General features: G+C 36.4%; 2 protein-coding genes across 7 annotated transcripts; both read right to left on the bottom strand.

Annotated features, from left to right (window-relative positions):
• Nucleotides 1-49628: 49628 nt before the first annotated feature.
• LOC115960665 (rho-N domain-containing protein 1, chloroplastic-like) lies at nucleotides 49629-52830 on the bottom strand. Of its 2 annotated transcripts, none has more exons than XM_031079622.1 (2): nucleotides 52654-52830; nucleotides 49629-51081 (listed from the first exon to the last, which is right to left on the bottom strand). In XM_031079622.1, exons 1-2 carry the CDS (start codon nucleotides 52700-52702, stop codon nucleotides 49943-49945), a joined length of 1188 nt encoding a protein of 395 aa, XP_030935482.1. In that variant the 5' UTR covers nucleotides 52703-52830; the 3' UTR covers nucleotides 49629-49942. The 2 variants fall into 2 exon arrangements, with proteins under 2 accessions (XP_030935482.1, XP_030935481.1); XM_031079621.1 differs by having other exon boundaries at nucleotides 49629-51099; nucleotides 52654-52829.
• A 2285-nt stretch (nucleotides 52831-55115) lies between these two features.
• LOC115960219 lies at nucleotides 55116-63240 on the bottom strand. 5 transcript variants are annotated; one of them, XM_031078999.1, is made up of 6 exons: nucleotides 63075-63240; nucleotides 62249-62421; nucleotides 59272-59455; nucleotides 55896-56002; nucleotides 55696-55807; nucleotides 55116-55558 (listed from the first exon to the last, which is right to left on the bottom strand). In XM_031078999.1, the coding sequence occupies exons 1-5, from the start codon at nucleotides 63144-63146 to the stop codon at nucleotides 55726-55728; spliced, it is 618 nt and encodes a 205-aa protein (XP_030934859.1). In that variant the 5' UTR covers nucleotides 63147-63240; the 3' UTR covers nucleotides 55116-55558; nucleotides 55696-55725. The 5 variants fall into 5 exon arrangements, with proteins under 5 accessions (XP_030934859.1, XP_030934856.1, XP_030934858.1 ...); XM_031078996.1 differs by having other exon boundaries at nucleotides 55692-55807; nucleotides 55896-56005; nucleotides 63075-63223; XM_031078998.1 differs by having other exon boundaries at nucleotides 55116-55518; nucleotides 55692-55807; nucleotides 55896-56005; nucleotides 63075-63223.
• Nucleotides 63241-72089: the final 8849 nt, after the last annotated feature.

The raw sequence follows: 72089 nt of genomic DNA, 5'->3' as shown, positions 1-72089 counted from the left end.
GACCTGAAAAAATCAACACATCATTAACAGCACCACAACCAAAATGACCTTCCAAAACACACATAACCAAAGATTCAAAACCTCACCTACCAAAAAAATGGTGCACCTCCTAAGCTTGAGAGGCTATGCCGAGAAAGTTGAGTCATGAAGTGCAAAAGGGTTGCGTAAGCCATGCCACCCCAGTCATAATTTTTGATTTGACCAATATCCCTCAGACTCCATAAATAGCTCAAGCTCACAGTACTACCTAAGTCTGGACATAAGAGAGTTCCAATGAAGAGAAGCATGAACATACAAGTGCCGGTTGCTACAATCTTACAGCTCTCAATATTAGTGTACAGCCACATCAAGGATACATTTTTGCTCCTAATTTTTGAAGGCATCACACCCAAAAGACTTTTAATCTCTACTGAGGTGATGAAATCATTAACTTTAATTCTTTCACCACCCAATTTTAAGCCAGTAATGGCTGAGAAGTCATAGGGTGTCAACTTCACCTCACCAATGCCTAGAAAATGGAAAGTGCAAGTAGTGTCCCAAAATCGCTCTGACAAAGCAAAGAGTAATTGGAGGTCCTTATACTCATTGGTATCATGATCCAAGAGAGCTTGGAAAAAGGTCTAGAAGCTAGCTTCATTAATGATGTTCTTAATGTCCAGGGATAATATCTCCCACGTGCCTTTCAACATCTAGAGGCTACCTCGACTTTTGAGGCTCTGTAATACAAAGTTTAGCCAATCATTGAGATGTTCACAAAACACAATGTCCCAAAATACTCATTCCAAAATCCCATGTCAAAAAAATTCCATGTCCAAAAAATCCCATGTCCAACACAAAAAAAAAAAAAAAAAAAAAAAAAAAAAAAAAAATCCATACCACCACAAAAATTTTCCATACCCATACCCATAAAAATTTCCATGCTCATGAAATAAGACCTACACATTCTAACAAAATCCCACACTCATAAAAAATGAGTTTGTTCAATCAAGCCCACACATCAAATTCTCATGATTCCAATATCCACAACAAAGTTTAGCCAATCATTGAGATGTTCACAAAACACAATGTCCCAAAATACTCATTCCAAAATCCCATGTCAAAAAAATTCCATGTCCAACACAAAAAAAAAAAAAAAAAAAATCCATACCACCACAAAAATTTTCCATACCCATACCCATAAAAATTTCCATGCTCATGAAATAAGACCTACACATTCTATCCCACACTCATAAAAAATGAGTTTGTTCAATCAAGCCCACACATCAAATTCTCATGATTCCAATATCCACAACATTCAAGTCAAAATTCATTCAACAATACCACAAGCTACATACAATGCCAAACTTCATGGTTCATCAACATTGTCCAAATTTCATGATACCAAATAACTCAACAATTAAAAAATGCCCCAAAACAAAGAGCACAACATGATCACACAAGGATTTCCAACCAAATCATACAATGTTCAAAATTTCAATAAGAACAAACAACAAAAAAATGACAATGTCCTACCATCAAGCTCTCAACAAAACATGAAATCAACAAATTTGCCAACAAAGAAAAAATGAGCTCACCTTGAAGTCCTTTTTGGAGTGTGGAGCATAGGTCTTAGGGTCTTGAAGAAGCCCCTCTTCCTCATTCTATTCAAGGGATGGATGATATTTCTTCCCATCGAAAGTAAGAAAAGTTGGTCCCTTAGAAGATACCATTGAAGATGCAAAAAATGGAGAAGTGGAGATGGGTTTCAAGAAAATGGGTTTGTTGCAAAGGTGGTCAGGAACACAAAGATCTGAAGAGATATTAAGGGAAATGAATGAAAGCAAGTTTAGAAGTCTAGGGAAGTGATTTTCTAAGGAAGAAATGGTGTGAGAAAGAAGAAAATGCAAGTGGAAGAAGCTTGTGAATACTAACAATGGAGGAAGAAGAGAGAGTGAAGAAGGGGAAGTGAAAAAAAAAATGATGGAAACAAGCACAAAAGGGGGCCAAAAATTCATTCCCCCTTTTTTTAAACACTCCTGGTTGCTGAGTCAACTCACTCAAAAAAAAATTGCTTTTTTTTTTTTAAAGATGAAAATTTTTTTTTCAAAGGACTACAAAAATCAATCAAGGTTTTCCTTCTAAAGAGGAAATTCAAGTCAAAGAAAAAGAGAGAGGAAAATCACACATCTCAAAATACCATCATTTAAAATATAATCCCCAATTTTGGTGTTTTGTAGGCAAAACCCCAGGTTCCAAGATAGAGAAGCCTCTTGGTTACCTCCCATTCAAATCAAGGTAGAGAAGCCCCTTGGTCGTCACAGTTCAAGATTGAGATAGAGAAGCCTCTTGGTTACCTCCCATTCAGATCAAGGTAGAGAAGCCCCTTGGTCGTCATAGTTCAAAATTGAGATAGAGTGTTAGGGACATAATTATGTAAATGGCTAATCCTTTGACAAAATGCACTTTCCTTGTAATTAGATAGATCTAGGATGGGTTTAGTATTTTAAGAAACAAGTGTTCAAATTTAGTATTGAAGCCATGCAAATCAGGCTAAGAAACAAGTGAAGAAAATGTTGTTCATTAAAGCTCAATAGAAGTCTCGACGGAATCCTTTCTATTGAGAATTACTGTTGAAGCCTGACAGAAGCTTGACACAAGTTGTATCTGTCGAGAATTACGAAATCAAGTTTTCCAAATTTGATTACTCGCACATCCTTGAGTATTTGTGTAGGGTTTCTTTCTCACAACCCTCGACATATATAAGGATTATTTTAAGAGCTATCACAAGGTGATGCAAGGTGTTGCAAAAGAATAATCCATGCATATTGTGACCGGAGGCAAAAATTGCTCTAATTCATTATATTCTCCATAGAAGCTACTGTGTCTTTACACCAAGGGTTTTGTGACCAAGAAGCTTCATGATCTTCACTGTTGTTGAACTTAAGAACTTTTCAGCCAACAATCTTTCTAAAGTTGGTGTGTTAGTCACGTACTGGGATCTATGCATCATTGGTTAGTCACGTACTGGGATTCTTGCATTGAACGGAGAGATTGTTGCTATAATGCAAATCTAATTGGGTATTGGGGTAAGGGTTCAACTATAGGTTGGTATTGGGTACTGAGATTCCTTTTACTTGTAACCGCTTGTAATTGATAATAGTGGATTCTTAGGAGTGGTGACCTTAAAATCACCTGGTGAGGTTTTTACCTTGGTGGTTTTCCCCATTCATAAACAAATCACCGTGTCAAATTTAATTTCTGTTGCATTTAATTTAGTTGGTGATTTGTTTATGCTACCACACCATTGCATATAATTGAACCTAATTAATTAACTTGGGTCATTAATTAATTTGTAAGGGGTCAATTCATTTTAACCCAAAAAGTAGTATTAGAGCAAGCACACTCTGATTAAGTTTAATCTCTGCTGTGTGATCCATTGACCCCTGTTCGTCATGGATAGAGTACAATCTCTTATTATACCTTCTTTATTTGATGGCACTAACTATGCATATTGTAAAGTACGCATGAGAGCTTTCTTGCAGCCTTTAGATGAGAAGGTGTGGCAAGCTATGGAGATTGGCTGGACTAAGCTAAAGGAAGCGCCGGCTGACGGGGATGAGGCTAAGATCAAAGTGGCAAATTTCAACAGTAGAGCATTGAATGCCCTATTCAGTGCGATGACTAATGAGGAGTTAAAAAAAATATCCTCAACTGAAACTTCTAAGGAAGCATGGACCATTCTTCAAACTACCTATGAAGGAACAAAAGCCGTCAAGGATTCTAAGCTCCAAAGGTTTACTACAAGCTTTGAGGAGATCAAGATGGACGAGAATGAGTCATTCGATGAGTTCTATGCAAAGCTAAAGGACATAGTCAACTTAACATTTAATCTTGGAGAACAGATTCCCGAACCCAAGATTGTGAAAAAGGTGCTCAGATCTCTACTTGAGGATTCCATGTCAAGATCATTGCCATTGAAGAATCAAAGAACATTGACAAAATTCCTTTAATGCAGCTAGTTGGCAACTTGCAAACCTATGAATTAGGTTTGACTAGAATTGGGAAAGGAAGCAAAAGTAAAAGCATGGCACTAAAGGCCAAAAGTAACGAAACTGATGAGTCTTCAGATGATGAAGATTCCAAGATGAAGTCCTACATCACTAGGCAGTACAAGAAGTTCATGAATAATGCCAATGCAAAAGGATTTGATAAGGACCGCAAGCAATCTAGTTCTTCTCAATTCAAAAGCCAAGACAGAGGAAAGAAGGATGCTAAGGATGATGGTCAATACACTATTCCTTCCAGACCAAAGTGCTTTGGATGTCAAGGTTTTGGACACATGAAACAAGAATATCCAACATATTTCAAGTCTATTGGGAAAAGCAAGGCTCTTGCTGCTACCTTGAGTGACACCGAGCCTGAGATTGAGTCAAATACAGTGATGACGAGGGAATCTTAAGTGCCTTCATTGCCACAGTGGATCCTACTGAGGGGATCGTAGAAGCAGTAGATGAAGAAGAAGACTTGGTGGAATCAAAATTTGAGAAAATGGACGATCAAGATGACATCCATACAGCCTATACTAAGTTGTACAAGATTTCTAAGAAGCATAAAAAACTGTATAGGTTGGACACATAGAAGCTGAGTGATATGGAGCTAGATTGAAAGGAGCTCTCTACAAAGGTTGATGAAGCAAATCAAACAATTGTAGTTTTGCGATTCGAGAACAACTTCCTTGCTGAGAGGACAAAGAAGCTTGAAGCGGAACTATTCCAGGTTAGAGCTCAATTAAAGAGGACTTCCAGTGCAAAACTCGATGAGATGCTAAGTTTTCAAAAAGCTACTTTTGATAAAACCAGTTTAGGGTATAATTTCTCTTCTCCTAATATTGCCTCATCTAGTACAACTGTTTTTGTCTCACCTGCTGATAATGCTAATTTTAAGAATGATGAAACTAAAACTGAAATAGCTAGTGAGAACTTAGATAAAGGCAAATCTATTTTAAGAGCACCCCCTAAGATTGAAAAGAGAGAGGCTAGAAACCCTAGGACAAAAAGGGAAAACAACAAAAAGTCTCAACAAAAGAAGCCGCATTTCTATCATCACTGTGGAGTTTCAGGGCATACTCATCCAAATTGCTACAAGTGGTTAGCCACTCAATAGAGCAATAGTATGCTTTCGCTCGGAAACCAAAGTCAGTTTCCATCATCTCTTGCCCCTCTTGGAGATCTTCTCAAGACCCTCATGTTCCTTTCGAACTTGAACGGTTTCAAATCTTCCCCCTTACCTCTAGATCAAAGGTTCATGCAAAGGAAAGGTTCTTTAAAGGGTGGAAGGAAAAAGGCTTAAGGTGATTTAATCACTTTTTCTCTCTCTCCTTATGGTTATGCATTACTTGTGTGTTTTGCTTTCTTGTTTTGAGTCAGTCTAGTTTTATGCTTTGTGTGTTTCTTTATGTTTTTGTTTGGTTTTTTTTCAATTTTTGTTTATTTTTCTTTTAATAAAAATAAAAAATAAAAAATAAAAAATTGAAAAATCAGAAAAATACAAAAACGGTGTGTGTATGTGTATATTGGTACTTGTGTACCTTAAATGGCCATTGAAACAAAGTTTTCTAAATTTTGTATCTTTTGTAGCTTAGATGAGCATCTTAATGCACAACTAAGCAAGTGAACTTTGTGACTCGTGTTTGTGATGAGTACAATTAAGTAACCTTCTATACTTAACACTTATATCACTCCTTTTGATGGGAAGGACTAGAAAATCCTAAGAGAAATGCATAAATAACCATGTTACCACGAAAGCCCGCCAATCATGAATGTGCTTTGGTATAGCAAAATTGTGATGTTTTGGCTTACAGAATTGGGTACTTCTTCTCTCTCTTATATGTTCATGCATGATTTGTTCAAAAAGAAAATATGCAAAGAAAAATAAAAGCAAAAAGAATCAAATTGCTTTTAAATATGGTTGCAAGCATGTTTCTAGGAGATGTGGTAGTTATAGGATGTATCTTGAAGATGATAGTCCTCATCTACCAGTTATGATTGTGTGTGAGTGTATTTGATTTTCTCATATCTCAAATCTTCATGATATGAGACACTTATGCACTCTTGCTATGTTTCATACACAACACGCAAACTCTTTGCTACTTTTAATACATGTGCAGGCACAATTTGATTTGGCCATCACAAGGAATACATGTGTTAATATATGCTTACTAAACTGTCTTAACCTGTTCTTGAAATATAAAATTGGTTAGACCTGTTTAGTATGCGTGTGTTTTGGATCTATGAATGATTTGCATATTTGTAGAGAGATGTTTTGAGAGCTTAACATGTTGATTGGCTCTTTGTTGAGTAGCTTGCTTGTTGCATTCATCTCTATGTGTTTTTCCCTTCTTTGAAATGCCTTCTTTCTTCAGGCTTGACAGATTCTCTTCTATTGAGCCCTTCTTTCTCCTTTTCTCAAAAGATCTTGACGGAATCTCGATCCATCGAGATTTTTGGGTTTTTCCTCAATCAATTCTCAACAACTTCTTCGATCCATCGAGCCAAATTTCTGAGCTCTCTATCTGCTCGATAGATTCTCAATCCATCGAGGTGAGTTTTGTCATTGACAGATCCTCGACTGATTCATTTTTGTCAAGATTTAGTGCCAAACAGATCTCGATAGATACTCCGATCCATCAAGCTATGTTTTATATTTAAAGCTGAGGCACGTATCAAATTTCACTTTTTCATTTCTCTGACTAAATCTTTTCTCTCTCGCCCCAAACACTCTTTTCTCACTAAAATCTCTCTACCCACGTGATTGTCGACCTAGATCAAGCCTCAATCACTTGGTATATGTTCTTAAACCCTCATTTTACATGCCTTCATGCATTTTAGACCTAGGTTTTGGGTTTTTGGAAAAGTTTTGGGGTTTTTGAGATTATTGTGAAATTTTTGGGTTGGGTGTTGTTGATTTGATGTTATATACTCATGCATTGCATTCTTATTGCATTATAGCATTTTAGATTATGTGCTTGTAGGTTTGGATTGGGTTTGTACCCACGATGCTTTTTAAAATTTTGCACGTCACATGTTCATACATATTTCATGCATACGTATCTTTTCCTTCCTATTCTTTGTTTCTGGTTGTGATGTGTTCTTTTTCTTCTCTCTCTCTCTCTCTCTCTCTCTCTCTCTCTCTCTCTCTCTCTCTCTCTCTCTCTCTCTCTCTCGGATAAACCATGTCATGGCACCCAAAGCACGTAAATCCACTCTGGCTTGGAATCCTCTTGGTTTCGAGTCTCCTTCTTTTGATCCTATCCCTCCCCTCCACGTTTGGTTCCATGATGAAAAGGCCCAAAAGGACTTCTTTGAGAACTTTCAAAAACGTGGCGTTCATTCGAAGTGCCAAGTTATCCTATCGGACTTTTCCAACACTCCTCTCCCCTCTCTCATTCAAACTTGAGGCTGGGAATCTCTACTTGAGAGACCCATAAGGTGTCCCATCATGTTTATATAGAATTTTTACTCCAATATACACAGTATCGATACCTTTGTACCTCGTTTTTCCATGACATTCTGAGGTACACGTATCGTAGTTACCCTAGATCTTATATCTGAGGTAGTACACATTTTAAGGATAGTGCATCCTGACTACCTTGGTCATGAGCATCTTCGGATTGTGTCCAAAGACGAGCTTCTGTCTCACTTTTGTGAGACACTTTCCATATGGGGTGGTAAGCAAAACACCCTATGCTCGGGCTTTGTCAAAGTCCTAAGGTTCCTTAATATGGTGATGACATTTACTTTTACTCCATTGTCTCACTATAACCCTATCACTAAGCCTCATGCTCGTTTTCTTTTATCTCTTCTTGAGGGTCTCTCTATTGACTTCCTTTCTCACTTCATCACGTCTACCCTCGATGTGTATCAGGATACGACTACATGTGATAAGCTCATCTTTCCTTCGGCTATCACACGTATCCTCTGACACTTCTCCATTCCTATTCCTGATTCTCTTTACTTCACCACCATGGGTGCCATCAGCATTGGTTCCATTCGACAGAGCGAGGCCTAGCTTCGACCGAAGCGGCCACGTGTGGAGACGGATGATCCTGCAACTTCTGTTGTTCCTCCCTCTTCTTCGGCTCCTTCCACCTTTACTCCTTCTTCTTCAGCAGCTAGTGTGACAATGGAGGCCATCATGGCACAGTTTCAGTGGATGAAGGCTGACTTTGGTGGTAGTCTTGACTATCTCACCGATGAGATGTGCCAAATAAAAACCCGAGTTCGTTGTATCGCCCGTTGATAGGCTCTTCTTGATGGTTTCGTTGCTTCTTCATCTCCTTCTCCAAAGGCTTCGACTAATGAGGATGGTGATGCTGGTGATGATGATGAGGATGATGCTAGCTCTTCTAGTGATGGTGAGATGACGACCTCTCAGTGACTTACCCTTTGTCATTCGTGACAAAAAGGGGGAGTAGTTTTGGGTTTGAGAATAGTCTTGTACTTAGGGGGAGAGTTAGTATAGGACATTTTTTGTTAGGGGGAGTGTTTATAGATCTTGAGGGAAGTAATGAGGTTTACATGTATTTTTCTTTTCTTTCTTTACATTAACCTCTTATATATTGGTCTTGTGACCATTTATTTATGACATACATTATACTTCTCTTTTCATATATATGATGATGTATGTTTTTCTTCACCTATCTCTACGTGTTGTTTCTTTTCTTTCTTTATACACATTTTTCTTTATGTATGCAATCTGTATTTCTGTTTCACACACGATGCCTTGATGAGTTTTGTTTAAGTGTTTCAGAAAGACAAGTTGTGAAAGTCTACCATGCCATGAACTCTCTTCTTGTAAATTTTTTCAAGAGTTTATGTTAGGGTTAGATTTATTTTGTATTTCAACAAGTGATTATGAGTTTAGTGATTTAAGACTCCTCTTATGATTCATTTGTTTGTTGTGGTTCTGTCACGAATTGCCAAATGGGGAGATTGTTAGGGACATAATTATGTAATTGGCTAATCCTTTGACAAAACGTACTTTACTTGTAATTGGGTAGATTTAGAATGGGTTTAGTACTTCAAGAAACAAGTGTTCAAGTTTCATATTAAAGCCATGCAACTCTGACCAAGAAACGAGTGAAGGAACTGTTGTTCATTAAACCTCAACAGAAGTCTCAACAAAATCCTTTCTATCGAGAATTACTGCTGAAGCTCGACACAAGCTGTACCTGTTGAGAATTACGAAATCAGGTTTTCTAGATTTGATTACATGCATATCCTTAAGTATTTGTTTAGGGTTTCTTTTCTCATAACCCTAGACATATATAAGGATTATTTTAAGAGTTTTCACAATGTGATGCAAGGTGTTGCAAAAGAATAATCCATAAATATTGTGACCGGAGGCAAAAATTGCTCTAATTCATCATATTCTCTGTAGAAGCTACTGCGTCTTTACGCCAAGGGTTTTGTGACCAAGGAGCTTCCTGATCTTCACTGTTGATGAACTGAAGAACTTTGCAGCCAACAATCTTCCTAAAGTTGGTGTGTTAGTAATGTACTGGGATCTATGCATCATTAGTTAGTCACATACTGGGATTCGTGCATTGAACGAAGCGATTGCTGCTACAATATAAGTCCAATTGGGTATTGGGGTAAGAGTTCAACTGTAAGTTGGTATTGGGTACTGGTATTCCTTTTACTTATAACCGCTTGTGATTGATAATAGTGGATTCTTGGGAGTGGTGACCTTAATATCACACGATGGGATTTTTGCCTTAGTGGTTTTCCCCATTTGTAAACAAATCACCGTATCAAATTTAATTTCCACTGCATTTAGTTTAGTTGGTGATTTGTTTGTGCTACCATGCCATTGCATGTAATTGTGTCTAATTAATTAACTTGGATAATTAACTAATTTGCAAGGGGTCAATACATTTTTGCCCTATCATAGAAAAGCCTCACAATCATCCAAGTTCCAAGATAAGGAAGCCTCTTGGTTACCTCCTATTCAGATCAAGGTAGAGAAGCCCCATGGCCATCAAAATTCAAGATTGAGATAGAGAAGCCTCTCAATCGCCCCAGGTTCCAAGATAGAGAAACCTCTTGGTTAGTTGGTGATTTGTTTGTGCTACCATGCCATTGCATGTAATTGTGTCTAATTAATTAACTTGGATAATTAATTAATTTGCAAGGGGTCAATACATTTTTGCCCTATCATAGAAAAGCCTCACAATCATCCAAGTTCCAAGATAAGGAAGCCTCTTGGTTACCTCCTATTCAGATCAAGGTAGAGAAGCCCCTTGGCCATCAAAATTCAAGATTGAGATAGAGAAGCCTCTCAATCGCCCCAGGTTCCAAGATAGAGAAACCTCTTGGTTACCTCCCATTCAGATCATGGTAGAGAAAACCCTTGGTTGTCACAGTTCAAGATTGAGATAGAGAAGCCTCTCAATCACCCCAGGTTCCAAGATAGAGCAACCTCTTGGTTACCTCCCATTCAGTTCAAGGTAGAGAAACCCATTGGTCGCCATGGTTCTAGATTGAGATACAGAAGCCTCTCAATCGCCCTAGGTTCTAAGATAGAGAAGCCTCTTGGTTACCTCCCATTCAAATCTAGGTAGAGAAGCCTTTTGGTCATCACAATTCAAGATTGAGATTGAGAAACCTCTTGGTTACCTCCCATTCAGATCAAAGTAGAGAAGCCCCTTAGTCGTCATAGTTCAAGACTGAGATAGAAAAGCCTCTCAATCACCCCAGGTTCCAAGATAGAGAAGCCTCTTGGTTACCTCCCATTCAGATCAAGGTAGAGAAACCCCTTGGTTGCCATAGTTCAAGATTGAGATAGAGAAGCCTCTCAATCGCCCAGGTTCTAAGATAGAGAAGCATCTTGGTTACCTCCCATTCAAATCAAGGTAGAGAAGCCCCTTGGTCACCTCAGTTCAAGATTGAGATAGAGAAGCCTCTCAATCGCCCCAGGTTCCAAGATAGAGAAACCTCTTGGTTACCTCCCATTCAGATCATGGTAGAGAAGCCCCTTGGTCACCTCAGTTCAAGATTGAGATAGAGAAGCCTCTTAATCACCCCAGGTTCCAAGATAGAGTAGCCTCTTGGTTACCTCCCATTCAGTTCAAGGTAGAGAAACCCATTAGTCGCCATAGTTCTAGATTGAGATACAGAAGCCTCTCAATCGCCCTAGGTTCTAAGATAGAGAAGCATCTTGGTTACCTCCCATTCAAATCAAGGTAGAGAAGCCCCTTGGTCACCTCAGTTCAAGATTGAGATAGAGAAGCCTCTCAATCGCCCCAGGTTCCAAGATAGAGAAACCTCTTGGTTACCTCCCATTCAGATCATGGTAGAGAAGCCCCTTGGTCACCTCAGTTCAAGATTGAGATAGAGAAGCCTCTTAATCACCCCAGGTTCCAAGATAGAGTAGCCTCTTGGTTACCTCCCATTCAGTTCAAGGTAGAGAAACCCATTAGTCGCCATAGTTCTAGATTGAGATACAGAAGCCTCTCAATCGCCCCAGGTTCTAAGATAGAGAAGCATCTTGGTTACCTCCCATTCAAATCAAGGTAGAGAAGCCTTTTGGTCATCACAATTCAAGATTGAGATTGAGAAACCTCTCGATCACCCCAAGTTTCAAGATAGAGAAGCCTTTTGGTTACCTCCCATTCAGATCAAAGTAGAGAAGCCCCTTAGTCGTCATAGTTCAAGACTAAGATAGAAAAGCCTCTCAATCGCCCCAGGTTCCAAGATAGAGAAGCCTCTTGGTTACCTCCCATTCAAATCAAGGTAGAGAAACCCCTTGGTTGTCACAGTTCCAGATTGAGATAAAGAAGCCTCTCAGTCACCTCAGATTTCAAGATTCAATTCAAGTTTATTAATTGTCAAGTAGGTCAAGTATTCACAGTTTTCATTTTTTTAAAAAATAATAAAACACTAGTTCTATGTTCCAAGGTTTTAGGTTCTAGGGCTAGATAATCTTTGAAAAGTCAACCTCGATTAAATCATGGCCGCTAAAATCAATGTCTTTGTTTTACATTGACATTCACTTTCCAAGCTCTGTCAATGAAGGGCATTCTGTAGACACTCGATTTTGCACTCATAATTTAATCTTGGAAGATGGATAGAGTGACCATTCATATACCCAAAATTTATGGTTGCATTACATGCATTAATTCATTCATTGCATATCATAAAAATGATCTTGAAATTCTAACGGTCGCAACGATATGTCCGATTCTTGAATCGTACCATCGGATTAAAAGATATCATAAGATCAAGTGATTCTGCATCAGAGAAAGGAGTGTCTTTTGCATGAATCTGGTCTTGCTCAAGGCGCTTTGCTGCCTTTTCTCTCTTTGGCAATTTTTTGCCAAATGTCCTGGTTTTCTGCATACAAAGCAGACTTTGGAAGTCTTTCCTCTGAATTGCTTTTTCTTGAGGATTCTCCATTTCTTTTTCCTGAGAAACCTTTTCTTTGGTTCTGCATGGTATTTCTTTTTTAAAGAATACTTCTTGAAGTGGTTTCTTTTTTTTTTTTTTTTTACGAACAATCACAACTTTTTTCATGGCATTTTATCTGTAAATCTTTCCTCTTGCAACCATCCTTGAGTTTATTGTGAATCTTCTCCATTTCTGAAAATAATTTCCTTTGATTACAGAGCTTTTCAAGGGCAATAAACATATGTTGATAAATTTCTCCCAGTGAGGCTTGGTTCAAAGTTATTCTTTGGATATTCATCATTCAAAGGGTTTCATCTCCCAATGGTTCTGGAAGAGAATTGAGGAAGGTCCACTTGATATTCACATCATCCATGCCATTGATGGTATAAAATCACCTTAACATGTGATCAAAGTGTCTTTATAAATCTCTCCTTTCAAATGAACAACATTTCATGGCAAGAAATTCTTCTTGTGCAACCTCTGTATAATGTGTTGGAGCTCCAAGGAATTCATTATGAATGATTGTAAAGAAATCTTCCAGTGTTTGAGATTGGGCTGCATGCCTTTGCTGAAATTCTCCTAGGGAAATCCACCCTTCTCTTATTCTTCCTGTAAGCCTTGCAATGAATATAGCAATTACTTGGGCAACTGTGAAATTCAGAATATAAAGTTCAGCAGTGCACCATGAGTACATGTCAAAAAAAAATTTCATGCCACTTGGAAGGAGGAGCATTATCAATGGTGAATAAATGCTTCAAATCTATCATTGATGAATAAGTGAGACAAGTCTGGTTGTCAGGGACAAAAGGTGGAGGTGGAAAGATTGGTGGTGGAGGTGGAGGATGAAGAGCATCATCTTCTTCTACTGTTAATTGGTCATCTTGTTGATACATAAATATACCATCAAGACCAAGGTCAGAAAGATCCAAATTAGTATCAGCAATGATTTGGAGCATAGGTGGGGTATTTAAGTCTTCTAAAGTGATGGCCTTTAGAAAAGATGAAATCGGGTTCGGAGGATCAGGGTCTATTTGGTTGGTCATCTTGTTGATACATAAATATACCATTAAGACCAAGGTCAGAAAAACCCAAATTAGTATCAGCAATGATTTGGAGCACAGGTGGGGTATTTGAGTCTTCTAAAGTGATGGCCTTTAGAAAAGATGAAATCGGGTTCAGAGGATCAGGGTCTATGGTCAACATGTTCATATCTGGAGGTTTTGAGGATACACCAATGATTAGGTCTGGGGGCTGGGATAGTGGGTATTTGTCAGGGGAGGGTTTAATTTGTGATTGGCTTTGAGACTCTGTTTTGGATTGTAGTGGATATGTTATGGCTGGAAGGATTCCACTGCTCTTGAAAGGGTTATGATCAAGGTGTATTGTGGTTAAGGGCTAGAAGTTTTGACTTGTGGAGTTGAATGAAAATGAAGAGGTTAAGGGTATAGACAGATCTTTATACAATGATTGTTTGGATTGGTGAGGGGTATAGACAAACATTGGCAAGCTTATTTTTCTGTCTTCTGGGATTTCTCTATAAACTGGAGTTGTGTCAACAAATGTTTTCTTTCTTTTTCTTTCTATCCCAAAAGGGGGATGGAAACTGACATATCTTTGACTGTGGATGTGATTGTTGCAAGCTTTTGTTCTACTTTCTTAATTTTCTTCTTCAAGTCATTGGTAAGAGATTCGGATGATGAAAATGTCTGTGTCACTACTTCTACCAATTTTTGCTAATTGTCAAGAATCTTTAAAACAGCTTGGTTTTGGGCCACAGCATTTTCTGCTTGCCAATTTAAAGCCGTTTCTGCTGACGAAACTTGTTTTTGAGTTCCATTTGAATTGGTTCCAACAAGAGTTTTGATTTTCCAAACATGTTTTGTGTTGGCTTGGGGGTGTTCAAAGTTTGCTAGTGGAGGAAAATCTTGAGCATAAGAGGGTGAAGTTCTATCAAACATGTAGCAGGGTAAAGGTTTTTGTGTTTGGGTTTGTATGAAAGGACCAAGATGATATTTATGTAATTAGGAGAGGATATTCTGGTAGTATGGGATTAATGGAGGTTTAGGCTCATGGTTAGTATCTTGTTTTGGCTTGGTTTTTTTTGCATGGAGGAGGAGATTAAGGTTTCTACTTTTTGGTTTTGGGTTAAAAGAAACAATAGTCAAATTTTCTAGAAGGTTCTCCCAAGAGATCTACTTCAAGATCTCCTGCTTCATATCTCTCTTTCAAGCTTTACTGGGGCGATTTTTTCTTTCTTCTTCTTGGTTGATCATCATCATCAATTGATTCTTCTTTGCATTCATCACAATCACAAATATCCCACCATATATGGCCAGAGGATGATTTTCCTTCATAACAAGGTTTTCCATCTTCACAAAACGCTTTAATTACTAGACATTTTCAGCAACATGTGGTACGGGTAGCAGCATTACCATCTAGGTTGGAAAGACTGTTACATCCTTCTTTTTTGGTGGGGCCTTCAAGAATCTTGTCTTCACTTCTCCATTTTCTTTCCTGATAAAGAAAGGATTGTTAGACCGGATCGGCTGGACTGCTTGGTGAAGTGACTCAAACTTCGTGATCCATGATTCTGGGAAAAGGGAAATCATCTGGTCCCTTGTAAGTAGTCTAGGGACAAATGCACACATCGAAGTTAATCCCGAGTCAACTTGAATAAGGAATGCATCATCAGTTTGAGCCATTTCTGGAACTGCCATATCAAAGGCATGATTTTGGAGCCTATAAGCAAGTTGGTAATGGAGTGTGTCTACATAAGTATTTTGTACCTGAGAAGCTCCAGTAATTTGGACTTGAACTTTGAGAGCATCACAAAGATGGGGATCTTTTAAAGGTATATTGAAATTTGGGAAAAGTGTGACAAAAACAGTTCCAGCATTCAGAATTATCTGGACAATTCCTATAACTGCATGTTGATACTCCAAAAATCTAGAGTCAAGGAGTGCCATTCTGGAGACTGCAGGGAGTCCCTTTCTTCCATGGGACTTTAATGCCAACCTTACAACACCAAAGTGGAGATGAGTGTACCCTTGCTTTTGCCATGGGTTGACAAATTCCCTGGGGAGGAAAAGAGTAATGAAGTTTTCACCATCATTTGCTGGAATATTGAACTGGTCAAATTTTGAGGCTTGGACATATTCTTTTATAGTAGAAGGTTGAGAAGGGCCAAATTTTTTTTTTTTATGGTTTTTTTTAGAGAAGATTGGGGTTTATTAAATATAGTGTAAGGATTTACAATGGGGAAATCAGTAATAGGGATTTTACTATCTTTAGGTACATGGGAGATTTCATATAAATAGTCTAGTTTATTTGCTGTGGATCTACGAAGGATCAAAAGGGAATTTAGAGTTATCAATCTCTGCAAAAGATGTATTAGCCATAATGGTTTTTGATAGAAAGATTTCTTTTCCACAAACCTAACAGGACAACACTACCAACTCTGGCTAAAGGGTCCACAAGGTGACTATGGAAAACTAGCTTCTTTGGTTCACTAGAAACAGACTCCATAGTGTTCTACTTGATTATATAGTCTAGTGTTTTGATGTGATTAGTACAGAGGATCCACGTATTGTGGCAACTATAAATCATAGAGCATACTAATCAAGACAATAATCCAAGTATACTAATCAAAGGAGATGAAAACGTCATATGGCTTTGATACCAAATACATAGTAAGTTTGTCTCATAAATGTGAATCCTCTTTTAAAAGTCTTATTTATTTACTTCTAAAAACATATCTAATTTTTACAAATCAAATCTCATTTTTTTTAACTTTTCAAAACAAATCTGATTCTTTTTAACAAAATCTCTTTTTTTTTTTTTTTATTCTTTAAGAAAATAGATCAGATTTTTACAAATCGAGTCTCATTTTCTTAACTTTACAAAAAAAAAAAAAAAAAAGAGATCTGATTTTTCTTAATCAAATCTCATTTTTTTTCCTTTACAAAAACAAATCTGATTTTTACAAATCAAGTCTCATTTTTTAATTTTCAAGACAAATCTGATTTGTTTTTAAAAGAGGACATATCCATAAGACAAATTTGTTTAAATTAATCTTTATCAAGTGTTTGTCATGTGTATTATAACATATCATTCAAAATCGTACAAAAATGGTATATAATGGTCATTAGAGTCTAGAAGACCAGACTCCATCTAGGCGGAATGGGTGCCTAACACTTTCCCATTCTGTAACCTAGCCCCCGAAGTTAGAATTTTGGATAGGTAGACTAGTGTTTTATCTTTAATTTTGGTAGAATGTAACTAGGATAAAGTTTTGTATTTTTTTTTTTTTTTTTGGGCATAGATTGTAACTAGGACTAAAGCCTTGTAAGGTTAATCTACCAAATTGTACTTTTTTTTTATTCAATCAATGACATTTGACATATTCTAAATATGTAATTGTATTTATTTTTTCTTTTTTTTTTGTATAAAAAAATAAGTGGCGATTCCACACCACTTACCCAAAAGAGAGGTGCCTTAACGTACCCAAATCTCTTGTTTTGAGAGTGCCTAAGTTCCTGGTCTCTCACAACTTGAAAGCTTTAAATAAAGCACTATAAATAGCAAAAACTAAAAAAAAAAAAAAAAGCCACCAAAATGAACCAATGATGTTACTATTCCCCCTTAGGCTGTACTCCCCTCAAGCTAATCTACTCCCCATTTTTGACCGGAATGGCCAAAGGTCCTAAAATGTGTCAGACTCCGATTCTGATTTCTCCACCATGTCTTGAATCTGAAAAGAAAGGGCAGTGATTTGGCCTTGAAGGTATGTGAACTGCTTCGTGGAGTAGTCATATGTGAAGTCAACATGGCATGCAACTCTTCAACCCTTCCAAGTAAAAATCAAGGTGGTCGGGTGCTCTTGCTTGTGCTTGAGAAGGAGGCTGTGGAGTATCATCCGGTATTGAAGTGAAACGATCAATTTCTACAGCTTCATCACTTGGAATTTGAGATACACCGATGCTTGGTCCGGGAATGTGAGCCTTACTCCAGATAATAGTTTGCTCATTGATAGGCTCTTCCCTTTGCATGACCGGAAGACCACTTGGAATCTTCACCTTTACCCTTGATATTAGAGACATGACAAAGCTTGGGAATGGTGGAATTAGCCTTGACTTTCTCTTCTTTATGCACTTGACGAAGAGATAGTAGATGTGACCACAAATATCAATCTCTTTATGAGTAAAGAGATCATGTAGGAAGACGGTCCTTGGCCCCGACAAGGTTGTCAAATTCTTCACTGGATAAAGGTTGAAGATCATGATATAGGCCAAAGCTCGCATCTCTGGAGAAAACTCAATCGTGTGCAAGGCCTTCTTCTTGAGTTGACCTCCAAGAACTTGCACGAGAGGCTCAAGTTTCTCTTTCCTCTCATCATAGTGTAGAGAGGTGTCAAGAGTCGTCGGTCGAATCTCCAGCAACTTTTGAATTAAGTCTCTTAAGACTGTGAACTCTCTCCCTCTTACCCTACAATTGATGTGGTCACCTTCCACAAAAGCATTAGCATAGAACTCCCTTATGATGCAATCATAGACATCAGCCGTGGATTCAGCAATTTGGTCCATGTCCTTTCCTTGAACACTTCCAAAATGAATGTGTCCTTTAAGGACTCAATGTCCACCCTCCTTTCTAAGACGATTGAAGCATTCTTATAATGATCGATGTAAGCCATGTTAGCATCATCATTTCTAAACGAATCCAAGGAGTAGCGAGGACACTTTGCTATTTTCTTCGCTACTGACTTACGAGTAGACGTCTATAAAATAACACACAAGCAAACAAAACAAACACAAACATGGTAACAAACTTGATTAGATACAAGTGTTAGAAAAAATGGTTTTGCATCTCATACAAAACCCACAGCGGAAGCAACACAAGGATCTACTTCATTTATGAGAGATAACATGTAACCTTGAATTCTAGAATAAAAAAGAAAAAGAAAACGTACCTTGATGTAGTGAGATTCAAAAACAAAACTTGAGAATACCTTCAATCTTCATCCCAATCCCACATGGTGCCCAAGATGAGTGGTCTCCCAATCAATACTTTCGTACGTTAATTTTCCTTTTGAAAAATGTATTCCAAAGACTTTGTAGAGAAAAACTATGTTCTCTTCTTTTAATCATAGGTATGTTTAACTACCTTGGCAGTTACTTTATTTAATAACTCTTATTAAATAGAAACTAATTATCTAATTGGGTTAGCTTTTTGGGCTAGCCTAATTGGGCTTAAGTATATCGCTTGAGATGGGACCAAAAGGACTAATAAGGCTCTAGCTCCAATGGGCGTCAGACTTATTTGTCAATTCTTGACAAGCCCAAAGTTACCATTAATTAAATAACAAGTATCACTATGGAAATATAATTGCACTCTAAGCCTTATTAATAAATTAGTTTCCTAAGACTCTAATATGATATCATTTGACCCCTCCACGAAATATCCATAGTGAAAAAAGTCATAATAAACTGTCACTTTGTAAACAACTATTTTATTCTTTGAGTACCCAATTTAATCTTTTAGTCATTCATATTTATGAAATCTAATTTCATAAAATATAAACTTTAGTAACTCTTTACTAAAGTGGCCAGCTCTGAATAACCAGTTCCCATTAAACTTATCTCAAGGGGATATTTCGTCTCTATAGAAAGAATATGGATTCCATCTTGAGAATATGTGTTCCCTTAACACTACATGTAGTTACCCAACATATTGAAGTTTTGACCGTTAAACTACATCTCACTCCTAATATATCAAAGTAACCTACATTTCATGATTGGGTTCACTATCCTCTCAGGATTGAGAGTCTATGAAATTGAAGTCGTGAGATTAATTATTCAGGTGATAGTTGTTAATTGAATAATTACTCTCACAGCGGTTCAGTTAAATATGTTTTACGCACGTAAGACATATCAACACATCAACTAGAAGTCTCCACTTCCATGATCAAGACAAACCATCTTAGTTGGTGTGTTATAGTTTTCACAGATGAAACACCCAATTTCATCACCGACTATGAACTATATTTTGAGTTTACAAGAAACTTGTGATTTATATCTTCTGTAACTAAATCACATACAATGCATCGCAAGGACTATGATAACGTCCCATTAGTTTAGTTCCACATTCTCAATGCCCAAATTTCTTAAATTTAAACCTTCAATTTTCAAGATTTCAGAAAAATTCAAACCTCAGATCTCATGATCAAAATCTCAAATCTTAATTTTCAAAATCCTAAATCTCAAAATTTCAGATTTCCAGTTTCAAATTTCAATTTAAAATCTCAAAGTTTCAAAGTCCCAAAATATTAAATGTCAATTTCAAACTTCCAAGTTTCAAAAATCAAATGTTTCTCAAAAATAGAATCTTTTGTCAATTAAACTTTTCGTGATAAAGTTCAAAATCAAGAAGGAACAAATAAAAACCACCCATCCAAAAGCAATGGAACAACAATGCACTCAACATTTAAAGTCTAATCCCAAATTTTGATTTTTTACAAGCAACAAATTCCAGATTGAGATTGAGGTAGAGAAGACCTTTGATCGACATTTCAACAACTCCAAATTGAAGTAGAGAAGACCTTTGATCGCCATTTCTACAAGTCCAGAGTGAGATTGAGATTGAGATTGAGAAGATCTTTAATTGACATTTCAACAACTCCAAACTAAGGTAGACAAGACATTTGATTGACATTTCAACAGTCCCGATTGAAGTAGAGAAGACCTTTGATCACCATTTCAACAATTCCAAATTGAAGTAGAGAAGACCTTTGATCGCCATTTCAGCAATTCCAAATTGAAGTAGAGAAGACCTTTGATCGACATTTCAACAAGTCCAGATTGAAGTAGAGAAGACCTTTGATCGACATTTCTACAATTCCCAACTTAGAGTAGAAAAGACCTTTGATCGACATTTCAACAACTTCAGATCAAAGTACAAAAGACCTTTGATCGACATTCCAGTAATTTCAGATCAAAGTAGAAAAAGATCTTTGATCGACATGCCAGCAACTTCAAATCAAAGTAGAAAAGACCTTTGATTGATATTCCAGTAATTTTAAATTGAGGTAGAGAAGACCTTTGATCGACATTTCAACGAGTCCAAATTAAGGTAGAGAAGACCTTTAAGTGACATTTCAACACTTCAAATCAAGGTAAAGAAGCCTTTAGGTCGCAGAAAACTCCAGATCAAGGTAGAGAAGCCCTTAGGTCGCAGACAGCTTTAGTTTCAAGGTAGAGAAGCCCTTTAGTTACCTCTCATCAAGATCAAGGTTAAGAAGCCTTTTGGTTGTAGACAGCTTCATATTCAAGATCAGGGTTGAAAAGCCTCTTGGTCACATCAATTGTTAAGAATCATTTCCAGAGTCATCAGCTACCAACTAAGTCAAGTATTTTCATTTTTATCAAAAGATAAGGCACTAGCTCTATGTTCGAAAGTTTTAGGTTCGAGGGCTAGGTAATCTTTGAAAATTCAACCTCAACTAAATCATGGTTGCTAAAATCAATGTCTTTGTTTTATATTGACATTCGCTTTCCACACTCTGTCAATAAGGGGCATTCTGTAGACACTCGATTTTGCACCCACGATTTAATCAAGGAGAATGACTTGAGTGATCATTCATGTACCCAAAAAATCATGATTGCATTACAAGCATCAATTTGTTCTTGCATTACAGACATCAATTTGTTCTGGCATTACATGCATTAACTCATTCATTGCATATCATAAAAATGATCTTGAGGTTCTTACAGTCGTGATGGTATGTTCGGTTTCCAAATCAGACCATTGGATCGAAAGATATCGCATGATCAAGTCTGCACAGTCAGCATGCATTGTGTCTAGGTAGGGTCGACCATACACGATTAATTTAAATTAATTTTGATTGGTTAAGCAATTAAAATTAAATAAATAATTCTATGATTGGTTGATAATTATTGTTTAAAATAGGATTGCATGCATAGGAATAAAAGGGATAATTGGATAACAATAAAATTGTGGATAATCTAAACTTTATCAAGATTTATTTTAGGGTATTTATCTACAAGATTATTATTCCTCAAAAAGGCCTAAATTATCCAAAAACGAGATAAAAATCATAGACTAAGGATGAAAATATGTCTAGGTGTAAGCACCGGATAAAATAAAAAAAAATAAAAAAATAAAATAAAATAAAATAAAACCAAAAAGAGAGTCCAAAAGGCACCCGAACACAAAAGACCATTTGGCGTCCAAGAGCACCATTCGGCACTTTTGGAGTGCCGAATGGCACTTTAAAAGTGCTGAATTGGCTCCTTTTGGGCTTTGGTCCAACTCCCTTCAGGTGACAATAAGGCACACCCTTTTCAATCTTTTCACAGAAGGATGTGTCCAGATTTGCATCCTATTCATCCGTGCCTATTTTTTAGAGTCTTCTAGCCTCTATTAATAGAGACTGAATCTCATAATTCAACACCTTTTTTTTATGCTTTGAGAGGCATACGTTTTGAGGCTCTCAAATTATTGATATTTGCTGATCCTCTTTGATATTTGCTGCTAAAATTAGGGTTTTTAGGTTTCAAAGATAATTGAATAAATTTCTTTGCCTAAAACATCCTCTCAAGAACAAGAAGTGCTCATGCAAGAGGTTGTTTTCAATCACCCTATTCTTTTTTATGCTTCTTGTTTATGATGATGCATGTTTTTTTTTCATAACATGATTTATTATCCATTGTTTTGTTTAAAGCATGATCTTGAATTTCTTGTATATAATTGTTACAAACTCTTTCTTAATTTCAATTATTTGCATATAACCAATTAATTTTTCTTGAAATCAAAAACAGATCTACATCTTTCCTAGATGTAGATCTGAATTTTTCTTAAAATAAAAACAAATCTACATCTTTCCTAGATGTAAATCTGAATTTTTCTTAAAATAAAAACAGATCTACATCTTTCTTAATGTAGATCTGAATTTTTCTTAAAATAAAAACGGATTCGCATCTTTCTTAGATGTAGATCTGAATTTTTCTTAATCAAAAACGGATTTGTATCTTTCTTTGATGTAGATATAAATTTTTCTTAATAAAAAAAAAGGATTTGCATCTTCATTAGATGCAGATCTAAATTTTTCTCAAATAAAAAACTGATCTGTATCCCTTATAGATGCAGATCTGATTTTTTTAAAACATATGCAAATTTTGAAACAAAGAAAAAGGTTATATATGATTTTGTTTATGGTTATTTTTGTTTTGGTTGTTTTATAATGCATAAATTTATGTTATGAGTAACATTCTCTTCATAAAAAAAATCTTTTTTCATTTTTTTAAACATATAAAAACAAATCTGGTTTTCTTTGTCATAAAAAAAAATAATAAAAATCTTTTTAGTTTTTAAAAACAAATCTAATCTTTTATAAATCAAAAACCATTTTTTTTAAGTTCTTAAAAACAGAGCCGATATTTTTCAAATCAAAAGACTTTGTTTTATGTAATAAAAAACATATCTAAATTTTTTTATCTCCAAAAACCATTTTTTCTACATATTACAAAATAGATTTGGCACTTTTGACAAATTAAAGTCTTTTTTTTTATCACTAAAATAGATTTGAATTTTTTTAAAACAAAGAAGAGAATGAATTCATTAATAAATTTATGTGATTTGATTTTTATTTCACATGTTCAATATATCATTCATAGCATGCATAAAGGGTACATTGGTCACAAGTGTCTAGAAGACCATACTCTGTTTGGGCGGAATGGGTGCCTAACACCTTCCCATTCCGTAACCTAGCCTCCAAATTTAGGTCTTTGGATAAGTAGATCTAAGCCCTGTCTTTTTTTCTTTTCTTTTTTTGGGTAGAATGTAACTAGGACAAAAAGGCAGGTAATTATTTGGTAGTTTGTAATTAGGACCCAAAACCATGTAATTTTCAATGTTTCAAACATATATTTTATTTTATTCAATCAATAAGATGAAACGATTCAACTATGTAAAGTTTTATTTAGTTTTTCTTTTTTCTTTTTTTGTATAAAAAATAAGTGGCGACTCCACACCACTTACCCAAAAAGAGAGGTGCCCTAAAAAGTAACCAAATCTCTTTTTTTAAAGCACCCCAGGTTCGAGGTCTCTCACAATACCCTTCTTCACCTACACTATATGAGTGTTTTGGGTGAGGTCCTTAAAAGGAGGGGTACGACCAACATAACTTTCAAACCTTGGTGTGAACCTAGCTAGGCATAATGAAATGTTTTTCAACATTTCCATAACATCTCCAATGAGTTATCCCTCATTTTCTCCTTTAGCTTGGTTTCCCTTCGGCATTCTTCTTGAGTTGTCTTGGCCATGCAAAGAGTCAGCCCTCTTAAGTGCCTGAAGCTTGAAACAATTTGACCTTGTATGTCCTCGTACACCACAATGGTGACAAAAATGCTTCACATGAGGTCTCCTTTGATTTTTGGGCAATGACTTCCCTTTTTCCTTTGGGCTTGGACCAATAACTTTCTTCTCAATAGTGGGAATCTCAACTTTGGGCTTCTCTACATTCTTTGCCAACACAAACTTCATCTCCTTCTTAGGTCTGCTACTTGAGCTTCCATCACCGGTATAACCCAAACCGATCTTGTCATTTGAAGGCTTTTGAGATGAGAGCATGCTATCAAGTTTCTTAATGGAAATGCACTCCACTTTGACGTTTCCTTGAATTATTTCAAGTTCAAGAAACTTGATTTTAGAGTAGGCATTCAACAGCTCTTCCTTCAACTCTTCAGCTTCACATTTAACTTCCTTAAGTTGCACAAGAGTGGATTTGTGCTCTTCTTCAATTTTCTTCATCTTTTTAATAGCACTCTTTGCAACTTTGGCATATTTTCCACAATTTTCAAGCAACACATCATACACTTCTTGAAGATTCTTTTCACCCTCGTTGAGGTACACATCCTCATCATCCGAAACATCAACTTCTTCTCCTTCAAAATGTACACCAAGATCATCAACCAATTTGCTCAATTCATCTCTAGAATCAATAGTGGTAATCACCATGAAAGCTGAATAGTTTCCATCACTATCACATTCTCCTTCCACATCGGAATTTGAGCTCTCCGAGTCACTTAAGGAAGTAGCAAACACTTCACCCTTTCCTCTCAAGTAGTTTGGACAATTTTTATTTAGATGCCCATGACCATTGCATTCATAGCACACAATTCCTAGGGTTGATGATGATTATTTCCCATCCTTCTTCTTGAATTCTCTTTTATCTTTTTTGGATGATGAGAATCCCCCTTTGCCAAACGACTTCCCATTATTCTTCATCTTAAAAAAATTTTGGAAGTTCTTTGCAAGATACACCACCTCCTTTTCAACATCATCTTCATCAGAGGAATCACCGATTCTCTCATTTATGATTTTGAGAACTAGTGATTTGCTTGACTTGTGGGAGGGTAGTTTGAGCTCATAGGTTTGAAGAGAGCCAACAAGTTCTTGAATCTTGATTTTGTCCAAATCCTTGCTTTCCTCAATGGCAGTTACCTTAGTCCGGAAACTCTTGGGTAAGGATCTCAAGACTTGCCTCACCACTTTGGCGTCTTCAATCTTCTCTCTGAGATTTAGCTTGGCAATAACAATCTCGTTGAGTCTCCCACAAAAGGAATCAAATGAATCATCGTTACTCATCTTCACTTCCTTAATCGAGTAGTGAGCATTTGAAGCTTGGTGTCCTTAACCTTCGTAGTTCCTTCGTATGTTGTCTCAAGAATGGTCCATGCCTCTTTGGTAGTCTTCACATATGAAATCATGTGAAACTCATTAGTAGAAACACCATAGAAAATAGCATTAATGGCTTTGCTATTGGCATTTGCCAAAGCAAGAGTAGCCTTATCCCATTCAGATTTGGCTGTTATGGGTCTTACCCAACCATTTTCAATGAAATCCCACACTGTCTCATCAATCGCACAAAGAAAAGCACACATATGTACTTTCCAAAAAGCATAGTTACTCCCATCAAAGTAAGAAGGTGCATTATGGGATTAAGATCTATCCATCTCACACGGGGTCTTGGATCACACAAGAATACTGAAATCTGACAAGTGTACCCACTTTGATACCAATTGAAAGTTCAGATTTGTGCTAAAACACAAGAGCTTGTTCAAACCCCCAATTAAAAATTACAGCTAGATTGCTTCTACTTTAACTTAAACTAAGTGCGAAACAAGAATAAATGAGCGCAATGAACCAATAACACTACCTTAAGCCATATTCATCCATAATCAACAATAAAATGAAAGTTTAAAGAGTAGGGAAGAAAGATGCAAATATAAGATAACACCAAAATGTGTTATCGAAGAAAAAACAGAAGAACTCGACGAAAAACAAAAAACCCTCCAAGCCTAGTCTACACCATGTACTTGAGCCCTCCAAGCTCTTGCTACCAACAGACTTCTCGAAGTCTTGTCTTCTCTAGCTTTTTGGATCCCACAATTCAGCCCAATTGCATCTGCCAATAAATGGCTCCTTCCAATGCTTCCCAATAGCACCAAAATCTCACTTAATTCTTAGAATGGGTGTGGTAAGTGTTTGAGATAACAACCTCTCAAGGATCTAGAGATGGAAATGTAGAAGTTGAGGAAAACCACAAGGAAATGTGTAGATGATTGTAGGTATAACAATCTTTAATTCTCAAGTGTATTTGCTAAGGTCTTCTCTCTGAAAAGCACTCTTTACAATTCGTGGGTAATGAAGGTATTTATAGTATGGGAAAAGAATTTGGTAAAGCAACTTAACTTTTTGCCAAACAGAATGTTTTGCGGGTACTTCGTGGAATGGCCCTTCTCGAGAAACACTCACGAACTTGACAGCCTAGCATGACTTTTCAGCATCTAGTCATATGCTTCACAATACATATATTTCTATACAATTGTTAAGTGTTTGTATATAGTACAATTTTCAAAATAATTCAAAATGTGTAATTATGAGTAGAGTGATTTTCTTTTGGAGCCAAATCAGTTTTTTTTTTTTTTTTTTACAAGATAGAAATTCAACTCTAACCTAATCTAAGTGTACCTGTGTGAAGTTTCCTCCTGGAGACTTGAACCCTGACCTTTGCCCCCCCACATCCCACGAGCACTTATACTTATAGAGTTGCAACCACACCAAGGGTGTGTAGGGGTGGAGCCAAATCAGTTGTTGATCTTGTGTAACAGTAGGAGAGCCAAATTTGGTGCTAATGAGTAATGGTAGGAGGATTTTGTGTGATTTTCATTTTATTCCAATGTTATCCTTTTCTTTTGTGTATTGCTGACTTGTTACTCTTCACTCCTCAAGTTGAGGAGTGAGGGAGACTAAAGTCCCAACTTGATAGAAGAGTTTGAAATCAATCACAAGGAAACACACCATCAAGTTGATGAGAGGTACTAACAAACTTAGCGACGAGATCACCTTGAGAAACTTTCTCATGAACGAAGTAATAACTATTTTTTCATGTTGAGTATGTGCATGAAAAATCGGGTTAACTGACTTGTATAAGGCACTGATGTTGTCACAAAAGAAAGTAGCCAGAGTAGGTAAAGAGATACCAAGATCATGTATTTGAAAGGAGATCCAAGTAAATACAAGAGTGGCAATAAGTCAATAACCATAGCTCGACACTCAGCCTCTATACTTGAGCCAGACATTGTGGGTTGTTTCTTAGCGGCCCAGGAAATTAAATTGGAGCCCAAGAAAACACCATAACCATCATGGAGCGACAAGTAAGAGGACAACAGACCCAATCAGAATATTAAAATGTATAAAAATCAAGTGTGTTGTCATGCAGGAGATGAATACCAAATTTGAAGGCATGGATGGTAATTATTTCCAATCCATAACTACCTCTCAAAGTTAGGGAGTGGGTGGTTATTTCTAGCAATTCAATTGACTACCATATCTTCCATGTAATGGTAAGTGTCTTCTACTTTGTCGTCTATCTATACTATTATTTAAGGAGCTTTTTCTATATGGACTGGAATTTTTTTTTTTTGTTCCAAAATACCTCCAACACTCCTAAGTTTAAGTAGAGACAAAACTAAAAGATAGTCATGTAAAAATACATATTTATCTTGCACTAAAATATTGCCTATAAAATAAAAACGCTCTCTATTCAAGTATTTGAAATGCTTCTTAAAAAAAAAGTATTTGAAATGCTCTAACTAGCTAAACTCACCTTTTCATAAAAATAATTCACTTTTTTTTTTTTACCTTTAATAAGTCTTATAGACTTATAGTGTCTCTCTCTAAAACTCAGCACTTCTTTGATCTCATCTCTCATCTCTTATCCCCCATTTGCTGCTGCTTCTTCTTCTACAGGAAAATGGGTACGTGTGTTGGTAATAAATCAAGAAACCCACTTCGCTTTTATTACTATTTCTTTTGCAGAAATGAAGGTCATCTTTTGAGCAATCCTAAAGAGTAAGCAGCGTAAAACATGTCAGATTAAAAGGGTTGACATATATGGAATTTCTATCCATGAACGTCCCAATTACTTTAGGTTCCTAGCCATATTGAAAATATTGTAATTTTGTTGTTTAAGGGCAGTCTTATATAGATTTACTTTACGAGTTGTGTTTAGTTAAGTTAAGATTTTGTTGGATTGGATGTCAGTTTTGCAATTTTGTTTTAATAAGTAGGGTACATGTGTTGCTAATTGTTGGGGCATTTTAATATTAAATAATTAAAATGAATAAATGTTACAACATAAATGTAAAATGTGGGAGTGAATATGAAAAATGAGGAGTTGTGAAAATGTTTAATCCCACGTTGAAAAGGAGAGAGACTATTTTATTCTTTTTAATTGTGGTGATTAATGGGCTAACATGAATTGTCTCAAATATTGGGCTAGATACAGCGCAAGGGGGAGGTGAAGAGTGGAGGTATCAAAAATGCCTTAAAGAAAGTGAGTGTCGTGCCTCAGTCCAAATAGTATTGTGTAATTTTTCTCATTGAATTAATAATATTCAGAAGTACTATTCAATTTCTCTTTGTGTATTATTTCCATTATTATTGTGTTTGCACCAACAATTTTAAGGAGATTCAAAACATGGAGCCTACACAAGAGAAACCAAATGAGCCTGTTGGAGATCTCAACAAGCCCTTTCGCTTTAAGGGAGCCCATTTCAAGAGGTGGAAAAGAAAGGTCCTCTTCTACTTGAGTCTTCTCAAAGTCTCCTACATCCTCATTGACAAGAATCCGTCAAAAGTTCCTACCGATGAAATGAGTGAGGAAGAATATATTCTCCATCAAGAAAAAATAGATAAGTATACAAAATATGAATATAATTGTCGCTCTTATCTATTGAATTGTTTTGCCGATCATTTCTATGATTATTATGATACAACTTACAATTCTGCTAAGAAAATTTGGAAAGCTTGACAAAGCAAGTATGATACCGAGGAGGCAGGTGCAAAGAAGTATGCTGCTAGTAGATTTTTCCGTTACCAAATGGTGGATGGAAAATCGATGATGAATCAAGCACAAGACTTCCAAATGATTGTGGCAGAATTAAGATCTGAAGGCATAAAGATTGGAGACAATTTGGTGGTAGCTGGCATAATTGATAAACTACCACAATCTTGGAGGGAGTTCCAAAAGACTTTGCGACACAAAAAAAAGAAGACATCCTTGGAGACTTTGATCACACACATCCGTGTGGAGGAGGAGGCTAGAGGATAAGATGCACTCATGACACAAGAGAGCAATGGTAATTCCACCACAAAGGTAAACCTTATTTCAGCCAATAATAATATGCCCAAAAATCATTTTCCTAGAAATGTTCAATTGAAGCCTAAAAAAAGAGCCTTTAAAAATAATAATAGACCTCAAGGAAGGGGAAACCCAAATAAAAATTACAATAAGAACCAAAGATCCCCTTCACAAGATCAATTTAATAGATCATGTTTTGTCTGTGGCAAAAGTGGGCATGTTGCTCGATTTTGCAAATTTCGGAAACGTGAATCTGTCCCGCAAGCTAACATAGCCGAAGAGCCTTTAGTGGCTATGATTACAGACATCAATATAGTGCAATATGTTGAAGGGTGGTGGGTAGATTCTGGTGCTAATAGGCACGTCTGCTATGACAAGAATTAGTTCAAATTGTACACTCTTTTTGAAGAAGAAAAAACTGTTATGCTTGGTGACTCTAGCAAAACCAAGGTTCTTGGGAGTGGTGAGGTTGAATTGAAATTCACTTCTGGACATGTGCTAACATTGAAAGATGTACTTGACACTCCATTCATGAGGAAGAATTTGATGTCAAGTTTTTTGCTTAACAAGGCTGGCTTCAACCAAACTATGGAATCTGATAATTATGTAATCACTGAAAAGGGATTATTTGTGGGTAAGGGTTATGCCTGTGATGGAATGTTTAAATTGAATGTTGAGAATAATAAAGCATCTACCAGTTCAGTTTATATGCTTTCTTCTATTAATTTTTGGCATGCTCGTTGGTGTCATATAAATAATAGATATGTGGGAATCTTGAGTAGTTTAGGATTAATTCCGAGACTATCAAAAGATTTTGAAAATTGTGAAACTTGTAGTCAAGCTAAGATTACAAAAAGGCCTCATAAAAATGTTGTAAGAAATACTGAATTGCTTGAGTTAATTCATTATGATTTATGTGAATTTGAAGGAATTTTAACTCGTGGAGGAAATAGATATATAATCACTTTTATTGATGATTTCTCAAAATATACAACTATTTATTTGTTGAAAAATAAAAGTGATGCTTTTGAAAATTTTCAAGATTTTTTAAAAGAAGTTGAAAATCAATTCGGTAGAAAAATAAAAAGAATAAGAAGAGATAGAGGGCGTGAGTAAGAATCAAGTGCATTCAACTCATTTGTTCAGTCTTTGGGAATTATCCATGAAACTACTGCACCATATTCACTTGCTTCTAATGGTATGGCTGAAAGAAAAAATAGAACTTTAATTGAGTTAACAAATGCCATATTAATTGAATCTAGTGCACCTTTACATTTTTGGGGTGAAGTTATTTTAACTGCATGTCATGTTTTGAATAGAGTGCTACATAAAAAGTCACAGACCACATCTTTTGAGATGTGGAAAGGACGTAGGCCAAATTTGGGATATTTGAGAGTATGGGGTTGTCTTGCTTATATAAAGCTTACTGACCCTAAAATGCCTAATTTAGATATAAGAGCTACTACTTGTGCTTTTCTTTGTTATGCGATTAATAGTGCAGCCTATAGATTTTTTGATCTTGAAAAAAAAAATAGTTTTTGAATCTAGTGATGCTATTTTTCATGAAGAAAAATTTCCTTTTAAATTGAAAAATAGTGGGGGTGAAGAAAATATTTTGTCACAACCTAGTTCTTCTACTTCACATTTACAAAATCAAGAAAATTTTGAAATGGAACCTAGAAGAAGTAAAAGAGCTAGAGTTGAAAAGGATTTTGGTCTTGATTATTATGTTTTTAATATTGAGGAAAATCCCCAAAATTTAAAAGAAGCTTTAACATCACCTGATGCTATATTTTGAAAGAGACTGTAAATGATGAGATGGAATCTCTAATTTCTAATAGAACTTGGAAATTAGTAGATCTTCCACCGGGTTGTAAGACCATAGGTTGTAAATGGGTCCTTAGAAAAAAGTTGAAACCGGATGGATCAATAGATAAGTTCAAAGCTAGACTTGTTGCAAAAGGCTTTAAACAAAAAGCTAATCTTGATTTCTTTGATACATTTTCTCCGGTAACAAGAATAACATCTATTAGATTGTTAATTGCTATTACTGCAACTTTTGATTTGAAAATTCATCAAATGGATGTAAAAACTGCTTTTTTAAATGGGGATCTAGAGGAAGAGATTTATATGGACCAACCCGAAGGCTTTGTAGAGCCTGGACAAGAAAGCAAGGTATGTAAGCTAACTAAATCCCTATATGGCTTAAAACAAGCACCTAAGTAGTGGCATGAAAAGTTTGATTCCTACATGATTGAGAATGGTTATAAATCAAATGAATGTGATAAATGTATTTATTCTAAATCATGGAATAATTTACATGTTATTATTAGCCTCTATGTGGATGATATGTTGATTTTTGGCTCAAATATGCATGTTATAAATGACACAAAAAATATGCTTAAAAGCCATTTTGATATGAAAGATCTCAGTGACGCTAATTTTATTTTGGGCATGAAAATTACAAAAACATGTGATGGACTATTTCTTGATAGATCACATTATGTTGAGAAAATATTGAGAAAATATAATTTTCATGATCACAAAAGTGTAGCTACTCCTTTTGATTCTAGTGTTCATTTATTTCCTGTGAATAATGATGATGAGATTTTTAATCAAAAGGATTATGCTAGTATCATTGGTAGTTTGTGTTATGCTACTGATTGTACTAGACCTGACATTGCATATGCAGTAGGAGTGCTTAGCAGATTTACTAGCAAGCCTAGTAAAGATCATTGGCTAGCTATTGAGCGAGTCATGAGATATTTAATTGGTACCAAAAACTATGGCTTATTTTATAAAAAGTACTCTGCTGTGATTGAAGTTTTTAGTGATGCCAATTGGAATACTTTGTCAGGTGATTCTCTCTCTACCACTGGTTATATTTTTACCTTAGGTAGTGGTGCTATTTGTTGGAAATCTAAAAAGCAAACAATAATTGCTAATTCAACAATGGAAGCTGAATTAATAGCATTAACTTCAGCTAGTGAAAAGGCAAATTGGCTTAGAGATTTGTTATATGAAATTCCACTTTGGGAAAAGCCAATTCCACCTATATTAATTCATTGTGATAGCACTGCCGCAATTGGTAGAGTTAAAAACCGTTACTACAACGGTAAATCCAGACCTATAAGAAGAAAGCACAATACCGTGCAATCTTATTTGAGTAGTGGCATCATAACTATGGATTATATTAAATCTAATGATAATCTTACAGATCCATTTACCAAGGCCTTGGCAAAAGATAGAGTCTGGAATACATCGAGGGGGATAGGACTAAAGTCCATAGAATCATGAGCCATGTATGAGGATACCCAACCCAAGGACCAGAGATCCTGAGAATTGGGTTTAATGGGAAAAACTAATCATATGATGGTTGTAAGAAATGCACTATTTTTTTTTTTAATTATTTATTCTGTAAATAATTTTTTAATTGTTCATCCCTATGATATAAGTGCATTTATCCTATAATGTGGAGAGGTTGAGTAAAAAACTCTTAATGAAATTTGTAGCTTGTATGAGTGGGGTGTCAAAATTACAGGAGCACCCTTGACAAAATTTCACCTATGTGAGTGCGCCACTCCCTATGAGATTTGGACTTAATCTCAAATACACTCATGAAACCGGGATCAGCACATGACCGTAAAGTGCTAGCTATAAAAGCTCATGTCAACACCTGGGTTGTTATGTGTAAGCAGTAACGCTTAATTTCCCTAAAACAGTCCTAGTTCAAGTTGAAGACCACTACAACTCTGGAGTTGAGATCACTGTTTTACTAAGTGAAGGTTCAATGCAAAGCACACCTTCATGATGCATAGTGACCCATCTTTGCCTGGTAATCTCTCTTTAACTAAAATTTAATATTAAAATGAGTGGTGGATTGTTGGGGCATTTTAATATTAAATAATTAAAATGAATAAATGTTACAACATAAATGTAAAATGTGGGAGTGAATATGGAAGATGATGAGTTGTGAAAATGTTTAATCACACATTGAAAAGGAGAGAGACTATTTTATTCTTTTTAATTGTGGTGATTAATGGGCTAACATGAATTGTCTCAGATATTGGGCTAGATACGTGCGCAAGGGGGAGGTGAAGAGTGAAAGTATCAAAAATGGAAATGAATCAGCCCCTTGAATCCTCTTACTTGACAGTCCATTCAGAATAATTACCATATTCGTTGGTGAGTAAATGGCCAGAATTAATACTCCATTTTTATTATGGACAATGAAGAGTCATTAACCCACTTAATGGACTATCCGTTTGGGCCTATTCAATCTTCAGAAACTCCTTATCTCACCATTAATTGAGTAACTCCAGCCCATCAAATTAATATCCAACAATTAATCTTGTAACACCCACTACATCAGAATAATGGACCTAATTAATCAGAATAAATTGGGTAGTAATTTTGTGAGGCCCATTGAGCCTATAAATAGACTCATTCAGACCCAATCCAAGTTACTGCAATATACAATACACACTCAAAAAAATAGAGAGGTTATTGGCAAGGAAGGGTGTTCTTTCTGGTGGAGTTTTATACTTGAACACTTTGTGCAGAAGTTGTTCTACCCATACGACACTTGTTGGGTTGTTGTATCTTGGGGGAGAAAAGTCAGAGAAGGTCTGCACTGGTTACAAAGTTTAGCCAACCAAGGGCTTGAATCTCCTTAAAGAGAGCGAGTGTCGCGCCTCAGTCTAAATAGTATTGTGTAATTTTTCTCATTGAATTAATAATATTCAGAAGTACTATTCAGTTTCTCTTTATGTGTTATTTTCATTATTATTGTGTTTGCACCAACACTAATAAATCAAGAAACCCACTTGCTTTTATTATTGTTAGAGCAAGATAGCTAAAAATATTTCACGCTCTTTATTCTACTCTTATTATTCTCTATTTTTTTTTTTTTTTTTTAGGGTGACATATTAACAATTTTGTTAGATTGCATAACAGTCACATAGGCACATTGGATGAATTCAGGTGAGCGAAGTGGTGGTCAATCTATCATGTAGTTATTAAGGACCATTTTTTGTTTGTAAATATCCTACCTATGTATGCCTATATTTATTAATTAATTTGTGTAACACTACATTTTCAATTAATTCAAACTGTTACACTTTAGTTTCATTTTTCTCAATCTCATTTCTTCCATATGAAATTTAATATTGTCCTTTGATGTGCAATTCATTGCACATTTTAAAAAAAGAAAAAAATACTTTTTTTTAAATTAAATGAATGGTAATGTTGACAGCCCTTTTTAGTTTTTTTTTTTTTTTAAGCTTTTTTAAGCATCCTAAAATTTATTTATGGATGTGTACTAAGTGCCTATCTTTTAGGATTAAATATAATTACATAACTACCATTTAAAAAAAGGCAAAAAGCCCATTTTAGTCCCTACATTTTATTTTTACCGCTTTTAGTCGCTATACTGAAAAACGCTTCCCGTTTTGGTCCCTGACGTTACATCAGAAATGGAGAAAGCTGATGTGGCAAACGACAGAAATAAATAATACTAAATTAATGTCCACGTGGCCTAAATTAGTAATAATAAAAAAAATTTGGCATTGAAAATGCCACGTCAGCATCTAAATTAAAAATAATTAATTTATTAATTTTAACTAAACAAAAAAAATTAAAAACTAAAAATCATATGAATTGAGATCTAAGTGTGTCTTGAACAACAACAAGAACACAAACCCCGATCCAAGAACAAAAACAAAAATAAATAAATAAAGAAGAAGAAAGAGAGAGAGAGAACGAACTAGATGCTGAAGATCAAGTTCAAGGCAGGCTTTAGCGCCTATTGGAAATGTAGGAGGAGATTCCAATGAACCAAAAGTTTCCGATCGGCCTTAGAAGTTCTCATCCCCTACGATGTCTAAAAGATCGGTATCGGTCAGGAAGAAGAACATCAGTGTTGTGGCGGAGAGAGATCCATCATCGGCCGGAAATGGCAAGAGATCGGTGTCTCCGATGCCGTCCAAATGCGTGGTTTCGAGCTTAATTGCAGCTCGCGAAGAGAATCGGAAAATGTCAAAGGAGCTGACGATTGTCATGCCGTCGAGGTACTGGCAAGCGTGTTCGTCGATGCGGAGACAAGCTTCACCTAATTCACGCAGGACCTCGCTTTCTCCAAGGAGGAGATTATCAGGTGTGAAGCTTTCGCCATTGGTGACCGCTGCGGATTCGACCAGTAAGAAGAAGATGGCGAGTATTGTGGCCGGAATTTCAAAAGCCTTAGAAGCACTTGTTAGCTCTGCAAAGACAAATAGGAAGAGCTGGGATGAGCCACCGCCATCAGCAGCTGACGCGGCAATAGCGTCAGCCCCTGTGGAGCTAAAAGGGAAGGCTGTATCAAAGAAGAAACTAGATCCGCAAGCAATTTTACAGACTCAAGTAAATTTGATATATGTATTCTATACTATACTAATCTAACTTGTTCATGTGTTCCATCATCCATGTTGTGTTGTCTCTAAATTTGGTTTTTTTTTTATTATTTATTTATGGGTTTGTCTTCTTGAATCTGGGTTTGTGTTCTTGTTCAAGACACACTTAGATCTCAATTCATATGATTTTTAGTTTTTATTTCTGTTTTTAATTTTTTTTATTTAGTTAAAATTAATAAATTAATTTTTTTAATTTAGATGCTAACGTGGCATTTTTTAATGCCAAAAAACATTTTTTATTATTAATTTAGGCCCCATGGACATTAATTTAGTATTATTTATTCATGCCGTTTGCCACGTCAACTTTCTCCGTTTCCGATATAACGGTAGGGACCAAAACGGGAAGCGTTTTTCAGGATAGGGACTAAAAGCGGTAAAAATAAAATGAAGGAACTAAAATGGGAATAGCATGAAAATGAAGGGACTAAAATATGCTTTCCGCCTTAAAAAAATTGAATAAAAAAAATTCTAAGTTTACGAGAGTTTTTAGCATTTGAAATTTTTTGTTATGGTTATGGATGTGTAATAACTAGCTACCTTTTTGGACTAAGTGTGTGTTTGGCTTTAGACTAAAAAGCCAGTTTATTTTACTATTCAGCTTATTTTTGCTACTATTCATGGGTCCCGCTGCAACTTTTGGTACTATTCATGGGTCCTACTGTACTATTCCAGCTAACTTTTACTTTTATCTACAATACTTTCAGTAAAAAGTTTTCAATTTCAGCAAAATAAGCGAATCTCAAACAGACCCTAAGTGGTTGCCTTTTAGGATTTTTCTTTTTTTTAATTTGATAACTCTCATTTAAAAAAAATAAGAAAATACATTTTTCTTAGAATTAAAGCAATGGTAATGTTGACAGCCCTTCTTAGTTTTTTTTTTTTTTTTTTTTTTTTGGCCTTTTTAAGCATCCTAAAATTTAGTTATGGATGTGCACTAAGTGACTATCTTTTAGGATTGAATAACTACCATTTTAAAAAATTGAATAAAAAAAAAATCTGAGTTTACAATGTTAGAGTCTTTAGCATTTGAAAATTTTGTTATGGATGTGCAATAACTAGCTACCTTTTAGGACTAAGTGGCTGTCTTTTAGGATTTAAAAAATATATATATATATATATATATATATTGATATCTCTCATTTTAAAAAAATTATAATTGTGACACTCTATGACTAGTATATCTTTTTATGTCATTACAAAGTTCACAATCCAAAAGGAATAATTTTCACATTAAACTTTTGGGTTTTGGTTCAAAAAAATAATAGATGCACCCAAAAAAAAAAAATTACATCCCTTGATATTAAACTTAGAGAATATGTGGACTTCTCAAATGTAGTAATCCCAAATTATAATAAATTCAAATTATTAACTGTGGGGACCAATTATCTAGAAGGTACTATTAAAACTGTATGAATTGGGCTTATGGCCCAATCCGAGGAAATTAACCAATCTGAGGATGATCAAATAAAGTTATAATGGGAATGGTATAAGAAGAAGAAATAAAGATTGTATATGATAGCCCAAAATACATCCGAGGAGAAAAGTCATCTCGGAAACGAAGATCCGAGATCAATAAGAATGTCTTATCATCTTGGACCCTCTTCAAGGTTGCATCACAACTAAGAGTCGGACATTGGATAAGAGATAAGCAAAGGGGAGGTAACAAGTATCTTCAAAAGCTGCTACCTCCACATTAAATGCCTCCCAACTAACTCTCTGGCCGCATTAATGTGGAGGTGATACCTGAACAGTGGTCAAGCAGCCTTACAGTTACTAGTTGATGATTCTAGGAGGTGTTGGATGGGACAAGAAGGAATTCCTAGAATCTAATCTACACGTGAATGGTGGGGATGATACCAAGATTGTAGTATATAGCATGGGAAGGTGGCCTAGAGGAGAAGGATCAGGAAAAATCAAGAAATCTTTGTAATAATACTGTGAACTTTTGTAACTTTGTTCAAAAACAAGACATTATAACATAAACTCCTCTAGCTGTGTCGAGGACAGATTTTCTTATTTTACTTGTGTTTAATGATTTTAATTCACTAACTTTTATTATCTTTCTTCTGGAGTAGGACTAGTTCTTTCACTCACGCTCTACAAATTCATTGTTTGGGCTTGTTAGGTTAAAACCCAATCCTATACTGGGTCCAATCCAAATTCAATCCCTACAATTGGCGTCGTCTGCGGGAAGGACTTGATCTATTCTGAAAGAAATTTGGATACAGCATTTGAGATGGAAGAAGCAGATCCACACCAGGTAGCGACAAGACCACACCAAGTGGATGCTAATCCATACCAAGCAGAATCAAGGGGGTCTCAACATAGCAATCCGCATAAGGGCCTCGAACAGAGAGGAGATCATGAAGAAAGTGTGCAGGCGGCCCATACTAGTAAAAGCCAGTCTCGAGGGAAGAGCCACGTTTCCCATGCAAGGAACGATAGAGACATGCAACATGAAATCGATGAGTTGAAGAGGGAGTTGCGCCACGCACGGCGAAGACGTTCATCGCCCAACTCCGAGCTGTCTTCTAAGGAGACAGATGGTGCTAGCTATAGACGGAGATCCAGAACTCCACCCAACAAATCTTTCTCCTACGATGAGGAATACCACCATAGACGTAGACACAAAAGCCCACCTCGCAAAGGCTTGGGGAACGATACCATGAACAAGGCGTTGAGCCAAGTTTCTAAGTCGCCCTTCACACGAAACATAGAAGGCGCGAGTCTTCCTCGGCGTTTCCACCAACCCACATTTACCATCTATAATGGTCGAACAGATCCAATGGAACATGTCAATCATTTCAATCAAAGGATGGTCGTTCATTCTAAGGATGAGGCTTTGATGTGTAAAGTCTTTCCATCTAGTTTGGGCCCAGTGGCGATGAGGTGGTTCAATGGTTTGAGGGCTAATTCTATTGATTCCTTTAAGAAACTCATACGGGCCTTTAGTGCTCGCTTTATCACTTGTAGCAGGGTTCCTCGACCTTTGGGATCCTTGTTATCTATGTCCATGCGGGAAGGGCACACTCTGAAGGCCTACTCAGATAGATATTGGGAGATGTTTAACGAAATAGATGGAAATTATGATGATGTGGCCATTAGTACTTTCAAGGCTAGCCTCCAGTCGAGCATGACCTGAGGAAGTCTCTGACTGGTAAGCCTGTTACTAGTGTGTGCCAATTTATGGATTGGATTGACAAGTACAGAAGGGTAAAGGAAGACCAAATACAGGGGAAACGAAAGGCTAAGGTGATCCCTCAAGATAGGAGGGATTTCAGGTTGGAACGATACAATAATAATCGACCTCGGAAAGATTTTGTTGGGCAGCCAAGATCCGCCAACACCCAAGTGGTTAATGCCGTATTCTGAGAACCAGTACAACAAGTCCTGGAGAAGATTAAAAACAAGCCATTCTTTAAATGGCCAAACAAGATGGCAGGAGATCCTATAAGGCGCAACCAAAACCTTTACTGCCACTGTCATTAGGATCATAGGCACACTACCAAGGATTGCAGAAACTTGTGGGACCATCTAAACCAATTAGTCTGGGAAGGGAAGTTAAAGCAACTCTTGCATCATTCTAGTGGTCGGGAAAGCCAAACGGGTTCGGAGCTTCGGGGAGATGCTTCTTCAAGGCTCCTCTTGGCACAATAAATGTCATTTTTGCTGCCCCAAGGAGGACCAGATCTTGTCCTTCCAGGGTAATGTCTGTATCTCGTTACCGAGCTGAGGAATCCAGCTTAATGCCTAAGAGAGTCAAGATGGGCATCTCACTAGTGTTAGGTTTTTCAGATGAGGACAAACTTGGAACCATACAGCCCCATGATGATGCTTTAGTGGTTACACTTAGAATTGGTGGGTACAATGTGAAAAGAGTGATGATTGGCCAAGGCAACGAAGCTGAGATAATATACCCTGACTTATATAAGGGGCTAAATTTGAAACCTAAAAAATTAACAGCCTACAGTTCTCCTCTGGTGAGTTTTGAAGGTAAAATGGTTGTTCCGAAAGGTCAGATCAGATTACCTGTGCAGACCGGCCTAGATATGGTGGAGGTGGACTTCATTATTGTAGATGCTTTCTCTCCATACACAGCCATTATGGGCAGACTCTGGCTTCATACCCTGAGGGTCGTCTCCTCTACTCTTCACTAGAAGATGAAGTACCCATCCGGAGGCCAGGTCTTGAAAATATTAGGAAATCAATCTACAGCCAGACAATGCCTGGTCGCGGCCATCCAACATCGGCCTAAGGCTGAAATCTCGACCACCGCTGATAATGGCTTATAGCAATCAGATTCTCCAGTGTTGCCCTTCAATGGACCAACCGACGAGGCGAAATGTGAAGATCTAGAGAAGGTAATTATTGGCGATGATATGAAGAAGTTCTTTCAAGTTGGAGCTCAATTGCCCTTGCAGAAGAGGAAACAATTGGTTGAATTCCTTAGAAAAAATGTTGATGTGTTCGCATGGAGTGCGTATGAAGCCCCGGGTGTTGATCCAAGTTTCATTTGTCATCATCTGAATGTTAACCCTTCCATCACTTCGAAGAGACAGCCACCTCGACGTCTGTCAAAAGAGCATGTCGAGGCTGTCGGAAATGAAGTAACCAAGCTTAAACAGGCAAGGGCTATCAGGGAAGTTTTCTATCCTCAATGGTTAGCTAACGCGGTGGTGGTGAAAAAGAAAACTGGGAAATGGCGTGTGTGTGTGGACTTCACGGACCTCAATAAGGCCTGTCCCAAAGATCCTTTCCCTATGCCTCGAATAGATCAGTTGGTAGATGCGACGGTAGGTCATCCTCGGATGAGTTTTTTGGATGCCTTTCAAGGATATCACCAAATACCACTAGCGTTGGACGATCAGGAAAGGACAGCCTTTGTCACTCCCACTGGAAACTATCACTACAAAGTGATGCCCTTTGGCTTGAAAAATGCAGGGTCTACTTATCAACGGATGATGACAAAAATGTTTGAACCCCAGTTGGGCAAGAGCATTGAAGTCTATATTGATGATATGGTCGTGAAGAGCAAGGTGGTGTCTAAGCATGTGGGAGATCTTGTAGACATTTTTGGAATTCTAAGAAAGCACAAGTTATGCCTGAATGCTTCTAAGTGTTCATTTGGTGTAGGCTTAGGAAAGTTCTTTGGCTACATGGTGACCCACATGGGAATTGAGGTGAACCCTGATCAGATCAAGGCCATTAATAGCTTTCAACCACCTCGGATCCCCAAGGAGGTCCAAAAATTGACCAGGATGACTGCTACTTTAAATTGATTTATCTCCAAGTCAGTAGATAGGTGCAGACTTTTTTTCATTTTGCTGCATAAATGGAAAGGATTTGAATGGACCGAGGAGTGTGTTGTAGCATTTCAACAGCTTAAAGAGTACCTATCTCGGTCGTCCATCATGTCCAGTCCTGAGGTGGACAAGGTTCTATTTGCTTACCTAGCAATAGCCTCTCATGCTGTAAGCTTTGTTTTGATACGAGTAGACAATGGCATCCAAAGACCAGTCTATTACGTAAGTAAGTCACTTCATGAAGCCGAGGTACGGTATTTATCACTAGAGAAGGCCATCTTGGCAATGGTGCATGCTACACGAAAACTCCCCCACTATTTCCAGGTGCACATCGTGGTTGTTCTAACTCAATTACCGCTCAAGTCAATACTTCGAAGTGCGGATTATACTAGAAGGATTGCTAAATGGGACACGATTCTAAGGGCTTTTGACTTCAAGTATATGCCTCGTACCTTTGTAAAAGGTTAGGTCCTCGTCGATCTAGTAGCCGAGTTTGCTGAATTTCCTGAAAAAGTACATGTGAAGCAGCATGGTGCAGACGAAAAATCAGTTGGCCTAATCTCCGCATAATATCCCTCACCCTGGAAAGTATATGTGGATGGAGCAGCAAACCAGTGAGGATCAGGAGTGAGGCTGGTTCTGGTATCTCTTGAGAAGATCACCATTGAAAAATCTTTGAGGTTGGAATTCTCGGCTACAAACAACGAAGCAGAATATGAAGTTTTGTTGATGGGAATGGCAATGGTTCAGAAAATGGGTGGAAAGACAATGGAAGTGTTCTCAAATTCAAGATTGGTCGCAGGTCAAGTAAAAGGGGAATTGGAAGCTCAAGATATAAGAATGCAGGAATATTTGGGCCAAGTTAGGCGTATGCAAACAAAGTTTGAATTCTTCGACTTATCGTATATCCCCAAAAGTGGAAATACCCATGCAAACTCCTTGGCTACCCTTGCCACTTCCTCGACATAGGATTTGCCCCGAGTGATACTTGTCAAAGACTTATGCACCCCTACCCCAATAAAGAGAGACTTGCTCCAGGTCCATCAAATAAAGTTAGGGCCGAGCTAGATGGATCCTATATTGCTATTCCTTGAAAGGGATATGTTGCCTGAAGCGAAGTCAGAAGCTGAGAAAGTATGAAGGAAAGCTCCTCGGTTTTGGCTGTCCGAGGATAAAAAGTTGTACAAACATTCTTTTTCTAGACCATATCTACTTTATGTACATCCCGAGGCATCAGAATTACTCCTAGAAGAACTACATGAAGGAATTTGTGGAAGTCACACAGGAGGAAGATCTTTATCTCACCGAGCCATTACTCAAGGATACTGGTGGCCGGGCATGCAAAAGGAATCACAAGAATATGTTAGAAAATGTGATCAATGTCAGAAAATGGGTGGAAAGACAATGGAAGTGTTCTCAGATTCAAGATTAGTCGCAGGTCAAGTAAAAGGTGAATTGGAAGCTCAAGATACAAGAATGTAAGAATATTTGGGCCAAGTTAGGCGTATGCAAACAAAGTTTGAATTCTTCGACTTATCGCATATCCCCAAAAGTGGAAATACCCATGCAGACTCCTTGGCTACCCTTGCCACTTCCTCAACACAGGATTTGCCTCGAGTGATACTTGTCGAAGACTTATGCACCCCTACCCCAATAAAGAGAGACTTGCTCCAGGTCCATCAAATAAAGTTAGGGCCAAGCTGGATGGATCCTATACTGCTATTCCTTGAAAGGGATATATTGCTTGAAGAGAAGTCAGAAGTTGAGAAAGTACGAAGGAAAGCTCCTCGGTTTTGGCTGTTAGAGGATAAAAAGTTGTACAAACATTCTTTTTCTGGACCATATCTACTTTATGTATATCCCGAGGTATCAGAATTACTCCTAGAAGAACTACATGAAGGAATTTGCGGAAGTCACATAGGAGGAAGATCTTTATCTCACTGGGCCATTACTCAAGGATACTGGTGGCCAGGTATGCAAAAGGAAGCACAAGAATATGTTAGAAAATGTGATCAGTGTCAGAGATTCACACCAAACATTCACTAGCCTAGAGGAGTACTTAATCCTCTTTCCAACCCTTGGCCTTTTGCTTAATGTGATTTGGATATTGTAGGTCATTTCCCTAAAACACTAGGAAATAAAAAGTACCTGCTGGTCGACACAGATTATTTCACCAAATGGGTCGAAGCTGAACCTTTAGCTAATATCAAAGATGTGTATGTCAAAAGGTTTATCTGGAAAAATATCTTTACTTGATTCGGGGTCCCTTATACCCTCATCTCAGATAATGGCCTTCAATTTGATAGCAAAGCCTTCAAGAAGTACTATTTTGATCTGAGGATAAAGAATAGATATTCCACTCCAGCCTATCCACAAGGAAATGGGCAAGTTGAAACTGTCAACAAGGTCATAGTGAATGGAATTAAAATGAGGTTGGATGATGCGAAGGGAAAATGGGTGGAGGAATTACCACATGTCCTTTGGACATATCAGACAACGCCTCGACGATTAACAGGAGAGACCCCTTTCTCAATGACATATGGGGCCGAGGCTGTAATCCCTCCGAAAACAGGTTTCCCATTGCTGAGAACAAATGCATTTACCTCGGACAGCAATGATGGGTTGTTGGAAAAGAGTCTAGACTTGATTGAAGAGCGAAGAGAAAACGTGATGGTCCAATTGGCCTATTATCAGCATAAACTCAAGCAAGGTTATGATACCAATGTAAAGCTAAGACCATTGGCTGTAGGAGATCTGGTATTGAGGAAAGTTTTAGGAACCACAAAGAATCCAACCTAGGGAAAATTGGGGCCTAATTGGGAAGGGCCATATCGAATCACTTCGGTGGTAGGAATAGGTGCGTACTATTTGGAGGATCTAGATGAAAAAATTGTGCTCCATCCTTGGAATGTAAACAACCTAAAAAAGTATTATTATTAATAAAAATAGTTCTGTTTAGTTCTTCTTTAATTCGTTCCAATCATGTATCGTGTGTTTCCCCATCTATTGAAGTATTGAACAGAAACTAAGTCATGTCAGGTTTCTTGGACCACATACTTAGTGGAAATCAATACCCTTTGACATTAATTGAAGTATTGAATAGAAACTAAGTCATGTCAGGTTCCTCAAACCACATACTTAGTGGAAATCAATACTCTTTGACATCTATTGAAGTATTGAACAGAAACTAAGTCATGTCAGGTTTCTCGGACCACAGACTTAGTGGAAATTAATACCCTTTGACATCTATTAGAATATTGAATAGAAACTAAGTCATGTCAGGTTCCTCGGACCACAAACTTAGTGGAAATCAATACTCTTTGACATCTATTGAAGTATTGAACAGAAACTAAGCCATGTCAGGTTCCTCGGATCACAGACTTGGTGGAAATTAATACCATTTGACATCTATTGAAGTATTGAACAAAAACTAAGTCATGTCAAGTTTCTCGGACCACAAAATTAGTGGAAATTAATACACTATGGTATTTGTTAACATGTTAGTCAAACATGAACTTAAGCATTTAAAGGGAATGAACCCCTGATTCCCTTTCTTGGATCACAAGGTTTGTTATCACCTAATAAAGATATAGACCGTAGTAAGCCCATAAGCATCACTTAAAGTATTTTGGGGTGCCCTGGACTTAGCTTTATTTGATCAAACATTAGAACATTTTTCTTGAAGTTAAACTTGTTAGAATTGATAGATTCAAATTATTTCTTAATAGTACTACAGATTCAATGGTTACAATCCACTCTAATTACCAATTAAAAATATGTGTAAACTTTGTTTTTCTCCTGTGTAAGTAACTTTGTACTTTCCTGGCATATGATTATGTTCAAACAAAGGACAGTCAAAATGAAAATTACTAAAAAAAATAATAATAATAATAATAAAATATAAGTAAACAAAACAAATAAAGTAAAAATAAAATAAATAACAACTCATACAAATTTGAAAAAGTAAAAATGCATATATCATTAAAACATGTCTTGGAAGAAAACAAATTACATTGCAGAAGCCATAATTACATTACAAAAGGAAGATTCAATGTTTTAATTTTATCTTAAGCTTGTCCTTGGAGTTCTTATTAGCTAGTTTATCCGCTTCAGTAGGAATTGTTTTCTCCTTCTCTTTAAGGGCTCCCTCGGCAGGCATAGTAGTTGAAGACAAGGCCTATTCAAAACCTTGGAAAGCTGCCCCATCTTGTGGAACCTCTGCGGCCTTGTTCGATGATGTTTCCTTTGAAACTGCAGGTTCCTTTGGTTGCTCCTGCTGATTGGGAGGAAGAGGGTCCTAAGGCAATACTTCCTCGACCGGATCAGCAATCGTAGAAGCCACCTCACCTTGAGTGGAAGGAAGGTTCGAGACTCGTATGGGTGGTGGGAAGTAAATGTTTTCTGGCCTTCTCAGCTCAGAAGAAGCCTCAACCCCGACTCGGTTAAGAGCTTCCTCCCAAGTCTGAGTACAGTAGGTTTGATATACGGCAGGAACCTTTGCCTGGAGGGTATCCTTGGTCTCGGCTACACCAACATCGTAACCATGCTGTTCAGCCTCATCCCTAGCCCTCTCGGTCTCTATTTTTGCCTTCTCGGCCTCAGCTCTCAATTTTTCAGCCTGATCCTTGAGCTTCTGGGCTTCTTCCGGTTTCTTCCTGAGAGCTACTATTTGCTCCTTGGAAGAAGCCAGCTGGTCATTGGCCTCACGAAGGCACTACCTCTGATCCTTGGCCTGTCACTCAGCGCTCTCCAAAGCCAAGTCAGCACTCCTCCGGGCCTTCTCCTCCTTGGTCAGCTTTTTTCTTAAATCTACATTGCTTTGATCAGTAAAGTTGAACGATTGCACAGCTGCTACACGCCTTCTCCTCTCATCGTCCAACTGTTAATAGCAAGAGTTGGTTATCTCCTCAACCCTGAAAGAAAAGGGTTAGTAACATAATAAACAAACAAACAAAAAAGGATAGCATCATACCATGCCCAAATATCTTTTGAGGTTGAGGAAAATCTCATTCTTCCTGATGTTCCTCAGCTCGGCCATATCGTTTGGGAGTAATAGAGCCCCCTCTAGAGTTGAGGCAACATGGCATCCAATACCCCCATTGAAATCCCTGAGTGATGCATCATCCCTCAAGGGTTCACCATTTAGCATGGGTGTTGGAGGCCAAGCCTAAGGCTTTGAAGGCTGATTATCCCCCCTTTCCACACCTCTCTATGATATATGGCTAGTCTTTTGCTGCTTTGCAGCTCTCTGGGTCTCGTCCTCATGAGCAGGACAAGACTTCCCAACATCCACTACATCTTTTCCCTTCTGCTCTCTCTTCCTTTTCGGATCAGTAGGATCAGGTCTGGATGGTAGAGATAGCTGAGGAGGAGGAAGAGGAGATTTGGGAGGAGGAGGAGGAGGAGGAAGCTTTGGCTGTGTGGATTTCCCCGGTGCACCCTTTCCGAGCTGGGATTCTATTAATTCCATCAAACTCTTTTGGGGTTTCCTCTGGATACCCATCTCGTCCGAAATGGTGACTTCTGCTTGATGCTAGAAGTTAACGTCAGCCGGTATACCCTCTGGAGATGGAGTTTGGTTGAACACTTAAAATTCCTCTGAGGAATCTGACAAATCTACGATCCCCTCTAGACTTTTTTTTTCTTCTTCTTCTTCTTTTTCCTCTTCCTCTTCTTCAAGGATGAGTTAGGACAAGGATGCTCCTACTGAAGGCGTGCCTACGAAGAATGGCCGAGTAAGGGGTGTACTTCAGGAATGGGAATACCCTCTGGGACAATGAACCTTTCGTAGGCAACACTAATATGGTGGAGCCGAGGATCGTTGGCTTTTATCACGTACTTAGGGGCTTGAAATGTGAGAGAAATGGGTGTGTACCCAAGAATTAAGTGTGCCGCTCGCAGTTGACCATCGGCTTCGTTTACGTACACCTCAGCTCGTAAAATCCTATCAAAGCTCTCTTTGTTGACTAAGCTGAGCTGGGGTTTAGTAGAACGCTTATTTGCAAAATCATTAAAATGGAAGAAAATTTTGTTAGAAGCAAGGATATTGGGAAATAAAAGAGAAATACAAGCCAAGACACATAAATTTACGGCTATACCCCCACCTGGTTCTCCCTCTTTAGTCGGACAAGGTAGGCCATCATGCCATTCCCCATAAAAGATTAAAAAGTCTTCTTTTAAGCCTTTGTTTGATATAGGGAGGCACTGGATTAACCTTACTGCGGGATACCTAGACTTAAGGTAATATCCCTGTCCCATCAGATGGTGTAAGTTGTATACCCAATTCACATCATGATGGGTCAAATTTAGGTTCATTCTCTCGTTTAGAGCTTCTATACAACCCAATACCCTAAACATATTTGGGGCGCACTGTGTGGGAGATAGTCTAAAGAATCTAAGATAGTTCCTAGTGATAGTTCCCATGGGAATGGTCATCCCTCCCTCTATGAAGGTGATCATGGGGATTACCACCTCTCCTATTTTCCTAACACCTACCCATTCCCCTTGGGCAGCATATCTCATGCCCACTGTTGGTGGGATCCTATACTTAACCCTAACTCTTTCCATAGCCTCCTTGGACTCAACTAAACGCTTGAACTTACCCATTTTCTAAGAAGTTTTGAAGAAAAATTAACAAGTTTGAAACGAAAACTAAGAGGATTCAAGGAAACTTAAAGGTTTGAAAAGAAGGTCCTTGGACAAATTTTTAGTATTTGTAGACACACAGGGAGGTGAGAGAGAGTGACAGGTTCAGTGTATGAGCTCTAGGACTGTGTGATTGTTGAAAGTAGGAAAATGAATTGATTTGAAAATGAGGGACAAGGGAGCCGCCAAAATTTAATGATGGCACGCTATGGATGCCGAAGCGTCAGGAGCGTGCCTTAAGCAAGTAAAAAGGCACTTAGGAGTTCGGGAGGGCATAACCATAAACGGGATGGATTGAGGATATCAAAATCCTCCTTTCCTCCCAAGGAGCCAGAAAGCAAGATTTTAAAGGGTTATTGTGGGGGCCAATTATCTAGAAGGTACTATTAAAACTGTATGAATTGGGCCTATGGCCCAATCCGAGGATATTAACCAATCCAAGGATGATCAAATAAAGTTATAATGGGAATGGTATAAGAAGAAAGAATAAAGATTGTATATGATAGTCCAAAATACGTTCGAGGAGAAAAGTCATCTCGGAAACGGAGATCCGAGATCAATAAGAATGTCTTATCATCCTGGACCCTCTTCAAGGTTGTATCACAACTAAGAGTCGGACATTGGATAAGAGATAAGCAAAGGGGACGCAACAAATATCTTCAAAAGCTGCTATCTCCACATTAAATGCCTCCCAACTAACTCTCTAACCGCATTAATGTGGAGGTGATACCTGAACAGTGGTCAAGCAACCTTACAGCTACTAGTTGATGGTTCTGGGAGGTGTTGGATGGAACAAGAAAGAGTTCCTAGAATCTAACCTACACATGTATGGTGGGAATGATACCAAGATTGTAATATATAGCATCGGAAGGTGGCCTAGAGGAGGAGGATCAGGAAAAATCAAGAAATCTTTGTAATAATACTGTGAACTTTTGTAACTTTATTCTAAAACAAGACATTATAACATAAGCTCCTCCGGCCGTGCCGATGACAGATTTTCTTATTTTACTTGTGTTTAATGATCTTAATTCAGCAACTTTTATTGTCTTTCTTCTGGAGTAAGACTACTTCTTTCACCCACGCTCTACAAATTCATTCTTTAGGCTTGTTGGGCTAAAACTCAATCCTATACTGGGTCTAATCCAAATTCAATCCCTACATTAACTTTTACCAAAAAAATAAAATAGCCTCTAAGCATACGCATGAGCGCATACTCAGAAGCTAGTATTATTAACAAGTTTCTTCCAATCCTCTCATATGTTTGACAAGTGTCTTACACATAACATATTTTGCTAAGGCACATGGGATGTTTACCAAATTAATACATGTTATGATTACCAAGCCACATGTGTCATTAAAATAACCATCCTCTGGCCTTAATCATTAAAATTATTTGGAAAAAGTTAACTGATGCCCTATAAAGCTATTAGTTTAGGAAACATTTTTATATTTTTAGAAACTTTTAATAGGAAAAGATAAAAGTAACTTTTTTTTTTTTTACTCCTCAAAAAAAAAAAATTTTTGATAACTTTTTATATTTCCCATTAAAATGTTATTAAAACTTTTTTTTAAATGGTCAATTAACAAGTAATATAAAGGAACCCATTAACTGAACCCAAATTATTTTATAATATATACACATGCTTCCTCTGAATAATTTAATTCTTATTGAGACTTGGTGGCTACGATTTTCTTTTTGGAACTCTCAAAGTAAGATATCTTTACGTGTTAATTCTAATTTCATAAGACTTGATTTATTTATTTATTTTTGAAATGGTTAGAAATATTTACATAATATATATTTTTAAAATTGTTATAAATTGTTACTTACGTAATATATCCTGACAGCTTAAACTCACAGCCCTTGCTCTCCCAAGCACTTACGTGTAATTCTCAAAAAAAAAAATGCACTTACGTGTAGGGACTCCCAACTCACCCAACTAGGGTGTGGTTATAAGACCCGGTTTAGGAGATAGTATCACGAATGAAACAAGCAAAACGTATTATCTTTGCCAGCAAAGATGTAAAAAAATGAACTTGCAGATCAGAATCCAAAAAGTTTCCAATACGAAAATGATCTAACCCGTAAAAGCAGAAAACACAGGTTAATTGAATCTGACGCATTTTTCAACAAAAAACTAACCGATCGAAGAAGAGACACAAGTCAACAATGATCTCATCATGGTCATGGACACCAATGACCGATCAATTAAGAACCTAGGAAATGGAAAAACGAAAAAGGGTAGCTTCACAACTAGTCAAAGTCCCCAGAATCCAAAGAAGGATTTAAAGGGAAGAAGTACAAAGCAAACTGAACAGAAATGTATAATAATATCAAAACAAAAAGAAGCACTAAAAAAACAAAGGTTTCCTGTTTTTACACCTCTCGTGCATGATGGATCATACCAAACTCCCACTTAGTAACTCCACAAGCTCGCTCTTCTTCATCTTCGAATACCCTTTTACGCCACGAGTCTTTGCAAGTGCCCTCAATTCCGTTAGCTTCAATGCACTCAAATCCACATGTTCGCTTATCAGCTGCTTATCTACAGTCTCATTATTACAAGGTTCATCAGTATCTGAGGGCTCAACCTCTGACAATTTTGCAAGCTGAACATCTGGAATAGTGACAACGGGCTCGGGCTCGGGCTCGGGCTCAGGCTCAGGCTCAGGTTCAAGCTCCAGCTCTGGCTCTGACTCTTGTTCAGTCTTTAGGTCACTCTCAACCTGATTCTCCCCACTCTTCTCACTCAAATTCACTTGGGGCATGGTATTGATAGTGTCCTCACCAGAATAAATGGGCTGGTATTTCGCGCGAGGAACAGGAGACTTGCGTTGGAAATTTGATGGAGGCCTACTTGAGGGAGAGGCATTACGTTCTTGTTCCTCATCCTTCAAACTGCTATTTGAATTATCGAAGCTTGAACTTTTTCTTTCATTATATGGGTCATTCTGTGCCGGTTGGTCCAAAATAAAGTCTTTGTTGCTGTCATTGATCCCGCTACTTCTCTTGCTTTGCTCGGCTGAGTGTTTCCTTAATAACTTCAGAAGCGAATCCACAGTCTCACTCTCTTTGCCTTGACCTTGCAAGGCTTCAATCTTCTTTTCTTCTTTGGTTGCAGCTCTCTCTCGAAGTTGAGCCTGGACCTTTCTAAATAGCTCAACAATCTCCTTCTCCCTAGGTCCAGGTGTTGCAGTTGCATTAAATTTAGGAGTACTGGAGAGAGAGAGTAGTGGTCCATTCTTTGAAGATAACATATCGGATTCATCGAGGTTGACAAAGCTCTCTCTCTCTTCATTTTGCCTGTTCCTGTTCCTGGAGAAACTGCGCCTGTTTTGTCTGGAAAAGTCTGGGTTTCTCCTATGACCACCAGAATTTGCTTGGCAGACAAAAGCTACTCCCTTTGAAGCACATTTCAGTGATCCAATCTTGAACTGTGAATGGAACCTACAGTCAATGCGAGAAGAAGGAGATACAGTGGTTGCTCTTCCAGAAACTCCTGAACAAGGGAGACATCCACCTTCCACCACTCCACAACCTGCAAGAAAGCCAAGATCTATGTATATTTATTAAAAAATGTCAAAAATAACAGTTTGAGAAGCTTTCCTTGTTTTTAGCTCATCACACATGCATACAGCCTTTAGACATCTGATGTGAATCCCCACATGTAACAAAAACGTTCAAATTACAACTATTGAAACACTTTTTCAATGGTTGATGCTGGTTTTCGCTCCTATACATTTCCTCATAAACATGGTAATTAAATAACATGTCTCACAGAGTTCAGAAGACAACTTAAATAAGCATGAACACACATATCAAAAGCACGAAAATCATATTTGCCTAACTAGCACATAAACACAAATAATGTTGTGAGAGGATCAAACTATTAAAAAAAAAAACTAACACTATCTGAGGATATTGAGTGCTTAAAGCACCAACCAACCGCTTGTGCTACGATATAAAAGCATAAGTGTCAAGTCTAACACTATCTGAGGATATTTAGTGCTTGAAGCACCAACCAACCGCTTGTGCCACGTACCATACAAAAGCATAAGCATCTAGTCCAGATAAACTTATTAAACCTGCAGAGATTCACTGCTCTCAAATCAATTTCTTACCCTCAGTCCACCACCCAAAAAATAATAACACTACTCAGGTCAATCTAGAGAAAAGGAGAAGAAGAAGAAGAAGAAGAGAAGTGTGAAGGCTGACTTCTTGTTAGAAATTCAAAACTCAAGTTCAACTAATCAGAAAAAGTACAGAAAAGTAACTTCAGAGACTAGTGTTCTGCTCAACAGACGAGACAAGTGGTATACATGTTTGAGAACTATGGTCATAAAGTTACAGAAGCTCCTGGCTCAACCAGAGTGAAATTCGAACTTAACTTCACCAACCAGTAAATTCCAGTAGAAACTTATGGCTTAACCAACCAGCAAGAATAAAAATGCAAACTTAAACAATAAATCACCCACCATCACCGTGTGTGTGTGTGTGTATATATATAACATTGTTACCTACATTCAAGACCCCCCAAAAGGCATTTCAACGAACAGATTGTAGGCAATACTAAAAAAATTCACAACAACACACAAACGGGATATTTAATTTCCAATAAATTATCCAAACAATAACAATACCCTGAAATAAGTAGAATCAAGATCCATTTCAACGGCAATAACAAAACATCCATATAAATACACTGATACACAAACTACACACAAACAAAAGCAAGAGTAACACTCAAATAACCAGCCAAACTACGAATGCCCATTTGAAAAAGGTTGATAAAAAAATGCAAATAAGGTTCAAAATCTCAAAACGCAAAAGGGAGAAGTGAGAAACAGCAAGCAACATGAGCAACAAAATCTTCTTGACCAACGTGCACAAGCAGAACCATCAAAGGAAGCTAAGCATTTTTTTAAAAAAAAGTACAACTTTGCACATTTGGGCTCAACTATACTCGAAACCCTAAAGCTCTGTTTGGTTGCTGGGAAAACAGTTTCTACGAAAAAGAAGAAATGGGAAAAAGAGAAAAATGGATAACGGGGCACCCACTGAGTTTCTGAGGAACCAAACAGAGCGTAAAGCGCAAAGAATAAGAGAGTACCTGGAACGTTCTTGGAGACAAGGTGGACTACTTGAGACATTGCTTGCATTGCATACAGAGCTTAGAGAGAGAGTGAGTGAGTGAGAGAGTTCAATGGCGGTGTTGCATTTTATGGTAGCGTGTCAGAAAGTGTGTTTGGTTTTTCTCAGTTTATACGAGGCTTTTGTTTGCAGATTTTATATAGCCATTGATAAGGGACTCGTTGGGTAATATGTAGTTTGGTTTGGGGCAATAATGGGCAAAAATTAGTGGGCTTGTTACTTTGACTTTTGAAGCGGCAATGTGTCGGGTAAGTTTCGGGTTCGGGTTGTGTGCTGGACTAGCAACAGTAAAAAACCAAAGAAATAAACTTGAATGATGTTTATGAGTGCAATTAGAAGCACAAAATTTTTGACCAATACCGAAGTCCGAACAAGAATTAATAAAAAATTTGGTTATAATCATTGTGTTTGTAACAATTTTTTTTTTAAATCTTTCCATCTTTTGTTAACTATTAATCCAAAATATCAAAAACTTTTGTTTTTTGGTATGTTTTGACCGTAATAAAGTCTTAAACCCCTTCATTTTTGTCTCCACTTTTATAAATTATAGACATACATTCCATGTATTCTATTTTAGTCCTACTTAATCAAAATCTTTTAAATTTTAAAGCATCTTACCAAATTTCTAATTTGACATTAACTCTACGTCTAGTTTCATTCACTAAAACTATATCACCTAATGTTTTAAATTTCATTTTACACCAGTTAGTATTTACCATATCTTGGTACACAAAATCCCTTGTTATGTATCGGCTCAAACACAAAGCCGTACTGAGGTGTTTCGAGCCTTTAAGGCAAAAACTTCATTTCAACTTAGAATAGAATTTGGACATTTTGTCATATCATTTACAAAAATTATACACTAATAAGGAACTTATTACTCTTAGATTGATTTAGTGAGCTCATTTATGAAATGCAAAAAATGAATTTATTTATAATTAAAGTGACTAAATTTTATGTTAGCTGTCAACTTAACATAACTCTCTTCCTATATTCAAGCTTGTTACTGACTAGGAGCATAATATATGACACTAAATATTGACACATACTTGGTTCAACCCAATATGCTTCACTTTGATTCAGTTTGAGAGAGTGAATAAAAGGTACGCTCATTATTTTGAGGCAGCAATGTGCTTGGTTTGTTTCAAGTTTGAGTTGAATGTCTTGGAGTTGTATTCTTCCCATCCTTTCTTCTTCTTATTTTTCCCTTTCTTTGGATCATATTTGAATTTGAACTACTAGCAACATTTGCCTACAATTTTACTTTTAACTGGTTGAACCCCAAAAAATATATACTTTGAATAGTGTTTTGAGCTGTATATGAGAGCTTCCTATCACTAAACTACCTTTGTAGATGATATATAACATTTGATTACGCGTACAAGAATACTATTAATATTGCACATAGATTGTCAGATAACTATGGCATGTAATACAACACATAAGTTCTAATAAACTTGGGACTTTTTTTTTTTTTTTGGTGGGGGTGGTGTGTGGTTTGGGGGGGACTTCACAATGTAAAATTCCTTTTAATGATTTTGGAAGAATATTTTCATGCCGCGTAAAACTGTGGCAATAATTCAATTCACTCCCTCCATTGAGTTAAGATCCGGAGGTTGAATTCTCTTACTTACACTTGATAAAAAAAAAATAAATAAATAATAATAATAAAGTAGAACAAAAACATACAGTTATGGCCATATAGTTAGGAATGATTTAGATTTGATAAATTTTACGATGAAATTTCCTAAACTCTGGAAAAGAAAACAAGAGTAATTGCCATAGCCTCCGTTTGGGAAGCGCATTTTGTGCATTTCCCAGTGGATGCTTTTTTTCCTGAGTCCCGTGCATTGTTCACTGGACCTACAAGTATCATATTTAATAACTTTTTCTTTAAAACTAGGTTCCACAGTACCATTCACACATTTAAAAATTATTTTTCTATAGTATTTTTAGTAATAAGATATATCCAAACAAACTCATAGTAACAGCAAACGAAATGAAATCATCCATCTCAAGACCAAATTATTCATTGGACAGTCAAAGGCATACCAGAAAATCCTAATCCTGGTTTGGAAGTGGTGCTAACCACGACGAGGACCATGGCAAACACAAAATCTAACTTATTTTTTTATCAATGCAAGTGATATCACAAGGCCCGAAGGCAAGTAGTAATTATTTTTGTTGCTATGATTTTGCCTTCCTTTTAATTCGTTTGTTATTGGCCTTTTACATTTGGCTTGTTTCGCTTGTACCATATATCCCACGGGAAGAAAAGAGAAGGAAAACAAAGAAGATGACCTTGAAATGGCTTAGGCAGCAAGCTTGAAGGGTTCACTTAATCAAGGCTCAATCGATGGTGTGTTTTGTGTCAAAAGTTTGTTCGGAAAAACATAGTAAAATAGAGTTTGGTGAACATTTTAAAGCATGTTTTTGAAATAGATTGACCAACAGAGCCATTAGAGCAGTGATTAGGGTATTACATCTTATAGCAGAGCAATAACAGAAGTGAAAAACTGAACCTCTCAAGAAGAGTATCATAGTAATTTTGGAGCATAAAAAGCGCATGTTAAAACATGCCAAAGTATGGCCAGCAGGTGGGGTGAAAAATAGGAACAGTTTTCGGAATCAGATGTTATTCTTCCAACACTTGACAACAGCAAGCTCACAGGCAACTAAATGCAATCGAAGTGTGTCCCAATATAAGCATCCAGAACAGCAACAAGATTGATTCCTTTTGGCTAGATTTTAAGACTAGAATACTGTTCCAATGCAAATTTAAATACAGCTGAAACTCAAAATTCGGTACAGGCCGCTTCATATGCTGAGTAGGGAAGAAAGACCAGATTACCCAATTAGCACACCTGGTCAAGGATAACCATAAATACACCACGATTCAATGAACGTTTAAAATCCCCTCTTTTATTTTTCCTTTGTAGTTCAAACAAAATGGGTGAAAAGTAATCCAATAGGAAAATGGGGAGGAAAGAGCAATACATACAAACCAAGTCAATGCTTTCTGTGGGCACATTTAGGCTTTGTGATTTTTTGCCATCTCATCAACATCAAGTTCGACTTCTAACACTGGTGAATCCTTTTTCATACTGAAATGACTGAGGAACACAAAAATTTGTGTCACCAGGACATTTTCTACCATAAAAAAAAATGGGTAGAGTAAAATGAACTTGAGGAGCAGCTCACCTATTCTGCACAGGGCCATGATCCACAGCTGTTCGCAGGCAATATAGTACTCTACCAACAATATCTGTCATGGGAACTGGACCAAACGTTCGACTGTCCTTGGCTTCCTGCTATTAGAGGATAAAAGGGAAGACAAAAAGGAAAGAAACAAATTATCCATTCATGCCAAGGCATTTCAAGAATCAATCATCAACATATGCTTTATATAATAATTTATCCTCACCACTCTATGGCACACAATTCTCACAGAGGAAAAGAATTATAAAAAAAATGAAGAAATTAATGAAAAAGGAATAACTGCATTTGTAAGTTTAGCATGATGCTAGATGGGTAACGCTGGACTGGATCCAGAAGTGGAAACTCCTAAAACTAGAGGGTGCTGTCATTTACAAAAAATCTTGTTGTATTGAGACCAGAAGAATACAGCAAAGTAAATATACTATAATTTTTGTATTTTATTAAGTACAGGTCATAAACGTAACAGATTAGTCCTTTCCCTCTAACGTTCTTACGAACTCTAACAGAATAGAGCATATTTTAAAAGATTCCTACATTTTTTTTTTAATAAGTAAAAAGATTCCTACATTTATTAAAAATTAGGGGTAACTGAAATTTACTATCTTTTATTTATTATTATTTCTTTCTTTCATTTATTCCCTGTTTGCTTGCCAAGAAATTGAGCAATTGAATATAAATAAATTTGGGTCCATGTTCTCTTCTCTAATATCGTTAACAAAAGAGATATAAAGGGGATTTATTTTCTTCTCCAGCCAAATGAACCAGAATGAGGTGCGAGAGCAAAGACAACAGCAAGACAAAATCCATCCCAACATTCTTGATCATCAGCAAAGACAATAATCATAACCACAAATCTACTACTCAATTCAAAACATCTTTTACATCTGTATTCATTATATGATATATAGTTTCTCTAATTAACACAGTAGTTGACTTGGAAATTGGTTATGGAAGACTTGTGAAAACAGGCTTCAATTAGAGAAAGGTAATGGATTATGCATTGGGAATCCCCTCATATCATGGCCAATGCGTCCTTGACTCTTCAAAACCTCCAACCAGTCGAGATTTTTTATTTTTAATTTCCCTTTAAAAGAGATTTTTTCTCTGATTTCTCTCCCAACCAAAATTTCCCTCTACCCGTGCAGGCCTTACTTCAAATTTTAATCCCAAAACAAACCACCAACACAAACACCAAGTTCATGGCCATTGCTCCCAAGAAGCGAATGCCAGAAGCAAGGACCACAATGGTCTTAGCCTCAGCCAGTGGCCCAAGAACTCAATCAAAACATGCTTGAGAAAGAGCCTTCTCGTAATTGGTCTTCATATTTGGATCAAACCTCTAAGCTGCAACATGTGGTCATTCTTCAATTCAAGGAAGGAAAAGATGGAAGTGGCATCTGGGAGGAGAGAGTGGATGAGGAAAAAGAAAATTTGAAAAGGACAATCTAGGGATTTTACTGATAACTCAAGGGAAATATGGGGATTTTGGTATCTTTTTAGGGGTACAGTAGTGAATTCATTGTGGGACGCAAAAAAATAAAAAATAAAAAAATAAAAAACCAAGTGTCAAATAGTGATTTCATCAATAACTTAAGGGTAAAATAGGAATGTTATATTTTTTATAGGAAAAGTATATTTAAGTAAAAATGGAATGTTATATTTAACAAATGATTTTTTTTTGATAGGTAATAACAAACTTTATTGATAATAAAAGCACAATGAATTTACGATAGTAAACTCACTGCACTGAAAAAAATACAAACCAATCAAAAAGGAAGACTAACAGAATGAAGAAATTCAAACAAAGAATGACAATGCCTAAACCCCCAAATACGGGACCACTCAAACAAAGTCCTAAAAAGCAAAGATTTCACACAGTCTACAAGTCTCTCAGTTTCCTCAAAAGTTTGAGCATTGCGCTCCTTCCAAATTAACCACATAAGACACGCTGGAACCATATTCCACACATTTGAAGTGTGACTCCCCAACCAATTCCACCATGCAAAGAGAAGAGAAACAACATTCTTCGGCATCACCCACTGAACCCCAAACAAACGAAGGACTTCACTCCACAAGGTATGAGCATACTTACAATGGATCAATAAGTGATCTACAATTTCCATTTCACATCAACAAAGGCAGCACCAATTAACAAAAGGTAAATTCTTCGAGGTTGTCTATAGTAAGAATCCCACCCCTAGCAGCTGTCCATAAGAAGAAAGCCACCCCTTTAGGTACCTTAACACACCAAATGCTCTTCCAAGGAAAAGACACCAATGGGGCTGCTAGCAATGAAAAATAGAAAGAGCGCACATCAAAAACACCACTATGATTCAATTGTCATATCATGGTATCATCACCCCCTCTAGGTAACTTGGATGAGATATGCGCAAAATAATCATAAAATATCCCTATCTCCCAATCTTGAAAAGCACGACGGAAGCATAAGTTCCAGCTTCTACCACCCCCATCCGATGCAAACTCAACCATATCAGAAATCATAGCTGCCTTATCCAGAGCAATAGCAAACATTGCCAGATATAAATCTTTCAAGGCAGTAGGGCTACTCCAAGGGTCATACCAAAATCTAATACAAAAACCCTCACCTGCCGCATACAACACATGACCAAAGAAGCTCTCAGCCCCCTTCCTAACGTTCTTCTACATACCACATCATCCCTCTAACAACTCTAGTACACCATCCCCCACTGGCCTCCCCATATTTGGAAGCTATAACCTGCCTCCATAAACGTGTGACCTCTTTCCCAAATCGCCAAAGCCACTTCCCAAACAAAGCTTGGTTAAACAACCCAATCTTCCAAATCCCTCAGCCACCTACCTCCACTAGCCACACAACTTTCTCCCAAGCAACAAGTGAGAATTTAAAAGAGGAGGGAGTGTCGTGTTGTGAAATCTCAAGGGAGAGGTTGGTGTAATTTACTCAACTTATTTTTTATTTGTAAGTTATACACAAGTTCACCCTCCACAAGGGAGAAGGTGCAATTTTCTTTTTTTATTTTGGAGATGGGTAGATAGTACGGAAAAAAGGGGGGGGGGGGGGGGGGGTTTAAAACCTAGACATGGGGCACCACAAAGGATGCCATTACCATTGGGCCATCACTTGAACCCTTGAGGTGCTATTTGAGCTAGAGTTCATTGGCTAATTTGAAAGAAGAAACACTGAAATTGGATTTGTGGAAATATCTATTAATACTTTACTTGTTGCTTGGGAGCACAGAAATTTCTCTCAGCTGATTTGCTTTTCCAAAATGCATACTATGTAGAAAGAAGTGGGGTAATCTATTAGACAAACCAAACAATTTGGCTGAATGAATATTGGATAAGAAAGTTATATTACCTTGGGCTTTAAGTTCTCATTGTCAGCCAAGACCCAGCACTCATCCTTGTCAAGAATAAAAGGCTCATCTTTTTCATCCTTAGAGACCATTTCGTACCCTTCAATAGCAGCCAATCTTCTGACTAGATAGTCATCTGATTTCTGGGGGTCCTTCACCACCACCACATCTCCAACAAAAACACGCCTGTCAAAGAAACATGCATGCTGTAAATCAATTTGTGAGTCAAACAAGAGATATCAAGATACTACACAACAAATGTGATATCAAAACAATACTAAAGCGTGTGAACAAAGGATGGCAGCATTATGGAACTGAAATGAAAGCTATTATTTCTTGGCTTCTGCGTTTTATTTTTTCCTTGGCTTCTACATTTTATGTTTCCAAGGTCATGCTTACAAGCATATTTGTTAATAAAAATCATATCATGTACAACAAGGAAGATTCATCACGAAAACTATTGGACTCAACAACAAAAATCCAACTTTCTTACCAACATATGAAAAGTTACAAACTTAACCAAATCAACATTAATCTATAAAACACATAGCATTTGCTAAATAGAGTCATTACAACATAATCATACTTTCTCAAGCAATCTGAAAAAAGAGCATCTGAACCTGGGGTAGATCTCTATTAGGAAAAAACTCTTCTCCATTTCAGATTGAGAAGCCAATCGACTTTCTGAAGTTCGTTATAAGTCTTACATGCTGGGGTTTCATCTACAAGCTAATTCAACAAACTAGTGAGTGTGCCAACTGTTTCTCAGTATGAATCTTCTGAGCGACAAACAAAGGTTCTCTTAACGAGATAAATCCAAAAGTATCATCCTAAAAAAGGTAAGGTTTCACACACTTATTCAATTGATAATTCTCCCTATAACTATGATGAAATTTCTGTCTCTTTCCCCATATATTTTACTAAAAATTTTAAAAGAATTCCAGAATTGTATCTCTTGAATTTTCCAAAAAACTGCTTTCGAAAGAGAAGCAGGTCTCCTTTCACTCATATACTTACGGGCAACAGCTAACAAGTCCCCAGAAATATATGATCTAGTTCAATGTGGTTTACAATTAGGAACACATATACCATCTCCACATTGACTATACTCCCACAGAGGGAAGCACAAACAATGAGCACCTCCATTGTCAACTTATCATTTGCAGGACACAAAACAAAATGAAAAAGCTAGAATCAAAAAACAACATACCCCAACCCAAATTGTGTGTCAAGTTTGGAAAGCAAAATATTTGAGGAGGCTCTAATAATGTTGACCAGGCCATCTATGTAATAGTGTTTTACAATAAATTTTTTGATAACTACTCAATTGTATTGATATTAAAGATTACAAAAAAGAACAATAGGGATAAAATGGAATATACCAATTGTATACTCCTAAATATTCCAACAACTAAGGGTACAAAGAATCTAAAATCACACATATTCAATGGTCTACACCCATTCAAGGGTATCCAATAGAAAAGGGTCCCAATAATTTGAGATATCAACCTCTCAGTATTCAAATATAGCCTTTAAAATGTCTTTCTAATCCTCTTCTCCTTATCTACCACATCAAACACGATGGAGCTATATTCTAGACCCTAGTTCGGCACCAGCAACAAAGAACCTTCTCACTGCTTTAGGCATCACCCACTTTACACCAAAAAAAAAACAAAAATAAATTCCATAACTCCCTCACTATTGTACAATGCAAAAGCAAATGATCAACATGCTTCCCCATCATATTTACACATTACACATCGATTTACTATGAGCATACCACTTCTCACGAGGTTGTTTATTGTAAGAATCATTCCCAATGAAGCCATCTATATGAAGAAAGCCACCTTCAGGGGAGCCTTTGCCCTCCAAATTTCCTGGCAAGAGATATCTGAAACAACACTCCCTCTTAATGCTTCATAGTACAAACGAAAGCTAAAACACCCGTCTTTATTAATTTCCTAACAACCTGATGCTCTGAATTCACATTAATCCAAGTAGATTATAGCATCTCAAAAGAGTATAAAATGACACTAGCATCCAATCCTAAGCAGACCTGACAAGAGTTGCATTCCAATGAACTCTGCCATCTATTAGCTCCACATACTCATTTACATTAGCATTTTTCTGTGAAACAATCATATATAATTCCGGAGATAAAGATGCCAGGTTAGAGTCTGCATACCAAGTATCATGCCAAAATCTGATTTTTCTGCCATCTCCAACCCAAAACCCAATCAATCTGCACAAGAATTCCACTCACTCGAATGGCCTTCTAAACTCCTTTTCCAAGAATGTTCATTCTCCTTAGTGAACCTCCATCGCCACCTCCCCAATAGCACCTGATTAAATGCAGTTAACTTACAAATATCCAATCCTCTTTTACCTATCGACATGCATGCAGTTTGCCAATCCACCAAGTGTACCTTTTCCTCCCTCCTAATTCCACCCCAAATAAAATCCCACTATAATTGTTCCAATCAAAACTATTATATACAAGATAAATTTCTCTCATGAATTAGAGCCAACTAGATTTCAGTTGCTTTATTTTATGATTTTAAATTTATTTGAAGGGTAACTAGAGAAATTGGAAAATTTAATTGCTTTAATTTTATGAATTGACAGTCAATATAGGACAAAGAAAAAAGAAACTTAATACTTGTCGTTTAATACGTTATGAACCATTTACATTCAGACATTATGAAATCACATTCACAAATCCACATTTTAAACCCCCACAAATGGCAAACACATGAAATGCCTACTATGAAGGTCATATATGGGATCAAAAACTCATTAAACTTAGGATAAGATTATAAGTCATGACACGGAATTTAAATTTTGTAAAGTATATTCAGAAGAAAAATATATATACTTGATCACCAGAATGGTCCAAATATGTCAAAGCCAGAACTAGGAAATTTATGCTGCAAAAAGAACAGAAAAAGAGAACACTTCAGTAAAAGAAGAGTAAATTACGTGGGATCTGCAGCTGGTAATTTCCGGACCAGAAGAGTTCCCCCTTGTGGACCTATAGTAGGGGCCATTTCCTCTCCCTTATTCCAGTGCAAGTATGTCAACTTTCCCTGAAATAGATTCTTCCAAACAGCGTCACCCATTTCTCTGTCGGTAATTTGACCTCTTTGATAGCTCTGTATCACATTGCAGATGTGATCATAATTTTGCAGTAGAAAAAAAAAAAGGTAAAACAAGTGCAGTATATCCAAAAAGAAAATTAAGCGTTACTTAACCATGTATAACCTCTATTTAGTTGAAACAACTATTCCCCTACAATAATCCTAAAAAGCTTCTGCTTTTCAGGATTACACAATGAGGCAAGCCTCAAACAAAAAGAAGATGCCACACTTTCAGACTTGAGCCTTAGATCTCCAAAGAAGTACACCTCAAACACACAATTCATCTTTTTTGTGCATCCTCTAAACTCCTAAGGCAACTATTTCATCTGTAAGCTAAAAATCCTCAGAGCCATCCCCTTCTATTTTTAATCTTAGATTTATTAGACTAACACTTCTTTTATATAAACATTTTAACAACCTAAGAAAGCTGACACATGAAAAAAAGCTTAAAAATTGATTATTCAAGCATATCCCAGAAAACCCATTTGCCATTTAGACCAAAACCTCATGAACAAAAAAACCCAGATGCAAAATCAACAGGAAAAAAACAATTACAAAGGAGAGGACAACAATCTAGGATATGAAATACACAAAAATCAACAAACCCCATGAGTATTACAAAACATAAAAATGATAAATGGGCAGAGAGTGTGTGTGAAGTGAAGGACCTTCCAGGTAAGAGAGACGGAGTACTCGAGCTTGTGAGCTATGTATCGGAACCAAGTTGATAGGGAAACCATCGCAGAGAGACCCTTCAGTTGTGTTTAATGTTGTTGTGGTTTTAGTTTACAATACTACCTTTTCTTAAGTAGTTGTATCGGTACTGGTTTCAGCCTCTTTTTTCTTTTTTTTCTTTTTTTCTTTTTTTTCTTTTTTATGGGAATTACTGGTTTCAGCTTTGAGGGGATTTCTAAAACCCTTTAAATTTCTCCGATTTTTTTTTTTTTTTGGATCTCACCAATTTCCAAGGTTTTTAGGGCGTTTGGTACATATATTTAAAAACTGAAAATTATTTTTTAAAAACATTTGTGAAAATACATGTGGATGAAAAAGTGCGTTGAAATGCGTAAAATGTTGTTAAAAACTAAAAATGATTGTTTAAAAACACAATCCAAACACCCCTTATAATTTCAAAATATATTTTACTTTTTCCTAATTTGGTCCTATTCTTATCCATAGTTATTTTTTTTTTTTTTAAATTAATGATAAAATAGTCTCAATTTTGTTTGGCTTAAGAAGGTAATGGCATGTTTGGAAGTTTAAAGAGGGAGGAGAGTAGAGGGGAATGGTTCTCCTCCACCTTATTTGGATGTTTTTAAAATTAATAAGGGGGAAGGGAGTAATTAGTCCTTCCCCTTATTTGGATGTTTTAAAAATTAGGATGAAAATGAGAGAAAATGATTAAAATGGACAAATTTACCCCTATTTGAAAATAGACTTGTAACATTGGTCTATTATTAATTTAGAAAGGGTAAATTGAGAAATTTATCTAGTTAATAATTTATCTACTCTACTCTCCCTCCAAATCTCTCCAATTTGGGAAAATTAAAAATGAGGGGTTAGAGGTGGTTGAAACCCCTCCAAACCCTTCCAAACTCCTCCCTCTCCTTCCTTAAAAAACTTCCAAATAAGATAATTGAATTACTCACTCTCTATCTACTCTACTCCTCCTCCTTTTTTAAACTTCCAAACAGACCATAAGAAAATGCCTTTCATCAATGATTTTTTTTTTTTTTAACTCTCTCTTGCGTGACATTCAATTAGCTAAACAAAATTTAAGGCGAAATTGTACTATTGGTAAGTGAAGTTTATTTTGTAAGTGCAACTGGTTCTTTAAATTTAAAGTGATTTCTATTAGTTCCTTAAATTTAAACATGAGCGATTTTAGTCATTTTGTTAACTATCGTTACTGCCTAACATTCGCATAAACTCATGCGAAATTTTCTATCTATTTTAGTATAAAAATCTACTCTTTCTATTTTACTTTCTTACTTTTTAAAACACCTCATATCAATTTATCTATTTTAAACTATGTTTCATTAAAATATTATTTTTTCTTTATTTTTTTAAATATTTCTCTTTCTTTACACATAACAACCATCATCTACTTTTTTTTCCTTCATCTTCGGGATACAAAAAAAAAAGAATAAAATAAACTAACTTATATGGAAATAGTGTAAATTACACGGTTATTATTTTATTTAAAAAAAATGATTAGTGTAAATTACACAGTTATTATAACAAACTTATAAATTTACACTTTTAAACATTAACTTATATGGATCTTTAGATAAAACTGTGTAAATTTTACACATTATATTACACACTCACTATGTGAGTGTTTTGCCTTCCGGTATATCTTATTTTGCAACTTTCAAAAAAAAAAAAATTAAATGACCCTATTTGAAAAAATAAAATTACTTGACAAAATGTTTAAAAAATTATGCTTTGAAAAGATACGATTTAAAACCACCTTACGTAACCACAAAATAATATTCTACAATTGTTTTTCCATTTTATGTATGTTCGGTAATGTGGGGTCCAAAATCTGCAGTCCCAACCCACCTTGTATTAAGGGCCCAAAGCCCAGGCCGAGAAGCCCTACTACCAAGGGCGTATGATGAAAGTCCCTTAAAGGCCCAAGGATGTGGCCGAGGACGATCTCAAGCTCAATACCTCACAAAATGCCTGAAGTAAAGGACAAACTCAGTACAAGAGCATGACAAGAGAGAAAGCTGCCCACACCATAATGTGGAGCCCAGCACCTGGCAAGCCCTTACTCCAGATCCTGCTATTCAACTTTCCCCAACCACCCCCAACCACTCTGACGTATGGATTGGTAGGACGAGTACTTACCCCAAAAAAGGAAAAAACTGACACGTAGGTGAAGCACGGGAAGTAAATACTAGTATAAAAGGGAAAGAGAGCGGAGACAAAAAGGGGGAGATCCTAGAAAGGAGGAGAATGGTGAGAATGAGACGCTCTTCGGACTAAGTCCGAGGAGTCAAACCTTTCAAACCCCATCCGTGTAAGGCTTAGCTATATAGGCCAAACCCACCTTCGTATGGGCCTCCATGAAAATCACGACTAAATCGCCATCCAACGACCAAGGTCCAGCCTTTCTATCCCACTCTCTATGAATTATATTGTTCGGGCCTTTTTATATACGAGACCAACGTTACTCTTGGGTCGTTAAAAATCATGTCCCTACAGGTAAATTTTATAAGTGAACCACATTAAACGTTTTTTCTTTTTAAATTATATGCTAATAAATTTTTTTTTAAATGAATAAATTAAATAAAATTCTTTTGGGCCCAAACACACTCATAGGAAATATATCCAATGTAAGTAACAACAATAATAGAATTAGATTTATTCACACATAACAACCATCATCTACTTTTTTCCTTCATCTTCGGGATACTTAAAAAAAAGAATAAAAAAAACTAACTTATATGGAAATAGTGTAAATTACACAGTTATTATTTTATTTTAAAAAAAAAATGGTTAGTGTAAATTACACGATTATTATAACAAACTTGTAAATTTACACCTTTAAACATTAAATTATATGGATATTTAGATAAAATTGTGTAAATTTTACACCTTATATTATACACTCACTATGTGAGTGTTTTGCCTCCGATATATCTTATTTTTCAACTTTTCAAAAAAAAAAATTTAAATGACCCTTTGAAAAAAATAAAATTACTTGACTAAATGTTTAAAAAATTACGCTTTGAAAAGATACGATTTAAAACCACCTTATGTAACCACAAACGAATATTCTACAATTTTTTTTTCCATTTTATGTATGTTCGGTAAATTTTATAAGTGAATCACATTAAACGTTTTTTTCTTTTTAAATTATATGCTAATAAAATTATTTTTTTAAAATGAATAAATTAAATAAAATTCTTTTGGGCCCAAACACACTCATAGGAAAATATATCCAATGTAAGTAACAACAATAATAGAATAAGATTTCTTCACACATAACAACTATCATCTACTTTTTTCCTTCATCTTCAGGATATGTAAAAAAAAAAAAATATATATATATATATAAAATAAAATAAAAAACCTAACTTATATGGAAATAGTGTAAATTACAAGGTTATTATTTTATTTTCTTAAAAATGGTTAGTGTAAATTGCACGGTTATTATAACAAACTTGTAAATTTACACCTTTAAACATTAACTTATATGGATCTTTAAGTAAAATTGTGTAAATTTTACCCATTATATTATACACTCACTATGTGAGTGTTTTGCCTTCTGGTATATCTTATTTTTCAACTTTTCAAAAAAAAAAATTAATTAAATGACCCTGTTTGAAAAAAATAAAATTACTTGACAAAATGTTTAAAACATTATGCTTTGAAAAGATACGATTTAAAAACACCTTACGTAACCACAAACTAATATTCTACAATTTTTTTTCCATTTTATGTATGTTCGGTAAATTTTATAAGTGAACCACATTAAATGTTTTTTCTTTTTAAATTATATGCTAATAAAATTATTTTTAAAAAATGAATAAATTAAATAAAATTCTTTTGGGCCCGAACACACTCATAGGAAAATATATCCAATGTAAATAACAACAGTAATAGAATTAGATTTCTTTTGGTAACAATAATGTCGAAATATGATTGATATAATGCCAAAGCAAGTAGAATTCATATCGGAGTGAGCTCTCGTGAAAGATTTTGTTTAAGGTGAGTGTTTGATTCAGTTTATGTATTGTTTTAGTATAAAAATTGTTATTTTAACAGCAAATGGATATATGGGTTACGAAAGCCTTAGTAAGAAAGACTTTATATAGACAAAATGTTAAGTTTCAAATTAGATTTAAACAACTTAAATTTCGGTCAAATTAAAAGTGGATAAGTTACAATTTACTCTGAATTATATTCTAACAAAGTTATTTTCAAAAATAAATAAATTACATAAAATTCTTTTAGTTCCGTACTCACTCATAGGAGAATATATCTTAATGTAAGTGACCATAGTAATAGAACTAGATTTTTGGTACCCATATTTGATCCATAATGTTGAATTTTGATTAATATAACACCAAAGCAAGTATAATTTATCATTCTCACAAAGAGAGAGAGAGAGTTACAAAAGACCAGCTTATCATTGATAACATCCTTGTGGCCTTTGAGACTTTGCATTGTTTGAGAAATCATAAAACAGGTGTTTTAGGTTTCATGGCTATAAAACTTGATATAAGTAAAGCCTACGATCTGGTGAAATGGGGGTACTTGGAAAACCTTATGAGGAAGATAGGTTTCAATGAAAAATGGATTGGTCTTGTCATGGTGTGTGTGAAAACAGCTACATACAGCTACATACTCAATCTTAGTAAATTGTGAAGTTCATGGAATGATACATCCCACTAGGGGCATCAGACAAAAAGACCCCTTGTCCCCCTTTCTATTCCTCCTATGCACTGAAGGGTTACATGGTCTCATAAATCATGCAGCAAATATGGGTGACATTAAGGGTTTCTCCTTATGTCGACGAGGCCCTGAACTAACCCATTTATTATTTGAAGATAATGTCTTTTACTTTGTAAGGCCACCCCTAAAGAATGTGAAAAAAATAATTGGCATCTTGAATAGCTATGAGGAGGCCTCGAGACAAAAAGTCAACAAAAATAAAACTACCATCTCTTTTAGCATGTTCACTCCGGAAGACACCAGACATGAAATCAAATCTGTGTTGGGCTTGTAGGAAATTACATAATATGAAAAGTACCTTGGTTTACCAACTTTGGTGGAGAGAAACAAAAAAGAAAGTTTCAATTATATCAAGGAAAAAATTTGGAGGAAATTGCAAGGGTTGGAGAGCAGATTATTGTCTCAAGCAGGGAGAGAGGTCCTAATAAAAGTAGTTATCCAATCCATCCCAACCTTTACTATGGGATGTTTCAAAATCCCTTTGGGGTTATGCCACGACATTGAAGAAATGATTAAAAAATTTTGGTAGAGGCAATGGGGTGATAGAAGAAAAATCCATTGGATTAAATGGGATGAGTTAACAAAGTCCAAAATGGTGGGTGGAATGGGTTTTAAGGATATTGCTTTGTTCAACGACTCCCTACTAGCTAAACAGGCATGGTGGCTACTGCAAAATAAAAACTCTCTATTTTATAGAGTTTTTAAAGCTTGGTTCTTTACAAATTGCTCAATCATGGAAGCTAAACACTCAAGGTCAAGTTCATACACATGGACAAGCATTTTACATGGAAGAGAAGTGTTGAAACGGAATGTAGATGGCGGGTTGGTGATGGCAAAACAATTGATTTATGGAGTGATTTTTGGCTACCTAGACGGAGTAATCCAAATGTGCTATCCCCTGTATTGGAGTCTCTAATCGATGCCAAGGTCGAAATTCTCATTGAAGAGTCGCAAAGGCAGTGGAATCACAGCCTCATTGATGGTATTTTTACTAGTGATGAAGCTGCTCTCATCAAATCCATTCCTCTGTCTCGAGTGGTAGTGAAGGCAGATAGTCTGTTCTGGCCTTTTACAAACAACGATGTCTATACCAGCCAGTCAAGTTATGAGTTTTTGAAGAGGGAAGCCAGCAATGAACACCCTCTTACAGACCCTCAACATGAAAAAGACTTGTGGTCTTTCAATGTTTCGAATAAGGTGAAAAACTTGCTTTGGAGGGCATGCCGAAAATCATTACCTTCAAAGCAAAATCTGATGCGGAGAACAACGATTATTAACTGTGCAACATGTGACAAATGCAAACAAGAAACAGAGTCTGCCATGCATGCGATGTGGGCTTGCAAGGAACTTGATGTGGTTTAGGAGGATGTAAATCTGTGGGGATTCCGGAGATCGACAAGTTTTCTGAGCTTCAAGGAACTACTCTCATGGATTACGAAAAACCACCAATAACCTGAGCTGTTTGCCATCACGAGGTGGGCGATTTGGAACCAAAGGAATCAGGCTCGTATGCATCAAACCAGCTGTAGTCCTCATCTCCTTGCGGCCTCTGTGAAAGAACGAATAGCTGAGTTTATATCGACCCAACCAGCGCACAATCCCTCTCCTCCTCGGATGCGAGTTTGCTGGCAGCCTCCACCACAGGGAACAATTAAAATAAATTTCGATGGCGCGACATCAGCTAATGACCAAGCTTCAGGTATTGGTATAGTTTTGCGGACGAGAATGGCTCAGTGTTGGCTTCACTTGCCCAGCAGCTTCCACACCTTTACACTCCTCTGAATATTGAGGCAAAGGCAACGTCAAGAGCACCCCAATTTGCAGCAGAGTTGGGCTTCAACCGAGTTATTCTTGAAGGAGATTGCCAAGTCCTCATCAAGGCCCTCAAAGAAGGTAGTATGTTCCTATGTGATGATGGTTTATTTATTGAAGATGTTCTTTTTTATGCAAATTTTTTTAATAAATTACATTACTCTCATGTGAAGAAAGAAGGTAATAAAGTTGCTCATTCTTTAACCCAATATGCTTTAGGAGTTTTGAATTTTTTAGTGTGAATGGAAGATGTTCCACCACCTTTGTCTTCTATTGTCCAAGGTGACATTCTTGGTTTACATTAATAAAAAGTTTGAAGTTTGTTCCCTTAAAAAAACAAAAAAAAAACAAAACAAAACGTGAAAGTTCAGTTTCTTCCGAATATAGTCTTATGTGGCCGGAGGCCATCTTTCATTAGCTCTACGTGTCTTGCTTTAAAACTAGCACTTTTATTAGTAACATTTATTACAATAACTTTTATTAGTAACATTTTATTGAAACTGAAAATTTTTTACTAAAAGTATTATAGATAAAAGTAAAAATTAGCTAAAATAGTACGATGTGACCTATGTATAGTACAAAAAAATGCAGTAAGACTCATGAATAATAGCAAAATAAGCTGAATAATAAAATAAGTTGGCTTCTTAATTTTTACCAAACACACGCTAAACAAACAACTCATCTACATCAGGTGCCTCATATTTCGTTTGTGGATTCTAGTTAGTTTAATAAGTAAAATCTATGATAATTGAATAAAAGATATAAGGTTCAATCCCCGCTTATAACAAAAACCAATAAGTGTCTTGATCTGATAATAAAAAATTATCATTAGGAACAAACGACATAGATTGGAACTCTCTAAACAAAAAAAAAAAAAAAAACAAAACAAAAAAATGAAGTATCTCACTACCATTTAAGGAAAGGATAAACTGCTTGATTCCTTGTTTTGTGATATCTCTTTGCATAAATTTAGTGTCACCGTTTGGAAAAAATATTTTCATAATAATTTTGCAGTAAATTTTAGGTATCAAGTTGTTATAAATTATAATCTAGATTCACAACTAAAATTATGTTTTTTCCAACAAATAATAGTCAATAATATCTTGTCACTTAGATTATTATTACTTTTTTTAGAAGATTACCACTTAGAATTTGTTGTGAAATTGTTATGAAAATATTGTGGTGGTAACATTTTTGTTTTGTATTTGGTTAACCAACAACTAATCAGAGCTTTATAAGCTTTTTCTCACCAAAATGACTATTTGAAGTCCCCAAGAAAATTCTGGTAGAACTCTACACAATAAGACATCTAATCTGTTGTGGATACTTTGTTTTTACCTTCAATTATGTACTTTATTTCTTGTATATAATAGGAGAGGTTGAGCATTCAATCACAAATTTAACAAACACAGTACATACAAATGTTATGGAATAAGTGGTAGAAAATTTTAAAGCCCATGGAAGTTATGAGGGAAGTTGGAACTTTTGCACCACTGACTCTGCCCATGGAACTTAAAAGAGTGTCCTTGAGAGGCAAGAAACATATAAGGCAAATGCAACTTTCCCATATTTTTTTAGCAGTTTGGGCTGTAGCTTGAACCATGAACTTTTCTTCTCTTTCTTGAGCCTTGTCCTGTTATGAATCCATATATTTAAACTGCTTAATTTTGTCAACAATGGAAATTTGATGAAAAAAGACACAAAAACAGAGGACCTAAAGATTTGGACATATCATTACTCAATATAATATGATGAATGAGTAACCCATGTGCTTGGGTCACGGGTCTAAGTTCTTTGTTGATACTAGAAGGATGCCTGTTTGGTATGCGGGCTCAAACAATAGTTTTCAGTATTTAAACACTAAAAACTGTGAGCCCCAAAAAAGAAAAATGTATTTGATAGGAGTTTTTTATCAAGAGTGTTTGAGTTACAATTATTAATTTAGGGTGTTTAAAACATGTTTTTTGAAAACTCATTCATAACCATTTTTAATTTTCAAGTAAAGTTGTTAAATGATTGTTGATGCCCATTTTTGAATCCGCACCATGAGGAAGAAAGCCCAATGAAAATCATGACCCACCAAGAAGACCGAAGAACAAGAAAGGTCCAAAGAAAGAAGTGGAAGGGAAAGCAATCTATAGCAAAACGCAAATCTGCCACAGAATACAGTTCTCTAGAATAATGGATTCGGCAGGTGAAGATAAATTGGGCCCAAGACCCTTTTGATCCAATTAACATTATTTGGCCCACAAAGGCCCAAATCCTTTTGTATAAAAGATAGGCATGACAACTAAAATGAAAAAGCAAGATGAACTAAAGGAAATGACAAAACACAACAGGAAACGCGTGAAGAAATAAGACAGAGCCATGCAGCAGAACAAAACAAAGCTAATCTGCTACGA

Source organism: Quercus lobata, chromosome 9, assembly GCF_001633185.2.
Source record: "Quercus lobata isolate SW786 chromosome 9, ValleyOak3.0 Primary Assembly, whole genome shotgun sequence".
Lineage (NCBI taxonomy): Eukaryota > Viridiplantae > Streptophyta > Magnoliopsida > Fagales > Fagaceae > Quercus > Quercus lobata.
This window is presented reverse-complemented; position numbering and strand designations above follow the sequence as displayed.

Excerpts from the sequence above, each read along its gene's own strand:
- LOC115960665 (XM_031079621.1), bottom strand. The coding sequence starts at position 52,702 with ATGCAAGCAATGTCTCAAGTAGTCCACCTTGTCTCCAAGAACGTTCCA. Across the intron at positions 51,100-52,653 it reads TGTCTCCAAGAACGTTCCAG|ATCTTGGCTTTCTTGCAGGT; the intron begins GTACTCTCTTAT and ends AAATATACATAG.
- LOC115960219 (XM_031078996.1), bottom strand. The coding sequence starts at position 63,146 with ATGGTTTCCCTATCAACTTGGTTCCGATACATAGCTCACAAGCTCGAG. Across the intron at positions 56,006-59,271 it reads ATGAGAACTTAAAGCCCAAG|CAGGAAGCCAAGGACAGTCG; the intron begins GTAATATAACTT and ends ATCCTCTAATAG. Across the intron at positions 55,808-55,895 it reads CATGGCCCTGTGCAGAATAG|TCATTTCAGTATGAAAAAGG; the intron begins GTGAGCTGCTCC and ends TGTGTTCCTCAG.